The following is a 70,671-nucleotide window of genomic DNA, read 5'->3' as shown; positions in this document are numbered from 1 at the left end:
TGGAAATTAGCGGGAGAACATTTCAAACTGGATTTAAGGAAACACTTCTTTACACAGCGTGTAGTCAGAGTATGGAATAGTCTTCCTGATAACGTAGTGCAAGCTGAATCCTTGGGTTCCTTTAAATCAGAGCTAGATAAGATTTTAACAACTCTGAGCTATTAGTTAAGTTCTCCCCAAGCGAGCTCGATGGGCCGAATGGCCTCCTCTCGTTTGTATATTTCTTATGTTCTTATGTTCTTATGTTCTTAAGACAGGATAGGGCTAATGTGATCAAATTTTTTAGTTTTTGTTAGAACTCTGGCAGCTGCATTTTGTACTAACTGAAGTTTATGTAGGGATCCAGATGGACAACCCGAAAGGAGGGCATTGCAGTAGTCCAATCTAGAAGTTATAAAGGCATGTATTAGTTTTTCTGCATCTTGAAAGGACAGCAACTTCCGAAGCTTGGCTATGTTCCGTAGATGATAAAATGCCGTACTGGTAATGCTATTTATGTGAGCACTGAAGCAGAGGTCGGAGTCTACCAGGACACCAAGATTTCTGACCACTGTTTTAAATTGAGTAGGGAGGCCGCTAGGGTTGGGGTTTACAAACTTATTGCGGGCCTCCTTAGGACCGATTAAAAGAACCTCAGTTTTTTCAGTATTTAACATGAGGAAATTCCTTGCCATCCAACAACGGATGTCTAGCAGACAGTCGGCTAAAGAAGAGAGCTGGGATGCGTCACTAGGTTTAACAGATATATACAATTGTGTATCATCAGCATAACAATGAAAATTAACACTGTAATTTCTAATTATGTTACCAAGCGGTAGCATATATAGATTGAACAGTAGGGGGCCCAGCACTGATCCCTGCGGGACACCATATCTTACTTTAGTGGCTATGAATGACTCATTTTTTACATGGACAAACTGGTAACGATCAGTGAAATACGAACGAAACCACAGTAGTGCTATCCCTTTAATGTCAATCAATGTTTCCAACCGGTCCAAAAGAATATTATGGTCTACAGTATCGAATGCTGCAGTTAGATCCAGTAAGAATAATAGCGATATACAGCCACGGTCGGAAGCCATAAGCAAGTCGTTTATCACTTTGACTAAGGCCGTTTCTGTGCTATGATTGGGTCTGAAACCAGACTGATATAGCTCGTTAGCATTATTATCTTGAAGAAAGGAGGACAGCTGGTGAGCAACAACTTTCTCAAGAATTTTAGAAATGAAGGGAAGATTTGAGATGGGTCTATAGTTTCCTAAGTCACTAGGTTCAAGATTTGGTTTCTTTAGGATAGGTCTAATAGCAGCCATTTTAAAAGATTTAGGAACATATCCAAGACTAAGAGATGAGTTTAACAAGTTTAACAATGTAGTGCTAATCAGTGGTGCAATTTCCTTAAGTCGATTGGTGGGTATTGGGTCATCAAGGCTAGTAGTGGGTTTGCAAGAGGAAATTAACTGAAGGAGTTCTGTCTGCACTACAGGAGTGAAACATTCAAAGATGTTATCATTAGTACTAATAACACTAGCACTAGCAGAGGATTGGTGGTTGTGTGCAACCGTGGGCGTGCTCGTGATGGTATGTCTAATCGTGGTTATTTTATTATTAAAAAACGCAATAAAGGCATCACTACCAAGAGCTTCTGGGACATGTGAGTTTAACATTGAACGATTCTTTGTTAACCTAGATACAGTTTCAAATAGGAATTTAGGATTGGTTTTGTTATTTTCTATTAGTTTAGAGAGATACATAGACCTAGCAGTCATTAGTGCATGTCTATACTTAGACAGGCTCTCTTTCCAGGCAAATCTAAAAACTTCTAATTTTGTTGACCGCCATTTGCGTTCTAGCTTTCGTGAAGCTTGTTTAAGTTCACGTGTACGGTTAGAGTACCAGGGGGCAGGTTTCTTATCCCTATGTTTTATTTTCTTGAGTGGTGCTACATGATCAAGAGTGGTACGAAATGATTCTACCATGTTCACGGTTACCTGTTCAAGTTCATTTACACATGACACTTCAGAGGTTAGGTTAAAGGACTGTGGGAGCTGTTCCAGAAAAGTTGCAGCGGATAATGAGGCTATGGAACGTCTAGTATCGTACCTCTGGTCTGGGGCCTTAGGGGAGTTATGTTGTATTTGAAATGTTAAAAGGTAATGATCTGAAAGTAGAGGATTCTGAGGGATAATTGATATGTGTTCTACCAGGACACCATGACTAAGAATCAGGTCTAGGGTGTGGTTACAGGCATGAGTTGGCCCAGTTACATTCTGATGTACACCGACAGAGTCAAGAATGGCAGTAAATGCTTTTGTTACTGGATCACTTTCATTTTCCATATGAATATTAAAATCACCAACAATCAAGGCCTTGTCGGTAGTAACCACCAAGCTTGTTAGCTTGTCATTGCCACGCCATGACAGAATGACTCCCTAAGCAGGATGATCCCCAGACTCTGTGACACCCCGTCTGTTGGGATTCGTGTCCTTTGCTCCTGCAGGTGACCCAGTGGTGATGGGGTCAGAGCCCCAGTCCTTGGTATCTGTTTTGGTCCCAGCACCCAGCCTCCTGCCTTGGCCCAAGCCACTGGCCTACGTACCTCAGTGGATCGTCAACAGTCCACTAATTGATCCATGGAGCGATAGTGACTGGAGGAGCCCAAGGAAGAGGAAGACCTTACTGGGCTTCTTGTAGTGACGCAGACAACCTGCCCTTACTGCTCCCTCTTGTTGCCCAGAAGGTCCGGCTCCCTGGAACTCAGCCATGGAAGGCCACTCAACACATCACTTCTCTGCGACATGGTGCCTCAAAACTCTCCACAAATTCTTCCATTGACTCCCCAAAGTGCACAGCTGCTTTGCTCGCTTTCTCTGGACATTGAAATAGGAGATGGCGGAAGGCAGCTGACCTGATATCACTAAACCCAGTTCAGGTAGTGTCCAGTCCCAGTGAAATCACTGCAGCTTCGCCCTGTGGAAGAATAATTAGTTAAAATTTGTCTATTACTATTACTAATAAACTGGTCTTTGTTCATTACTGAAAATGTAATCGAAGTTCCCTTCAAATGACTCAATATTTCTTGTAGGTGATTGTGTAATCACCTGGGTTACCCCCTTAGATACTACATCCCATAATTATCGTCATCCTGACCTTCTGTAGGCATTAATCCCATGTCAGAGTGTGTCTGCACAGCTATTTCCTTCCATTCTCTCACACAAAGTGCATCACAAAGCCTCTTTTGTTCAAACCATGGCTCCCTTGTTTAATACTACAAATTCTATTGTCATCATAAGCAAATATACATGCCTTGTGCATAGTAAATCTTTTAGTGTCCAAGCAGCATAAAGAAAAATTATGATGCATTTTATTATGAGTTTTATGCTGCATATAGTAATAATAATAGAATGACTTGCTGAAGTATTTGGTGCTAAACATTCAACCGTGTGGTTTTGTCACTTCCTGTTTAAAGTGTCCACTCCCCTTTCACTCTGCCTGCTGTGTGTGAGAATAGAAACGACAGAGATAGTGAAAGTACAGAGGATGAGGAAGTGAGGGTCAGTCTCCACAGATCTGGGCTCAGTGACACACACACACATATGGATCCTCTGATGCTCCTGTTTCTTCTCATTGCTGGGCTCACAGGTGAGTGTCTCTCATTACAGTGGTACTGAGTAGAGATCTCTCTCCTGCTGCTCACACACTGTCAGCTGCAGTTTGGAGATCATGATGTCAGTTGTGAATTATGGCAGTCTTAATAAAAACATCTTTGTCTTGGAAATTGGAAATACATATTATATTCTTAGAAATGTACCCTGAATCAGGTAATTGAAACTATATACATAATATCTAAATATACTGCATGATATATATAAAGACTGTCAGTGCAGATAAACTGCTCCTGCCTCTTGTACCCTTTGGTTTTCTATGAGGCCTGTGATTGATCTTACTGGTGTCATTTCAGCAGCACAGGTGGTTATGTGAGCAGACAGCCGGGATGCCATCAGTCATTTCTGTGTGTACAGACAGAGGGGTCTAAACACCCAGCTTCATGTATTACTGCAGAAGGTCTCAGTGCTTATCAGGGGGCAAGATCAGTGTTAGGGGTCAAGGCTAAACCTGGTTGTCTTTCACTCTGCAGCAGATTTGGAGAGCTAGTTACCCTCTAGCTGGTAGAGACTGGGGGCAGCGTGGGGGCCTCACACCTCCAGGCTTGTGGTTTCGGTATCTGGCCCAGCTTTCTGTGGGCAGTTTGCATGGTCTTCCTGTATCTATGCTGGTTTCCTCTCAGTTCTCCGGTTTCCTCCCACAGGTCAATGTCTTTCCATGTAAAGGGCAGCCAATAGCGACATTTTTGCCTCTCTAGACGGCACTTCAGTGCATTCAGTCGTGCTACATGACACCTTTCTTGATGGTGAACTGTGTGCAGGTAGGTAGGTTGGTCTATCTCTCTAATCATGTCTAATCATGCAATATCAAAGAAAAGGACAGCCCCAGACAATTGATTTAATTATTGTGATAACTCAAAAAGTATTTGACAGATCTTTGGATAATAGAGGATCCGTGACTGATTTAATTTTGTGACGAAGCGCTCCAGAATTGAAGCGGTGTCACGTAGTGATGGCACATGAAAGGACAGCCATAGGTGTAGATTCAGTGAACCTGGTTACATTGAGACAAGTCGCCCAGTGTTGGGCTTTTAATAACAATGATTGTTGCATAGGTGGGAGGAGTGTGTGGGGGATACAGGTTGTTAAGGGTAGGGGTGTGTGAGTAGAGTGGGGACATTGAGTTGGATTTTCATGCCTTATAGTCAGAAGCCCATGTCTTCTGTTGCCCTTGCCGTGGTTCCCCAAAATCTCTCTGTCTCTTTAGTTTATACAGATATTAGATATCTGACTCATACCCCTGCCATCTCAGCACTGCTGACTGTTGGCTTTGAATGTGACCATGACTGCGTCTGTGTGCAGTTTGCAGGCTTCCTCTGTTCACATTGCATTTCTCCAGCTTCCAGTGCCCTGCAATGGATTGACATGCTGTTGAAGGTTTACCTCACTTTACACTGTGTGCTTCCTGCATTAGGACCTAAATAATTATACTAATGATTAAACAGCTATGGTGAAACATACGACTCTTTCAGGCGACAGTGATACCCAACTAATGTATAGCGTTTGTTTTTAAAATGAAATGAGAACAGATTAAAAGAGAGCTGAGCATCTCGATTGACTAACATTCCCACAGTGCCTCTTCAGGAGTCCTTTTAGACACCAAGTTCTGTGGTTCCAATTAGCACCATGAAGGTGCACAATGATATTCATGGGTATCATGGTCTGCAGCCAAATCACAATTATTTAACACTTTTTCTAGATTTTACATGTCTGCAGTGTTGGAACACACAATACACACAATATATATGCGGTGGGGCAACTTTTGCCCCCACTGTCTAAAAATGGGGGCATTTGCAATATTTGGGGTCACACTTTAAAAATTGTACTTAGAGCACAAAGTTTATGTTTTATGAGAGAAGAGCCCAGATTAAAATGCATACAGTAATCAGCTCCTTGTGCCAACATGAGTAAATAAGAATAATATTCCTATCAGGGGTTTTGCGAGGATGAGACTGAAGCTTTACCCTTTGTTTCTGCTGAGAGACATGCGGCGTGACTCATTTCTCTGCGCGTACAAGTTATCTTTGATCAGCGTTCATGGTTTGAGATTCAGATCGAGCTTTAGGTAATTATTTTCGAACTGGTTGGTTGGACTTCTAAGAAATTCGAGTTCTAATGAGTTCGGGAACTGAGGTACCACTGTACTAACAAATACAAAACACAAAATACTGTACATGTATGACGTAATTGCCAGTTTATTGGTAAAATATTTTTGTTAAAGCTTTTTAAAAATTACATAATAATATAAGTGATATAAAAACCAGTGAGAATCCAAATACTATCTACAACTTCATAGAGTATTATACTCAATGCAGCCTCTGCAAATGTTTCCGGAATGTAGCCATAGCAATTTCTTCTGATGTAGCAGCAGATCTCCATCATGATCTCCAAACTGCAGCTGACAGTCTGTGAGGAGCAGGAGAGAGATCTCTACTCAGTACCACTGTAATGAGAGACACTCACCTGTGAGCCCAGCAATGAGAAGAAACAGGAGCATCAGAGGATCCATACATGTGTGTGTCACTGAGCCCAGATCTGAGGAGACTGACAATCACTTCCTCATCCTCTGTACCTTCACTGTCATGGTCGTTTCTATTCTCACACACAGCAGGCAGAGTGATGGGGGAGTGGACACTTTAAACAGGAAGTGACAAAACCACAAGGCTGAATGTTTAGCACTTCAGCAAGACATAACATCCAACCATCCATCCATCCATCTTCTATAGCTGCTTATTCTGTGCAGGATCCTGATGGCCCACAGTCTGGGCAGCAACCACTCGCAGGGAAAACACACCATTCACACACACATGCACACCTATGGTAACTCCAATAAACCTCAGCATGTTTTTGGGCTGTGGGGGGAAACAGGAGAACCCAGAGGAAACCCCACACTGACACGGGGAGAACATGCAAGTGCAGGGGGGACAATAAAACAAAATTAAAGTCTTCAGCTTGCTTGGTTTCTTGTGTCATTCATGTGACTCACAGCTGTTTTCTACAGATACACATATAAAGTGTGAAATGAAGAGCTGAGAGGGAGAGACACTGCAGAAAGCAGTGAAAGCCAGTACATACTGTCAGAGGTTACAATCTTTACGGTGTGTGTTTCTGCGTATTTCTTATCAATTGCAGGAAAACATTTTTCATGTTGCCTTTGTCCTGCAGTTTGCAGGAATAAATATTGTAATAATATTAGGAATTTTACAAATTTGGCAATATCAAATACAGTGATACCTCGGTATACGTCCTTAACCCTCAATGGTTCCTTGGGGTGCGTTCTGCACCCCCTGCCCATTTCTATGGCTACTACCATGTTGTTATTAAAATTACAGCAGTTATCCTCTAGGACATTGTAAGTGCACCAGTTTTACATACGGTCATGCAGAAAATTATAGAAAAAGTGTTGACGTCAATTATCGCTGGCATACTTTCTTCGGGGGTGCAAAATGCACCCCAAAAAAAACTTAATTTATGACAGATGTCTGTGGAGATTCTCAGTTATCCAGGTCATGGTTATCCTAAAAAATGGGTTATGCAATAGCAACTGGACTTTGTTTTTCATAGAAGAAGTTTTGCACTCCATCCAGAGTGCTTTCTCAATTCTGACTGACTGGTTGGCATAGCAGGTTGATGAACCCTGTAGAATCCTCAAGTCGTTAGCACTAGATGGTCACCTGTGGGTTGTTGTTGTTCCCCCTGGCTTTCATGTGTTTCACTGATACCACCTGAGGCTGAGCGTGAACGACTGTGGAAGCGTCTGGGCAAAGTTGAAAGAACTGCATTGTAGGTAGGTGATAGACGTCTTAGGCCACCTCCTCTGTTCAACGACGGTCGTTCATTTGAAGCAGTTGTCCTCCCGGTCCACCTACAATGCAGTTCTTTCAACTTTGCCAAGACGCTTCCAAAGTCGTTCACGCTCGGCCTCAGGTGGTATCAGTGAAACACATGAAAGCCAGGAGGAACAACAACAACCCACAGGTGACCATCTAGTGCTAACAACTTGAGGATTCCACAGGGTTCATCAACCTGCTATGCCAGTCAGTCAGAATAGAGAAAGCACTCTGGATGGAGTGCAAAACGTCTTCTATGAAAAACAAAGTCCAGTTGCTATTACATAACCCTTTTTAGGGTTAATTTATGACATTGATATGATCGACAAATTCAGTTAATTAGTGATAATTGCTACTATAATTTTTTATGTTATTATATTCTAGAACATTTTCGGATATTAAAAAAAGTCAGCCATTTTGTTTTGTTTACATTTCAACTGTTAGAAAAGATATAACACCATGGCTAGGTATTCCACAGCTGAAGCTCTTTGACACATTCTGCAAGAGGATACAGTCGGAATGTGCATTATTTGACCAGTCCCCTCTGCTGCCCCCCCCAACGCCCGCAACCCCTTTAACTGCACTATCTCACTGCATAAGCTGTGCAAGCATCATGCAGTTAACTAATAAATGTATCTTAACTTTAGTTAATTGAATTTGAGCTTGGTACCATTGAATTATATATGCCAATGGATAGGGGTGCAACTTGAACCCCAAGGACCTGGAACGTAACTTTCTGACAAGGACCCATTGAGGGTTAATCTGTTCCAGATCCTTGGACTTATACCAAACAGGATGTATACCAAACAAATTTTTCCCATAAGAAATATAAGGAAAATGATTAATCCGTTCCCATGAAAAAAAAATCCTATTGTTATTGGCATATTATATATTGATGGGGTTGTATAAAATAACTTAAACATTGCTTAATACTAAAATACATAAATATAAAAGCAATTAGATGAAACAAATGAAAAGAGAGTTATAGCGCGGGTTGTTCACTGAATGGTAGCAACTGGCGTACTGACGCTGGTGGGCAGTCGTGGCTTTGTCTTGAGAGGTAAACAAGGGAAGCGCGTGGTGTCCTGACTCATTATGACCCATACAAGTTCTAGCACATGAGTCGTATTCCAAACAAAGGCCATATACCAAACAAAATTTTCCGTGTCCAAGCAGGACGTATATCAAGTTGGACTTATTCCAAAGTGGACGTATACTGAGGTACCACTGTAATGGATAGTTGAACTTTACAAAGAATCATTGTAGCTCACTGGGTATAGAAATACATGTAAATGAAGCATGTAAGTTGATGTTATTAATGAGCTGTGTAACTTCCTTCTTTCTCACACATGAACATAAGCAGCTAAGATATTTTCAGACAGACACTTATTCTGAAAAGCAGAAATGTCGTCATACAGGATGTGAGGGTGAGACTCTGCAGAAACACTGTGTGCTGCATACAGAGGGTCTGACCTCAGGCCTTTGTTTCAGTCTTTGTTATGTTTTATACAGTTTGTTAAGTTCCACTGCAGTAGGTCCTTTTAATCTCAGTGGATCAGTAGGAAACAAGAGGCCCATTAGGATCGTGTTTCTGTGTGTGTACTCACACTTGGCCCAGTAGCCTCGCACCATGCCTGAGCAGGATTATCCCTCCTCCCACTCCCCGCTGGTCTGCGGTCACATTGCACTTAACATTTCGGGCCCCACCGCACTTGCGTCATCTTTGTATAACTTTTTGTGTTGAAGTGAAAATAGGAAACGCGCAATCGTACAGCACAGTGGAGTTTATGACTAATGTCCTTATATTGTGGCTTATTTGGGGTTGTTTTGGGCATGATGACAAACAGCCCTCATATAGATTTATCGAGTATGTAATGCAGCTATTTTTACTTATACGTGCTGCATGTATAAGAAAACAGTCCCACGTTTTACTAAATATCTAAGATTTTTGTGTTTTGCATCCAGCTGTTCCTAGACACTCTCATCAGCAGAAATTTCCAGCAAACACTGCACCTCTGCTGCAGACTAAATTGCCAGTTGCATCCTTGATGTGTCTCTAACACTGTGATGTGTATGAGTATGTGTATGAGTATGAGCATTGGTGCCTGTAATGCTGTGATGTGTAAAGGTACAGTATGTGTATGAGTATGCCTATTGGTGTCTGTAACGCTGTGATCTGTATAGGTACAGTATGTGTATGAGTATGCCTATTGGTGCCTGTAATGCTGTGATGTGTATAGGTACAGTATGTATATGAGTATGCCTATTGGTGCCTGTATCGCTGTGATGTGTATAGGTACAGTATGTATATGAGTATGCCTATTGGTGCCTGTAACACTGTGATGTGTATGGGTACAGTATGTATATGAGTATGCCTATTGGTGCCTGTAACGCTGTGATGTGTATAGGTACAGTATGTGTATGAGTATGCCTATTGGTGCCTGTAACGCTGTGAAGTGTATAGGTACAGTATGTGTATGATTATGCCTATTGGTGCCTGTAACGCTGTGATGTGTATAGGTACAGTATGTATATGAGTATGCCTATTGGTGCCTGTAACGCTGTGATGTGTATAGGTACAGTATGTGTATGAGTATGCCTATTGGTGCCTGTAATGCTGTGATGTGTATAGGTACAGTATGTGTATGATTATGCCTATTGGTGCCTGTAACGCTGTGATGTGTATAGGTACAGTATGTGTATGATTATGCCTATTGGTGCCTGTAACGCTGTGATGTGTATAGGTACAGTATGTATATGAGTATGCCTATTGGTGCCTGTAACGCTGTGATGTGTTTAGGTACAGTATGTATATGAGTATGCCTATTGGTGCCTGTAACGCTGTGATGTGTATAGGTACAGTATGTGTATGATTATGCCTATTGGTGCCTGTAACGCTGTGATGTGAATGGGTACAGTATGTGTATGAGTATGCCTATTGGTGCCTGTAACGCTGTGATGTGTATAGGTACAGTATGTGTATGAGTATGCCTATTGGTGCCTGTAATGCTGTGATGTGTATGGGTACAGTATGTGTATGAGTATGTCTATTGGTGTCTGTAACACTGTGATGTGTATAGGTACAGTATGTATATGAGTATGCCTATTGGTGCCTGTAACGCTGTGATGTGTATAGGTACAGTGTGTATATGAGTATGCCTATTGGTGCCTGTAACGCTGTGATGTGTATAGGTACAGTATGTGTATGAGTATGCCTATTGGTGCCTGTAATGCTGTGATGTGTATGGGTACAGTATGTATATGAGTATGCCTATTGGTGCCTGTAACGCTGTGATGTGTATAGGTACAGTATGTATATGAGTATGCCTATTGGTGCCTGTAACGCTGTGATGTGTATAGGTACAGTATGTATATGAGTATGCCTATTGGTGCCTGTAACGCTGTGATGTGTATAGGTACAGTATGTATATGAGTATGCCTATTGGTGCCTGTAATGCTGTGATGTGTATAGGTACAGTATGTATATGAGTATGCCTATTGGTGCCTGTATCGCTGTGATGTGTTTAGGTACAGTATGTATATGAGTATGCCTATTGCTGTCTCTAATCCAGACCCTAATGGTGTCTAGGGGGGCAGCGTGTGGCTCAGTGGCACTGAGTGTGCAGCTCAGAGGCAGACATCCCTCCTTCATCAGCTTGAGGCCTGAGGTCAGTCTCACCTTCTGTGTCATATTTTGGTTTTATTTTATCTGTATCCATTCCTCACTGGAATACCAGGGTCTCTCTCTGCTGTGCTTTCCTTACAACTTTGCTATTTGTTTTTGTAGCACTCAATATATTAGCCCCACAATACAGTTCAGATCTGCTATTCCCAAATTAATTTAATTTTAACATAACTTTTTAAATGTGTTGCTTATTGTACATTTCAATTATTTTTTATTATCTTATTTCTTGTATGCATGTTTCCATGTAATTTTATTTATATACTTTACTGTGAATGGAGAACTTGCTAATCAGTTCTCTCTAGCCTGGAAAGCACTTTGGGTCAATTCCTGTTGATTTTAAATACGCTCTACAAATAAATGACTTGCATATGGCTGCCCTCTAATGGATAAACAAAATTCAGCTACTCAAGTCAATATTAATACATTTAACCTTAGTATGTTTTATGGCATTACTGTGAGGCTTGACTGTATTTCCCTCCTCAATGATCAGTTTAATCTAGCTGGTGAAGCTGAAGGCAGAGATGGAAATTAGTTTAGTCGTGACTTCAGAAGTTACCCTGACAAGGGATTCTGTAAAATCAGAGATAGAGCTGATGGTTGGGCTGGTCATCGCCTGCTCCTTCTGACTGATGTAGGTCTGAATGTAAAGTTTCAAACTGATTAATAGGTATTAATCTGTTTTCTAATGTTCACACAAAAAGAGCTTTTACAATGTGATTCTGCATTTGATTCCTCCTTGACTGGGGGGTAAAGAGAAATAACTAGCAAGAGAGACAGAGAGAAACTTTTCAAAGTTGAACTGATTGTCCAAAGCCTTTTTGTTGTCAAATTTTAAATCATCTATTACTCACTGTAATCCTTTCTATACCCACCTCTGTATGACTTCACAGAGCATCACTGCCAAAGAGTATTCTTAAATAAACTTCAGCTGGTACAAAATGCGGCAGCCAGAGTTCTCACAAACACTAAAAAATTTGATCACATCACCCTAGTCTTGTGGGGAAGATGGTGGCGCAGGAGGTAGTGCTATCGTTCGGCAACTGAAAGGTTGCAGGTTCGAGCCCTGGTTCCTCCTGACCCCATCAAAGTGTCCTTGAGCAAGACACTGAACCCCAAATTGCTCCCGGTGTGCAGGTTGGCACCTTGCATGGCAGCCTCTGCCACCGGTGTATGAATGTGTGTATGGATGGGTGAATGTGAGGCATAAATTGTAAAGTGCTTTGAGTACTCGTAAGAGTAGAAAAGCGCTATATAAATGCATTCCATTTACCAACAAAATAAGAGGGTTGCAGGTGAAAAAATTGAATGTAAAATTTGACAATTCAGGTTTTCAGCACCATGGACAGCAGCCTACTGTTGCTTAAAAGGCATTATTATGCTCACTTTCAGTTTATAATTTTATATTTATGATCTACTAGAATAGAGTATGCATGCTTCAGTGTTCAGAAAGCACATATTGTTTTCTCATAATGCACATCTCTATTCACCCTCTGTCTAATCCCTCCCCCAATGAGTCCAGTATGGTTTGATTGGTCGGTTTACCCTTCATTCCCCTGTCTTTCAGTCTGCAGACAGATCCTTGCAGGTAGGCAGACAATAAGGATTGTGTTATGAGGTGACCTCATCATGTCATGGAAGTAAGGGCTGGAATTACAATGAGGTGTTTTAGGCAGATGAGAGATGAGTGGTTTCTGTGCTGAGAGTTACTCCCTTTGCTATGTACTTTGCATCTAAAGACTTTGCAGACCGTTTACATGCAGCTGAAGCCATATAACACACTAATAGAAAGGGAAAAGCATAATAGGTCCCATTTACTGAGTGTTACAGCAATATGCAATATATTATTTTATATATAAATTTCTTTTGATGTTGACCAGAAGTTATGTGATACCTCCCCCCCCAACTTATCAGATAAGTAAGAGCTGCTGTCAGCTGAGACAAGCTGGTGTGATTCGTTTCAATTCAATATTATTCGTGTCGCGCATTTTCACAACATTACATTGTCTCAAAGCACTTTACCTTATCCCTGCCCAAAGCCCACAGAGAGCAAGCCAGTGGCAAGGAAAATCTCCCTAGAAGGAAGAAACCTTGGGAGGAACCAGATTCAAAGGGGAAGTCCATCCTGCAAGTGCTGGCAGAGGAAGTGATATGAGCAAAATGGCAAAGTCCCAGTTCACACTGTCCATATTTTAAGATTAAAATGAGTAAAAAGTGGGCGGTCCTGATTTCGTGTCTTACATCACACTGCAAGATGGTCACTGATTGGTGGGCTCTGAGAGGAAGCTGTGATCTGAAAACCACAAACCATTTACATTTCATTTTGAAATATTTAAAAAATATTAATTCAATCAGAATATTTATTAAATAAAAATAATTACGAAAATACATTAAATATATATTTAAGAATTAATAAGCAACGCAATAAGACTTTTACTTTCACTAATTAATAAACCAATATTAAACTTTGACCAGCAGGTGGCAGCAAAGCACGTGTGAAGAAGAGGCCATCAGCGGTACAAAGCACTGGCTGTACAGGTTCCAACACTGCAGACAAACCTCCCTGTTTAACTGACTCCTATGGTATGACTAGACAGATTGAGCAGGGCCGCATGAGAGAGGTCTCACTGCAGTTAGTGTAACCATTTATTTTACAACTCATCTGTCTCATTCTGCTTCATAAAGGTCACACCCCACTTCCAGCTTCCTCTGACGCAAGGAGATTCGTGCACAAATGGCTACAGCTTAAACTGAAACAATAATGATATATAAAAAGACATTTCATACAAACACAGCATAACCTTGCTGATAAAGCCTTGCGGTTTGTGCATTTATTTACACTAATAGTGGGTGTATGCTAATTATATTAACAGGATTAATAAGCGTGTATACTTAATCAGAATTCCCTAAGACCCGTGCTTTGTATCGGCCCCTCCCATTTTGACAACAACAAACTACATGTCACTGCAGGGCTTTAGAGACTAACTACTCCAATAATTGCGTAGTGATATTGAAGATAGTCATCGACTACGCCCACTAATCATGGCAGCCTTAATACATATATCAACAAAAGTTTTAATACGTATTGTCTCTGTTTACGTGATAACGAAGACCTAAATATATATTTGCTTTAAATATGTGACTCATGTTACAGAAAATATAAGTAAACCATGAGGACAGAAAAGTCACGGAATAACAGGAATGACCGACATATAGTGCCAAACAGACAAGGTGCAAAGACTGTACTCATAGTACAAACAAAGTAAACGTAGTGCACTATGTAGGGTAAGTTGTACATTTGTTTGCACTTTGCAGCTTACCTTGCGTTGACTCTTTGTAGTACGGTCCCCACGACGGTGGTGGAAATATAAGGGGCTGGTTATCAGAGGGCATGGATTTTGTGGCAGTTTCTATATTGGCGTTGCTGGTGGAGGGAGCTGCATTTGAGGGTTTGTATTCAGCAATGGCTTGAATGCCCTGTGTATTAAGGCGAACTCGCGGACGATTACATCTCTCACACAGCATAGAATTAATAAGACTTGTTCACTGTCCTCCAGTTACTGTAATATTCTGGGAAGTTGTGATTGTTCAACTCCACTGCGCACAGTTAGGAGCAACTCCAACTCCACCTAGCAAACATACGTACGAGGTGATTGAGGTATGGAATGATTCTGACCCTGTATGGACGAATCATCCCCAAATTCTATTGCGTCCATGATTCACCCATATCATTGTGCCAAGGTTGAGCAGCACAACATGTTTTTCTAAGCCTCAGATCACAAGACCAGAGGATAGTGAGGATAGCTGAGAAGATCATTAGAGTCTCTCTTCCCTCCGTCATGGACATTCACATCACACGCTCCATCCGCAAAGCCACCAACATTGTGGATGACCCCACCCACCCCTCACATTATCTTTTCACCCTCCTAGCGTCTGGAAAAGCATTCAGGCCTTCACACCCAGACTCAGAAACATGGAGTCAGACTACTGAACTCTCAGGGACTGATCTGATACCACACACACACACACACAAACAGGTCTGTAATTATATCTTCGTGGGGACTCACCATTCATTTCTATGGGGAAAACTGTAATCCCAACATGACAACCTTAACCTCTACCCAGCCCTAACCTTAACCATAAGTAACCAAACCAAATACAAGACTTCTGGCATCTTTAGTTTTTTATTGTATTGACAGATCTTTGTGGGGACCTGAAAAATACCCCCAAAGCATCAAAATAACAGGTTTTTATCACATTGCGGGGGACATTTGGTCCCCACCATGTAATATAAACCTAATCCACACACACAAACAGACACACACACACACATGTGCGTGCACACACACACACACACAGATTAGGTATCTGAGTCTTTGTGGGGATTCTCCATTCATTTTTATGGGCATAACCCCAATCCTAACTATGGCAATCTTAATCCTTAATCCCTACAGTAGTAAGCAAGAAGTAACAGTAAGTAACCAAACAAAATACAAGACTTTTGGAATTATTATTCCTTTGATTGCATTCACAGAATTTTATAAAACTGAGTCAGTTTTTTCTTTTGGGGACCAAAAACATGTCCCTACAAAGTCAAATTAACGTGTTTTTATAACACTGTGGGGACATTTGGTCCCCACAACATAATATATACAGTACATGACCACCCACCCAAACACACATAGACACACACACACACACACACACACACAGAGACTGGCTTACCTATATAATCTATAGATTCTTGAATGAAATATCTGCAAAGCAGCTATTATGGCATGGCCTTAGGTTTGAACATGCAGTTTTTAAGGACACTGCACTAACTATAAACGAAACACTGCACTAATTCTAAAATGGTTTTATGTGAACTTTATTTAACATAGAATAAAAAAGAAATCAAACCAAAATTTAGTCTCTCGAAAAACTTGTATATGACATATCTTCGAAATTTAAAATACCAGGATACAGAATTTGAATAACAAGAACTATAGTCTTCCTTCTCAAAAGCGTGAACAACTATCTGAAGACCTACTAGTTCCTGAATTGTTGATGTTGCCTATGAAATTCGCTGAGAGTTGACGTCGCCCTACCAAAGTCGCAAAAATGCTAATTGCGTCAACCAGCTATGGAAATACAGCGGCGGTACACCCCCAATACAGTGGTATTACGCATTACCGTAATGCTGCCTAGCAAAAACATAATGTCATAAAAAAAATTACAGACAGACATTATAGACAGAGCTGCGTGGTTTCCTATTGACAAGTAGATATATGATTTGGGGACTGAAAGGCGGCTAGATATCCAATCACGCCCAGCTACAGTAAGCACAAACTGAAGATACTACTCCTGATTGGACTAGCTTCAAATTCGTCCCGCCCTGACAAAAAATTCTTTGTTTTCATTCGTTGAACATAATGTCAATACATATCTTCATACTATTCGACCAATTAAAACTCTCGGTGGTTTCCATAGAAACAAAATAATTGCAGTTTAAAGACAAACTTTCTGACAGAGAGATGGCGCAGAGGTGAGCAGCATCTCTTCTTATGTTTCTTGCTATTTCTTCAGATTATGTTTTGTTAGCATATTTAATTCTATATTTATTTTTATGTCCTGATATAGTACATGCAAATTTTGCGGCACAATATCGTTGAAATATATATATAATTAGTTGTTTAAACTGTAGATGCTGTGGCCATTATTCTAAATATGGTTGTTTACATTTAAATGGTAAGAGAATATATTTGTGTTAAACTTAAAAACAATAAGTCTTATGGTTGATATGATTGGTTATACTCATCCGGCCTGTGATAATGCATTTCATCTGAAGATGTTATTCTGAAAAGATCGCCTATACGTTTACTTTTTAAATGTCCCATGTTCTTGAAGTAAGATTAACTTTTTGCTAGGTTCGGTATCATGGTGATGTTATAGCGTATCGAAGCAGCGTCATAATTTCGCAAGCTTTACTGTATTGTGAAGCAGTTTTAGCAATTCGGTCGTTACTGCCGGAGTAGCCTCGACGCCACGAGCAGCTAATGAAGGCTCCATCTCTTTCCATAGGCATTCTTGATGAATAGCATTTAGGAAAGAAGTTGAAAAAATACCGTGCCTAGTTTGGCTTTGCGAGTATCACATATGGCTAGTTAATTATTAGTTCTTATTTATTCACCAGAATGAGAATTGCGAGAGCTGTTTCCTGGACCAACGACCAGTACTGGGGAGCCTGGGACCTGTGGGACGAGGTGATCGACTGGGGAGATAAGGAAGGTTTGGAGGAGTACTCACCAGCGACACCCCCCACTGTCCAGACTGGGGAGGTTATGGGGGGACTGGGAGGTGTGACTGACTGGTGTAAGGGAGGGGAGGGTATGAGCATGAAAGGCTCTGAGACTCTTCAGAGCAATTACGGCCTGACATCTGAAGAGTGGGAAATTTATAAGACGTACTACCTTCAGAAAAAGAAGAAGGTCAGGAAGAATAGGAGCACTCAGGGGATAGATGAGGTAAAGGGTGCGATTAGTGGGGAAAAGGTGGAGCTGGCAGAGAGGGAAAAACATGTGGGGGTGACCTCCAGTGTACAGGTGGAGGCCGCAGACCTGAATGTAGGCATTAATAAAATGCAAAATGGAAGCAAGGGGAAGCAAGGTGAGGTGGGGGTGAATGTGAAGGTGGTTAAGGTGGAGGGGGGGATAATTTCCCTGAAGGCAGAGGATACGAAAGGAAATGTGAAGGTGGAGGCTGTGCAAGTCCAAGTGTGTGAGTTTGGGCTTGCAGAAGTAAATTCTGGGGATGTAAATGTTGAGATTGTGGGGGTAGAAGTAGGGGAGGTAATTATTGAGGGTGCGGACATGGTGAGTGATGTAACCATATTGGAAATTATAGTAAATGATGTACTAGTTGAGATTATAAATAGAGAAGGAGGTCAGGAGGAAACTGGCGGTGTAGAGATAGATGTGGGTCAGGTAGAGATAGAAGAGGTAGAAGTGGTGGGGAATTAATATAAAAGTTGAGCGTGTAGAGCTCATTACATAGAGAAGAGCCAAAATACGAAAAAGATGAAGTTGTGGTTCTGCTGCTGCTGTTTAGGAAACATTAAATAATTGAAACAGTATCTAAGATAATAAATCAAGTATGATAAATTTTGAGATATGTGGAATGTTTCATAATAATGTTTAACGTTTATTAAGAAAAAAATGTATATTTCTAAGTAGATTTGTAAACTGCTCTTTAAAGTATTAATTTTCAGAATTCCAGAATTTCCAAAATCTCCAGGTAATTTAATTTGATTTCATTTTGTTTAAACTGCACACACATAAAAATGATTAGCCCTGTTATGTATTTGTGTTTTATTTATTGTTTATTTATTAAGCACCCTATCCCTCATGGATGGCATGTTGTACAGGTCACCTGTGTTCCCATAAACTTTAACTTGTCTTGCAGTCTTGTTCCCCCCACACCCTCTGCTTTTTCCCTTCCTCTGTTTCTATCTTCACTCCAGGTCCAAGACGTTTCCAGCCCACTGTCCTTGGGAAAAGCCACCATCCGTGGCCACCGCTCCGGTTTCTCTGGTTCCTGTTCCTGCCCCCGTCCATGTCCTTGCCCTGCAGGTTCCCCTTCACCCTCAGGTCCCAGGCTTGTGGTACCGACGGTGTCCCTCCCCGCCCTATGGTCCCGACAGCGCCCCACTGCCTTACCATCCTGGCGATGCCCACAGTGCCTCTCGGCCCCAACCCTGCCTTCCCCTTGGCTCGATCTGGCCCTACTGGCCTCCCGAGACCCAGCAGGGGCTCGTGTCCCAGGGTCAACGCCCTGCTTTCTGGGGACCAGCAGACCCCCTAGCTCAGTCCTGTCCCCTCCTGCCTCAGATAAGTTTTTGCCCCAAGGTCCTGTCCCACCTTTGTTCTCCCAAAGCCCATTTCCAGCTCACCCTGTAGCGCCCCCATGTTTGTTCGCTTACCCTGCCTCAGTTCCTGCCCCAGTGCCCTGTCCCACCTTGACTCCTCCTGGGCCCATGGTTCTCCCTTGTCTGTCTGTTCTTCAGCTGTCCACCCTGTGTTAGTCTGTGTGTCAGTTGTGCCCTGCGTTCCCTGTCTTTTCTGGTTTCTTGCCCGTGTTTGGTTCCTGTTAGTGCGGTGCCCCTGTCTGAGCATCATGTTTGCCCTGCTGTGTACCCAGTGTGTCTCTATGGTGTTCTGTTGTGTTTTCGTCTTGGTCCTAGTTCTCTCTTACCCGATCGTGATCCATTTCTTTACTCCTGCGTGGTCTTGTCCTGTCGGGTCAGCAGTCCATATGGCCCTTTGCCCCGCTTGTGTCCTCTATCTGGCCCCGTTAACGGCCGTTCTCGTCTTCCCCGGCTCCTGTAATCCACACGAAATGTTTCTTGTCCCGTGTTATCACTCGTCTGTGGACCTGTCCTGCTGTGTGATGTACGTTCTATCATCCTGGTTGTCCCTAGTCTGTCCCCAGTTCTCCTAGTGGTGTCCCATCTTGCCCCCAGAGTGCCCTGTGCTGGTGTTGCCCCTGCCTATCCTGGTCTGTCTCGTCCCCTAATGGTGTTCGGTCTCTGCGCCCTTGTCCCGCAGCAGTGCCCATCTGGTGTCTTGTCCTGCCCTCTTCCACTGTGTCTCCCATCTTAGTGTACGTATAGCCTGCTGTCTTCCCCGCTGTCCCATCTGCTCCCTCACATGTCCTGTAAAAAGTGTCCTTCAGTCCTGCGATCCTCAGTCCAGTCATTGATGTTGCTGCCTGCATGTGCTCCCCAGTGTGTCCTGTGTCTAGTGTTCTTGCCTGATCCTCCCTACCCTGTTTGGACCCCTTGTGGTCTGTTTCCTTTGCCCTTCCTGTAGTGTAGTTTTCTTTAATAAAGCCCCTTTTGCTTTTCCTCCATGCCTGTCTTAGCCTCTGTCCTTGCCCTCGACGTGACACCATTACAGTGTGACCAGGTAAATGCTGCTAGCTGGACACCATACTATTGTAAATGCTGCTGAAGGCTTACCTCAGTTTATCATTATTGTCATCGTCTTGAGAACAGCAGCAAAAAGTGGGAAAATGATTAAAAAGTAAAGAACACTGTTCTTCTTAAGGTAAAGTCATTATTGGAACTGAAATTAGAATAATGAAATACATTCAACAGAATGGTTGTCCATCCATCCATCTTCTGAAACTACTTTATCCCAACCAAGGTCACAGGGAGTCTATCCCAGGAACAATGGGCACAGACAGGGACCAACCCTGGGCAGTTGCCAACACACCTCAGGGCACACGCACACACAACTACAGGGCCAGTTTAGACTAATCAATCAACCTATCCTGCACATTTTTGGACCGTGGGAGGAAACTGGAGCCCCCAGTGAAAACTCACACGAACAGCGTGCAAACTCTACACAGATAGGACCCAGGACCAGACCCAGGACCTTCTCGCTGTGAGGCAGCAGCACTAACCACCGCGCCACCCTGTTGAAATGGTCGTTTGTAAAATAATACATTCAGGTTATGTTATTGTAGATCTGGAACGTGGTGTTAAAATATAGTGGTGAACTTAAGACTGCCCATTCAGTATCGCTGTTCTCCTAATGTTAGACACAACAATTTATATTAAATATTTTATATAAGACATCCGGAGGCTGCAGGGCATCGTCCAAGCAGCAGAGAAGCTCATTGGCTGCAGCCTCAACCTCAGTGATTCACTATCTGCCCCAAGAACAAAAAGGCGACCTGGCGAGATCATGCCGACCCCTCCCACCTCAGCCATAATCTCTTCCAAATTTTCTTTTATTCCCCTCAAAACTGCATTGTGGAAAAAAGGGATGAGTACAGATTGGGCAGCAACAAATATTTAACAGACATGGTGACAATGAGTGACTTTGCTATACAGCAGAGGGACAGTGTTTGCTGGAAATTTGGGCTGACAAGAGTATCCAGGAAAAACTTGATGCAACTCACAAAAACTAAAAAAAAAAAAAATATTTGGTAAAATATGGGTCTATCTTCTTATATGTGTAGCACGAATAAATAAAAATGCCTGTGTGGCATACTAGCATGGCTCTATATGATGGCCATGTGTCTGCGTGCCCAAAATGACTCCAAATCAGCCATAAAATTAGGACAGTAATCATGAGCTCCATTGTGCTGTGCAATAGCACTTTTCTTCCTTCATTTTTTTCAAAACAAAACATTGCACAGTGATGATGAAAGCATGCTCAGACCTGGAACGTTAAGCGCAATGTGGGCACAGGCGAGTTGGGGAGTGTGGAGGGGGGAACAATCATGCTCAGGCATGATATAAGGCAACCGGGCCAAATGTGAGTACACCCTAACACTGACCATTTGTCAGGCTGAGCTCTACCTGGGAGGGTCCTGGAGCAGCTACTGGAAGAGGTGGTGCAACTCTACTCACCTCATCCACCTGACAGACAACCTCAGTGCCTCAATACCTACACTGGAAGAGCAGCGTGCAAGGGAACAGCAGGCCATGAGATACAGACACCATCACGAACGGCTACATAGCCAAAGACTCCACTCGCTCACAGAGAGCGTCGCTTGTGATGAAACCCAGGGCTTCATGACGAAGCATTTGTGTTATTTGTGATTATAGCATTATGTGATGTTTCCTCTGTTTATGTTAAAGTTCAGTGGTCAGTTTAACAGATAAACCACACACAGTTCCTTAATAACTATATTTTATTCTTCAAAACAAATATAAAAATGATTATGAAAAAATATATATTCTGTGAGCTTGCTGGAAAACAGTTTGTCCAGCATGAGCCAGCCTCATCCAGAGGGCTACTCTCCTGCTGTCAGTCATCCATTGCCATGTCAGAGCCAGCCTCGTCCTGAGGGCTGCTCTCCTGCTGTCCGTCATCCATTGCCATGTCTGAGGCAGCCTCATCCAGAGGGCTGCTCTCCTGCTGTCTGTCACCTTTTTCCAGCATGAGCCAGCCTCATCTAGAGGGCTGCTCTCCTGCTGTCCGTCATCCATTGCCATGTCTGAGCCTGCCTCGTCCAGAGGGCTGCTCTCCTGCTGTCCATCATCTAGTTCCAGGTCTGAGCCAGCCTCGTCCAGAGGGCTGCTCTCCTGCTGTCCGTCGTCTAGTTCCAGGTCTGAGCCAGCCTCGTCCAGAGGGCTGCTCTCCTGCTGTCCGTCGTCTAGTTCCAGGTCTGAGCCAGCCTCGTCCAGAGGGCTGCTCTCCTGCTGTCCGTCGTCTAGTTCCAGGTCTGAGCCAGCCTCGTCCAGAGGGCTGCTCTCCTGCTGTCCGTCGTCTAGTTCCAGGTCTGAGCCAGCCTCGTCCAGAGGGCTGCTCTCCTGCTGTCCGTCGTCTAGTTCCAGGTCTGAGCCAGCCTCGTCCAGAGGGCTGCTCTCCTGCTGTCTGTCATCCATTGCCATGTCTGAGCCTGCCTCGTCCAGAGGGCTGCTCTCCTGCTTTCTGTCATCCATTGCCATGTCTGAGCCAGCCTTGTCAAGTGGGCTGCTCTCCTGCTGTACGTTACCATCTTGTTTGGCAGCAGGGCAATCACTAGCCATCTCAATGCCACCTTCAGCCATGGTAGCAGTGTCTGTATCTCTTGGCGTAGTCCTCCTCAGCTTCTTCCAGAACCTGAGAAGAGTGCCTTTCTTTTTTGGGCCCTGAACATTTTTTTGTTTAGGGCCCTGCACCTTTGTGCAACTTAAACCCATAATGAAATTATGCAAACGATATAGCTTAGATTCTCTTTCACCAGTGCTTCCTTTGAGAGAGTCTCTAAGAATGAAATGTGAAGGTGCAATTGCTTCTTATATAGAAAAATCTTCCTTCGATGACATCACTGACCAGTTCCGGAATTCTGTTCTGTTGACATCACAGAGGGCCCTCCATATAAGGCATTTGTCATTTCATTGTTTATACCAGTATAGGGTATGCTGATTGATTAAAAAAATAATATAAAATTATTATTTAAAAAAAAAATACCTGTGTGTTTAGAAAAATAATACCTGTGTGCGTGTGTGTGTTTTCCCTTATCCTACCAATACTATCCACATTATTACTTAAAAGCTTGTTTGACATCCTTTAATGCTGGTAGTTTTCAGTAACTTCAATTAAACATGAATTGTGTTAATATGATGAAACTAATATGGGGTCATTTTGACCCCAATATAATATAATTGAAATTATCACATGGTCATTTAAACTTCAACACTTTTAAGTATGTATTGACTTGAAAGTAGGGTGTCATGGAGGCTTAGCTGGTGGCCCTGTTGTCTGTCACCGATGGGTTTGGGGCTTTGAATCTCATCACTCCTTGGCAGGGGTGCCGTAATGGCAGGGGAAAGTTACAATGATTCCAAGGGCCCCTGAATGACAGGCGGCCTAAAAAATTGGGAGAATAGCTGGATTGGTCTGGACTGGGGGGCCCAATATGATATGCCTTCATGGGGCCCACAATCTCTAGCAATGCCCCTGCTGCTCGGTGTATGCATGAATGTTTTCCTGCAGACATTGTTTAGGCTAATTGGTGCATCTACAATTTCCCATAGTGTATGAGTGTGTGTGTATATGACCTGTGATGGACTAGCATCCTGCCCAGGATGTACCCCAGCCTTGTGCCCTGTGCTGCTTGGCACGAGCCCCAGGTGACTCTGCCCAGTACAAACAAACTGATGGTTGGGTGATTTTTCGGGTCTGGACGGCACAGAGGCTCAGGACACATAAGTTACATCACACCTTTGGGGGCTGGGAGTCAAAGATCACTTTTGCTCTGTGTGTGAGGTTTGCATGTTCTCCTAGTGTTATATGAATTTTCTCTGGATCCTCTGTTTTACTCCCAAGATTGAAAGAGGTGTACTTAGGTAAATTAGTGTCTCTAAATTGGCTTGTGTGTGTGGGCGTGTGTGCGCCCGGTAATGATCTTTGCGGTAATGATGCCGGTCCTTGTTTTTGCTGCTCCAAGCTCCCTCGCAGACAGAACATCATCTTACCGTAGGAACAGCAGTATCTCAAGTTGTTGACGGAGCACATGTGGAAATCTGTGGCTGCTGCATCTGTGTCTTCAAATTTAGTCCTTGATTCTGTGTGATACTTTAAATTAGGACCCTAGAAAACATTAATTGAACAAATAGTTCCATTTATTACAGTAGCATAAGTGGAAATTTGTGTTTTTAAAAGCACTAATCAAACCAGAAATAGCAAACAATGATGCGACATTATGAGGAATAAATTGACATACTCATAAAAAATTGGAATGATAAAAAAAAAAAACACCAGATAGAGTGACAAAAATCCTCTCATTCAAGGCAGTAGGATGAGGGATTTACACACACACACACACACACACACATACATATTGTACTGCCATTGTTATGAGATAATCAATTTATTTATTTATTTATTTACTTTATTTTTTACATATTTTGCATATTCACTTGCCAGTGCTTTTAATGTTGATCAGTGTGTGTGTGTCGGTGTCTGTTTGGCTTTGCACAGATCACATTTGTTGATCAAAATGTCCCCAAAGTTTGGTAAAACTCGAAACTTACTTTTGGTTAAGGTTAGAGCTGGGTGGGGGTTATGTGTCCCGTCAATAGGATTAGAGTCTTTTTTCACCCATAGAAATGAATGGAAGGTCCCCATTTAGATAGGTACACCAATATGTGTGTGTGTGTGTCTGCGTGTTTGTGTGTGTGAGCAGGTATACCTTACCTTATCGGGACACAATGTCCCCACAACATGATGATTACCTGTTTTTTTCCCTTATGGGGACCAATTTCCTGGTCCCCATCAGGAAAAACTCAATTTAATAAAAATCTATGACTCCAATGAGAAAAAAAAAATTCAACAACTGTAGTATTTTGCTTGGTTACTTATTTAGCATTTTTCCCATAAAAATGAATGAGCAGTGCCCAAAAACATATGATTACATGACTGTGTGTGTGTGTGTGTGTGTGTGGGACTGCATAGCCTTGGAAAGCCAACCTACTCTCAGGAGAGTCTAAGCCCAACTTTTTCACAGAGTTACTGGTTTAAAATATTCAGAAAAATTGAGGAAGCAAAAACTTCCAAATGGTGAACAATGTGGGAAGCTGTGGGCAGCTAAAACTGTCTGCAGGGGTCCATATATCACAGGAATCATCGGCACGACTCTGGAGCTGTGACATTTTAAAATGAGACCGTTATAGTCCCCCTTTTCTTAAAAAGCATTACGGAAAATCAGATCAGTGAGATTTTAAACAAGAACCCAGTGTCAAAGCTGCGGGAAATCAAAAGCCAGGCCTATGGCCACCGCTGATTGTGAATAGGACTTGGCTTCAGTAGACTTTCAAATATTTCTGCGTTTTTGAAGTTTTTCAAAATTAGTGAAATAGTATTTTATAATATTCTTTTCACTATCAAGTGTGAAGAATACTTCAGTTTGATCCGAAACGGTGAGTACAGTCCAGCTTGAGAAGTAATTCTTTTAGAGAAGCAGATTAATATGGTCAATAATTTTTTGAATATTACTTAAATATACTACGCTTCACTAACTGTATATATTGTGCGTAATTAATATGCAAAATATGAATGGCATATGAAAGGTGTATTGGCTCACTGGATGGCTTCATACCTCCACTCTGCATGTTTGCAGTTTGCACACTCATTTGTGAGGGAGCCTAATTGGGAGAGTCTTCGGTTTAAGACAGGTCATAAACGGCTGCTTGTCTTGTACCCTCAGATTCATAATGGATGTGAAAACGTGCATTGATTTCTTGGAGGAAAGACGAGAGGAGAAACTGAGGGAGATGGTGGATTTTATATTGCATGAATTAGAAGATTTAGAAAATTCAGCTTCTGAGCTGGAAATGGAAATCAAGGGGTTTTTGAGTAAGTGTACAGAAGAGATTGTTGCCATGAGAGAGAAAGAGAAGAAAGACAAGGCAGAGGAAGGAAGTGTGAAAGAAAACGAGAACATGAATGGAAGGATGAGGAGCATGGAGCCTAGGCAAAGGAGAGAGGAGAAGAAGAGGTGTAAAATAGGAGAACAGACAGAGATGGAGAGTGAGGAGGTCCACTCAAAAAAGAGGAAGGGATCAATGGAATTCCCATTGATAGTGACTAGAGGAGGAAAAAATGATGAGGAAGGGGATCAGCATATTGAAGGATGTCGTATTTCTTTATGTGTCACACTAACAAGGACATTTTTATTTCTGCTTTTCAGAGCTCTTCACCCTGGAAGCCATATAAACATGGTGCCTGTGGTTTCTGACCCACCTCCTCAAAGCGACGGCCTCTCTCCTGAGCCCTTAAATGATTTTTGTTTTTTACTTGTATTTAAATATATACATAATAAAACTTGCACCTCTGTGTTCTATGCTTCCTTGCTCACAGCCTTAACACGCTCTAAATAATCCTAAACTATATTTCAATGTTTAATTGGATTCAGCATGAACAGCCTCTACCATCCAGGCGCAAACAAATATGTAAAACATAGTATAGTGTGAACTTCTCCAACTTTCTTGATAAGAAACATGGTTCTTGTGGGAGTAACGCAAGTTTGCTGGGAGTGGTTGACCTAGTGAATAAATATAATGCAACAGCAAATAAATCGATGTGTAATTTACCTACAAAACATTCACTTATGTGCAATCAAACCAAATTAGTCGTAATAATGAAAACAGGCACAGCACTGTAATGTTAACATTACAACACAGAATAAATGGCTTAACGTAACAGGACAATATTAAGATAGCAAAAATGTATACAATAATATATGATGAATAATAAGCCAGCGATTTACTGTATGCTTTTACTTACCCGAGAATACACCAAGATACTTTGCCCACACTTTCCCCTCTACAGTTCATACCACAATGTTTATTATATTTTAGAGTAAAAATAAACAAAATATTAACACAAGCCAGATGCCATCCAAATTTCATCAAATTTTATCAACAAAGTTTAAAAAAACATAACAAAAATGTTAAGTACCCAGACAGAGTGATGGAATGAAATGAATCTGCACGTGGTGAAAGGTCATGTGACTGTATCGCAATAATTATAATATCAGATTAAACAGACAATTATGCAATTATTATTAATCTGAATAACTTTTAGTTTTGCTGATTTCACCATGATATGTTGCTATTTAGTACGGTTAAATGGAGTTTTAAACCCCTCTAAGGTACGAAATGACCCCAAAGAGTGTTTTAGGGTACTGCTTACTACAAAGTGTGCAAGAGTGTGTTCCAAGAGTGAGCAGAGCACTGCATCATGAGTCAAAGATCTGTTCACACCACTGCCTTGTTCTGTTCACATGCAGCTTTTGTTGTAGCTGCCAAATATCTGCACTAGCCCACATTGAAGGATTTGGTAACAGGTGTGGCTTCCCAAGTTATTCTTACCTTGCACCCAATCCCTCACTGTACACTAAGTGGGTATATAAAAATAAACAGATGAGTCTGAAACTCTTGCAGAAAATAATGTTAAAGCATTCATCGGTTTGTGTTTGTATAGTAATGTAAAACCTGTTATTTTGACAATGTGTGGACCACTTTATCAGTCCCCACAAGGGGAAACTAAGTTTTATAAAAATCCATGACTGCAATCAAAAAACTTTTCCTGTAGAAATGACATGAAAGTCCACACAAAGATATGAATACAAATATGTGTGTGTGTTTTTTATTTCAAATTTCATAAAATGATGCCTTCCTTTGGCAGTATGTTTAAATAATCTGTCCCTTTTCAATAACTGAAGTTCATGCAAAATCCACTGAGAACCACACAGCCCTGTTTGAGCACCTGCCCTTTAGACCGTGTGAGTACCTCACTAGCAGAAGGACATGTAGACATGGCAACAAGTAGAAGCTTATGGCATAAAAAGCAAGAGTATATTGGTCGTCCAAGATTAAAGCCATCAGTGCTGCTCCTCAAGCAGTAATAACACTTTACATTAAAGGAGCCCCCCTCTCAACATTTCATTTGGACTATAGACAAATATATTTTAAGAGGTGCTTCTCATTGAATGAAGGTAAAGCTCAGTTTTCAGGGATTTTATTCACAGGCCACACTGAAGGAAGGTGACCCAGCTATATACACCCAGTATGCACTGGGCCACCTGCCTACTGTAGAGCCCTGTCCTTTTGTGCTCTTCCTTCCCGTGCTCAGATGACCTCCTGCCAGAGCAGAGCCCATCACAACCACAACACTTCACTCAGGTGTCCTACTCTGTGTCTGAACTCCAAGAAGCATGGGGACACTTGAGACGGAATGGAAGTCCATCTCACATACTGTAGGCTATTTACAGACACGGGTTCTCCTACCTGCTTGCTGAACCAAGCCAAAGCTAATGTTACCATCTTTTAATCAGCAGGAGTTTTCACCACAAGGGGCGCTAAAAGAACATAGAATGCTTGTGTGGTGCATTTGCTAGTGATTAACACTGCGAGCCATTCACTATTAGTAGAAGTCATAAAATTACGATTTTGCCATCATTTCTGTAATGCAATTCCCAGTAGGCACTTCTCCATAATCTGGACCCAGGATTCATTTTAAAAATGGAATTTAGAAAGCAGCACTTCACTTTGATGTAAATATAGCACTACGTGAATGCTGATTTAATAAACAAGGATGTTGATCAGAAGAGGAACAGAAGGGATAAATAAACTCACCTAGTACTTCAGTATCCCTGTCACTCACATGCAGTCCATTCAGCCAGGGATAATTCTCCTCTTCTATGTTCATTGTTGTCATAAGATCTCTTTCATTCTATCATCTGTATGATCGTGGAGGTCCTCTGTACATGTTTGTGTGCTTTGTTGAATTCCTATTTTTATACATAGTATTCTGTGAAGTGTTTCTCCTTTAATATTATGTACTTCATGTTTGGCATTGGACCACAAACAATTCTGGTATGTTGGTACATAATGGCAGTAAAGTTCTGATTCTGATTATCCTATGAACAGATGAAATATACACTGCTGGTTGTGGGATTACCCCAGGAACAATCAGAATACACATCACAGATCCTGGGATTAGAGATTATCCCATGTAGAGGTAGAATACATATAATGCTTACTGGGATTAGAGATTATCCCATGTAGAGGTAGAATACACATTAGATTAGATTAGATTAGAGATTACCCCATGAACAGGCAGAATATACATCACAGTACCTAGGTTTACAGATTATGAAAAGGCAGATATAGTGCTGATATATGGGAATCACCGCCAGTAGTGGGTAAAATTAGGACACGCAACAAGTGTACAGAAACAAGTCCTGATTTTCAGAAGCAAAGCGGGGCTCGTGAAGATGCATGACAGTCTGTCTCCTCCCTGTCTTTAATCACTTGAACACCCCTCCCCCACAAACCTGTTTGATGTATGGCTCATTAGAACATGTGACCAGGAGCAGATGGCCAAAGGGTGTCATAATGGGGGAAACGTGACCAAACAAACTGTTCCATATGGATGGTGTGACACGGAGCCAACACTAACATTTCAGCAAAGGCACCTGCTGACCTGTAACTGTTGACCTGTGAGGTTAGTTGACAATCGTCTCATTCAAAGTGGAAGTACATCTCTGCCAGGGTGATCAGGGGTATGGGAAGCCAGGGGACAGAAAGCAACCTGCCTGGGGGGGTGGAGTGGGATGCAGGTAGCATGGGCAGACACACAGAAATCTCACAGCGGCAAACATACAGCTTTCCTGCCCCATTGGAGCATGATGGATTTATTCATTAAAGTTATGCTGTCCGGATCAGTGACAGGAAATTAACAGAGGACAGCCCAGTGATACAGGCTTCTGAACACATAAACTAAATAAACAGTAGTAGAGTGAACCAAGACAGCATATGTGACATGTTTGTATTCACATCTTTGTGGGGACCCTCCATTCAACAGGAGGATTATGAACCAAGGCGGTGTCTTGGACTGTGACAGCACAGTAACAACTCAATGACACAGAATTCTGAACAGACAAACTTTATAAAAAGTAGGATATTCAACTAAGAGAATGAATCACTGTCTGAGACACTAACATCACAATGACATCACAGGCTTCAGATCACACATTAAATAAACATGGATATTCAAGAGAATGAATCACTGTCGGTGACAGCGACAGCACAGTAACATTAGAGGCTTCTGAACACAAGAACCAAATACAGCCTGGAACCTGCACAGTGGGGTGATTTGGGTTTCACTCCAGAAGGCAGATGCGTGCAGGGATGCTAATTCAAATGTTAGCCTGCTTGTCCTCAGCTCAGTGTCGTGCAGCAGGGCTCTGTGAAGGGACCTTATTCTCCAGAGTGGTTTTAAAGGGGACCGTGCTTCAGAAACTGTTCCCACCTGTCATTAAGGGACTGCAATCCTTACAGTCTCAAGCCAGATGCCTGGCAGTTTGTTGGAATTTTTATATTATTTTAATATCAGTTTGTACCTGGGAAGTAATTTGTAAGAAATTTAAAACCAAATAATCAGAATGTCAAACAAATAAAGAAAAGTAGCTAACAAGCTGTTGCTGCTGTTAAACACTCTAGAGATAGACTTATAGATACAGGCTGGGAGATACACTTAGACCGACAGACACAGGTTGAGAGATGCACTTGATTGATGGATTCTGGCTGGGAGATACACTTAGACCGACAGACACAGGTTGAGAGATGCACTTGATTGATGGATTCTGGCTGGGAGATACACTTAGACTGACAGACACAGGTTGAGAGATGCACTTGATTGATGGATTCTGGCTGGGAGATACACTTAGACTGACAGACACAGGTTGAGAGATGCACTTGATTGATGGATTCTGGCTGGGAGATACACTTAGACTGACAGACACAGGTTGAGAGATGCACTTGATTGATGGACTCTGGCTGGGAGATACACTTAGACTGACAGAAAACAGGTTGAGAGATGCACTTGATTGAAGGATTCTGGCTGGGAGATACACTTAGAGTGACAGACACAGGTTGAGAGATGCACTTGATTGATGGATTCTGGCTGGGAGATACACTTAGAGTGACAGACACAGGTTGAGAGATGCACTTAAATTAACAGTGACACAGAGATATTGAGGGGATCCACTCTTCAAACAGGATCTCTGTGCTCCAGTTGGGATCTATGGCCTCCAAGCACTCCGCTCTTACTGCAGCTCAGCCAGGCTGGGCTGGGCCCGGCGAGGGTGGCGGGGGCCACTCGCACTCGGCCTTCTGTATGAGGGAGATCTGAGTGATGTGGGGCCTCTGACAGCCGTTCTCTGTGTCCTGCTGTCCTGCCCGCCGGCAGCGTGTGTGACGGTAAAAGACCTGTTACAGCTAGTATGCATGGAGTGGGTCCTTGCTGAACCACAGGCAGGCCAGCCCTCGTTCCACATCAGTGTTGTGTGCAGACCTCCCTGTGAGCAAAAACAAATGGCTAATTTAACATGCGCTCTGACAGGCTCCTGAGGGCCAGTGGGCCCAGGGTTTGCTTGTCCTCCTCACAAGCTGGAACAGCCGGGAGCCCGATCTGGATGGGCCCACTGCCAGGCCTACAAGAGCCGGCACGCTCAGCCACAGGTGTGCGCCGTGGCACTAGCTACCTAACGGACCCAAACCTTCATCTATCAGCACCAAACTGAGGGCATCGGTGACCCAAAACACATCAGAACCATATATTCTGGGGAAGTCGGTATGCGAGGAAACGTACTGGACCAGTGAACACTCATCATCTCATCAGAGATCGATCAACCATGCTCTTCATGTGACACTATCATCAGTACATGTGGCAAAAAAATCCCAGGTGCCATTGTGGGTGTGGGCACTGCCCCCTGGTGTTCAGTGAGTGTGGGCTCGACATACCGACAGGCATGTTTGAGAGTCTGCCTAAATGAATTAATTTCCTCCTTTTTCAACAAAATCAACTCAATTAATTTGCTTAAGGAGCAAAACAGTTTTGAAAGGGTTCGATAATTTTACCTGGATAATGAAATATTTACCTGGATAATGAGAGAACAGCCAGGGAGGAACTCTGGTTGTCTACGATACATCTGTCCACATGGACGTAGATCCTAGCCAGATCACAGACTCCCTCTACAGCACTCAGCCAGGGGACCGCTCTTCCAGGGAATGCTGAGAACATGAGACCCAAGAGGCGTGTTTTGGACAGAACAGGAGCAGTCAGTCACTGGGTATAATCAGTGAGATTGATGTGCACACCCACCAGGGATATGCACACAGCACTGTGTGTTCCTGTGGAGGGCTGTCATTTCGGGCTCTGCTATTGTGAGTTCCTGTGTGGAAGAAGAGAAGCCTTCCAAAGCAACACAGCACGGCTCTGTGAGTCACTGAAGGCAGTGTTACCCAAGCACACTGCAGCTCAGCGGCTCCACACGTGTCTCCAGCCCAGAGCATGCTGGGACTGCATGCAGACGACTCATGCATAGAATCAGCCCTCAATTTCTGGCACAGGGGCTCCATTACCATCACGCCTTAGGGTGTTCTGGGAGAGTGAAACACAGGGTCGACAGGGTCAAACAATGCATCGCCAGTGCTGGACCCAACACCATATTCAGTGTTGCTGGCGTGCCACAGGTTTCTGCTGGACCAGCAGTCTCCGCATGAGCAGCTCTCCATCCCAGCAGCATGGTGGGAAAACCGGCTGTGAGTGGCACCTTCACTCTGTACACAAACAAAGGCACAGACACTCACAGTCTATGGCTCACAGCAGATTTTTGGAGCCCTCTGGCATCCATTCCTGGGAAAGACAACATTCCATTTGCTGGGCTGCTTGGCCCGTCAGTGTTTTGATGAGCTCTCAGAGACTCGGCACTGAGGCTCGAAGTCCTGGTGCCTTTGTCTGAAGTTGCAATAGCGGCACCTTCACCAGCATTCACCAATGCTTCCCCGCACTTCCCCATGCATCCTGCTTTGGGACAGGTGGGGGGAGTCAGGGCGTGAGCGGTGTTTAGCACTGCTCTTAGTCCATCATCCAACGAGGTCAAGCTTCTTTCATTCACTTGGCAAAGGTGATTTACTGTCTGGCACTTTCTATAAATGTTAAGCTGACAGGCTGGAAGATTGAAACTAGACCCCTTTAGCACCATCCTCCCATTTTTATTTATTATTTTTCAGATTAAAAATGTATTTATTTGTTCTGACAGAAGTTTTATAAAGTTTCAGCTGGCTATTATGTATATGAATTTCCTGATCTAAATGACTGGTTTGAAAAATCTTCAGGGTAGATCTTAAATGTCTCCTATTCCTATTTTAATCCCTGCTAATCAGTATTGTTTGTATCCAAGCCATGCAACAACAGATAGCAAAACTAAGATCTTTCCTCTTCTATAGCAACACAATAACTTATGTACGTCCCTCCTCAGCGTTCGTCCTACCAGCTGGGATTCCACCAATCAGGCCTCAAGTTTAGTGAGACATCATGGAGAAAAGGTAGGACCACATAGTACTCCCTGGGGGGCATCTGGGGTCAAACGGTCAGGAGAAACACGCACAACGGATTCTGCCTGCGGCTGTCAACTTCAGCCTGAGCAGTGCCTATGGGTGTCAACTGGACCAGAGATGGATTAGGTCTGTCCAGAGATGCAGGGGCTCCGTAGCTCAGGCAAAATTGGTTTAGATCTGTCATTGACCTGCTGACAGAGGTGCATACTGGGAAGGCCACATATGAATCCATTCTGAGGGTGTGCTTGTCTTTTATACTTCCTGTTAGTGGTCAGACAGCAGATGAAATTGCAGAATGTGGTCTGCAGTCTGTTGAACAGTTCAGGTTAACGGAATATTGATCCAGAGCATGGATCCCAATGGAAGCTGACTCCCAGCACAGCAGAGGCATTAAATATAAGGAAAGGAATGAATATTGCTGAATGACAGTTATGAAGAAAAGTGGGCCTAGTGGAGTATAACATATACCTAGCCAGCTCTCACCAAGGCATAATGACTCGGTTCATTCACATTGAAAGGTATGACATGAAGCACTTCAGCGATTTCTACAGACACCGGGAAAACATTAAAAGAATTCACAGACATCTGAAAGCACCAAATATACCTATAGCCACTGGTATTAATGTCAGTTTTTCTATGATATATGGGTTAAACGGAGGGTTTTAAAAAGTGGCGTACTGCAGAGTAGACTTTGGTACAATCCAGAGGGATGGTCTCCTTTGTACTGAAGCCATTTAAAACTAATGTCTACTTAGGAGACATTACTCTATAAAGAGCAAGTTGAGGGAGGCGTAAAGACAATTTCTCCACAGGTATTAATAAAGTATCAGTTATTCTAATTATTTAAAATGACTTTACCTTAAGAAGCTTACTAACAGAACAGTGTTCTTTATTTTTTAAATCATTTTCCCACTTTTTGCTGCTGTTCTCTTTCAAGACGAAGGGAATAATGATAAACTGAGGTAAGCCTTCAGTAGCATTTACAGTAGTGTGGTGTCCAGCTAGCAGCATTTACCTGGTCACACTGTAATGGTGTCACGTCGAGGGCAAGGACAGAGGCGAAGACAGGGATGGAGGAAAACCAAAAGGGGCTTTATTAAAGAAAACTACACTACAGGAAGGGCGAAGGAAACAGACCACAAGGGGTCCAAACAGGGTAGGGAGGATCAGGCAAGAACACTAGACACAGGACACACTGGGGAGCACATGCAGGCAGCAACATCAATGACTGGACTGAGGATCGCAGGACTGAAGGACACTTTTTACAGGGCATGTGAGGGAGCAGATGGGACAGCGGGGAAGACAGCAGGCTATACGTACACTAAGATGGGAGACACAGTGGAAGAGGGCAGGGCAAGACACCAGATGGGCACTGCTGCGGGACAAGGGCGCAGAGACCGAACACCATTAGGGGACGAGACAGACCAGGGTAGGCAGGGGCAACACCAGCACAGGGCACTCTGGGGGCAAGACGGGACACCACTAGGAGAACTTATATATTGTCTTATTGTTATTGTCTTATTGTTTTTAAGTTTAACACAAATATTTTCTCTTACCATTTAAATATAAACAACCATATTTAGAATAATGGCCACAGCATCTACAGTTTAAACAACTAATTATAAATATATTTCAATTGTGCCGCAAAATTTGCATGTACTATATCAGTGTCACGATCCGCTCCGTCCGATCCCGATGTGTGCCACGCCCCCTCATTACCTTGTGTTCATTCCTGTTTGTGATCATCTGTGTCCTGTTTCATTTGATTAGTCCTGTGTATATTAGACCGCGTCTCCCCATGTATGCCAGATTCGGCATTGTATTGTCCGTGGATGTCTCTGCGTGCTTGTCATTTGCCAATTAAACCCCGTTACCTGACTTCCTGGCTGCTGTCGCCTGCTTCCCGGCTCGCCTCCGTTGCCGAACGTGACAATCAGAACATAAAAATAAATATAGAATTAAGTATGCTAACAAAACATAATCTGAAGAAATAGCAAGAAACATACGAAGAGATGCTGCTCACCTCTGCGCCATCTCTCTGTCAGAAAGTTTTTGTTCAACCTGCAATTATTTTGTTAGAACTATTGAAACCACCGAGATTTTTAATTGGTCGAAAAGTATGAAGATATGTATTGTCATTATTTTCAACGAATGAAAACAAAGAATTTATTGTCAGGGAGGGACGAATTTGTAGCTGGTCCAATCAGGAGTAGTATCTTTAGTTTGTGCATACTGTAGCTGGGCGTGATTGGATATCTAGCCGCCTTTCAAGCCCCCGAATCATGTATCTACTTGTCAATAGGAAACCACGCAGCTCTGTCTATAATGTCTGTCTGTAATTTTTTTTATGACATTATGTTTTTGCTAGGCAGCATTACGGTAATGCGTAATACCGCTGTATTGGGGGTGTACCACCGCTGTATTTCCATAGCTTGTTGACGCAATTAGCATTTTAGCGACGTTGGTAGGGCGACGTCAACTCTCAGCGAATTTCATAGGCAACATCTACAATTCAGGAACTAGTAGGTCTTCAGATAGCTGTTCACGCTTTTGAGAAAGAAGACTATAGTTCTTGTTATTCAAATTCTGTATCCTGGTATTTTTAATTTCGAAGATATGTAATATACAAGTTTTTTGATAGACTAAATTTTGGTTTGATTTCTATTTTATTTTATGTTAAATAACGTTCATATAAAATCATTTTAGAATTAGTGCAGTGTTTCGTTTAAAATTAGTGCAGTGTCCTTAAAAACTGCATGTTCAAACCTAACGCCATGCCATAACTGCTTTGCAGATATTTCATTCAGGAATCTATAGAGGATATACGTAAGCCAGTCTGTGTATGTTTGTGTCTATGTGTGTTTGGGTGGGTGGTCATGTATATATTATGTTGTGGGGACCAAATGTCCCCACAGTGTTATAAAAACATGTTATTTTGACTTTGTAGGGACATGTTTTTGGTCCCCAAAAGAAAAAACTGACTCAGTTTTATAAAATTCTGTTAATGCAATCAAAGGAATAATAATTCCAAAAGTCTTGTATTTTGTTTGGTTACTTACTGTTACTTCTTGCTTACTACTGCAGGGATTTTGGATTAAGGTTGCCATAATTAGGATTGGGGTTATGCCCATACAAATGAATGGAGAATCCCCACAAAGACTCAGATACCTAATCTGTGTGTGTATGTGCGCGCACACGTGTGTGTGTGTCTGTTTGTGTGTGTGGATTAGGTTTATATTACATGGTGGGGACCAAATGTCCCCCGCAATGTGATAAAAACCTGTTATTTTGATGCTTTGGGGGTGTTTTTCAGGTCCCCACAAAGATCTGTCAATACTAATAAAAAACTAAAGATGCCAGAAGTCTTGTATTTGGTTTGGTTACTTATGGTTAACGTTAGGGCTGGGTAGGGGTTAAGGTTGTCATGTTGGATTACAGTTTTCCTCATAGAAATGAATGGAGAGTCCCCACGAAGATATAATTATAACCCTATGTGTGTGTGTGTGTGTGTGTGTGTGTGTGTGTGTGTGTGTGTGTGTGTGTGTGTGTGTGTGTGTTGTGTGTGTGGTATCAGATCAGTTCCTGAGAGTTCAGTAGTCTGACGCCATGTTTCTGAGTCTGGGTGTGAAGGCCTGAATGCTTTTCCAGATGCTAGGAGGGTGAAAAGATAATGTGAGGGGTGGGTGGGGTCATCCACAATGTTGGTGGCTTTGCGGATGGAATGTGTGATGTGAATGTGCATGATGGATGGGAGAGAGACTCTAATGATCTTCTCAGCTATCCTCACTATCTGCTGGTCTTGTGATCTGAGGCTTGGAAAAACATGTTGTGCTGCTCAACCTTAGCACAATGATATGGGTGAATCATGGACGCAATAGAATTTGGGGATGATTAGTCCATACAGGGACAGAATCATTCCATACCTCAATCACCTCGTACGTATGTCTGCTAGGTGGAGTTGGAGTTGCTCCTAACTGTGCACAGTGGAGTTGAACAATCACAACTTCCCAGAATTTTACAGTAACAGGAGGACAGTGAACAACTCTTATTAATTCTATGCTGTGTGGACGATGTAATCGCCCACGAGTTTGCCTTAATACACAGGACATTCAAGCCATTGCAGAATACAAACCACAAATGCAGCTCCCTCCACCAGCAACGCCAATGTAGAAACTGCCACAAAATCCATGCCCCCTGATAACCAGCCCCTTATATTTTCACTACCGTCGTGGGGACCGTACTACAAAGAGTCAACGCAAGGTAAGCTGCAAAGTGCAAACAAATTTACAACTCACCATACATAGTGCACTACGTTTACTTTGTTTGTACTATGTGTACAGTCTTTGCACCTTGTCTGTTTGGCACTATATGTCGGTCATTCCTGTTATTCAGTGACTTTTCTGTCCTCATGGTTTACTTATATTTTCTCTAACATGAGTCACATATTTAAAACAAATATATATTTAGGTCTTCGTTATCACGTAAACAGAGACAATACGTATTAAAACTTTTATTGATATATGTATTAAGGCTGCCGTGATTAGTGGGCGTAGTCGATGACATGTTCTTCATGAATATCACTACGCAATTATTGGAGTAGTTATTCTCTAAAGCCCTGCAGTGACATGTAGTTTGTTGTTGTCAAAATGGGAGGGGCCAATACAAAGCACGGGTCTTAGGGAATTCTGATTAAATATACAGGCTTATTAATCCTGTTAATATAATTAGCATATGACCACTATTACTGTAAATAAATTCACAAACCGCAAAACTAACACCAATTGTCTGTCTACCTGCAAGGATCTGTCTGCAGACTGAAAAACTGGGGAATGAAGTGTAAACCGACCAATCAAACCACAATGGACTCGTTGGGGGAGGGATTAGACAGAGGGTGAATAGAGATGTGCATCATGAGAAAACAATATGTTCTTTTCGAACACTGAAGCATGCATACTCTATTCTAGTAGATCATAAATATAATATTATAAACTGAAAGTGAGCAAAATAATGCCCTTTAAGCAACAGTAGGCTGCTGTCCATGGTGCTGAAAACCTGGATTGTCAAATTTTACATTCAATTTTTTCACCTACTTTAACTGTAACCCTCTTATTTTGTTGGCAGTGATGCTCTGTGAAGTCTACAGAGGTGGGTATAGAAAGGATTAAAGTGGGTAATATGTGATTTAGATTAACTATTTTAAACCTGCATTGTAAAATAAAATGTGAACAGATGAAACACCAATACATTCAATCAATTAGTCCTTGTCTGAAATGGTCAAATTTTCCTTTTAAACAAGAGATCTTTTTTTTTCAGAACAGTCTGGGTGCATCTTCTGTCCTACCAGACCGGGGTCGTGGTAAGAGCACTTCTTCTTAAGAAGTGGTTCTCAGTGGTTGGCTCACCATCTCCTTCGACAAGGAGAGAATTCAAATCATGTGGTTCTTCTGGATCTTCAAAAAAACCCAATCAAGACTCCAACTTAGCAACACCTGCAGTTTGTTGTTGCAAATAATAAAGTATTTGAGTGACTAGAGGGGATACCTGACTACCTAAGAGAGAAGCGGATTTATCCAGGACTGGGTCATGGACAACTTTGGCATCTGTTCCTGTAATGAGCTCATAATCATGGAGTTTAAGGATATGGCTAGATAGGTCCAGGAAGAATGAGCTTTGTGGGGGTGGGGGCATAAGCAGCAGCCAAACAGATCTTACTTCCCCCAACTCAGACAGGATACAGCAGAACCTGTGGTGAGCATCAGCCCCAGAATCGAGAGTGAAAATTTGAGGGGCAGGTTGGACATTTAATTAAACAACAGCAACAATGTAACAGTCATGCAATTTTGTGATTAATAACTGGGGTGGAGACAGCAACTCCTGGATGGGCAAACAAAGCAATCAGAGCTGCTACAGGGAAGCACATTGCACAGCAGCCATAGCGATCATGGTGACCTGCAGGAATTGGCCGGCGAACTCGGTGCAGTTCAATGGCGTTAAATAGGGAGAGTTCCAAGATACTGGAAGTCATCCATGGTAATATTCACATCCTCAGGAGTATCATATAAAACTTGTGTAAGCCTCAACTCCTTCAATGCCCTGATCGGGGCATTCATCGCTTTCCTATCTGCAGCTGTTTTAGCACTAAAATATTGGTAAAAAAAGAGATTCTCCTACAAAAAGTCAGAAAAGTCAAAGTGCATGATAATAGGAGGGGGACGTGAAGAGTTTTCTGACGGCCGTACAGCCTATGAGCACAGCGAATGGCTGACTGAAAGGCAGAGAGCTGAGGGAAAGTAGGGGCCTGAGTTACTGTATCACACCCAGCCAGGGCGTTGAGGGTGTCCGGCTTGGTGACCTCAGGATTAGGTCTCTGCCTTTTGCAGATGATGAGGTCCTGTTGGCCTCATCGGACCGTGACCTTCAGCTCTCGCTGCGACAGTTCGCAGCCAAGTGTGAAGCGGTTGGGATGAGAATCAGCACCTCCAAATCCGAGACCATGGTCCTCAGCCGGAAAAGGGTAGAATGCTCTCTCTGGGTCGGGGATGGGGTCCTTCCCCAAGTGGAGGAGTTTAAGTATCTCGGGGTCTTGTTCACGAGTGGGGGGACGATGGAGCGGGAGATCTACAGGCGGATCGGTGCGGTGTCCACAGTGATGCGGGCGCTGCATCGGTCTGTCAAGGTAAAGAAGGAGCTGAGCCAAAAGGCGAAGCTCTCGATTTACCAGTCGATCTACGTTCCTACCCTCACCTATGGTCACGAGCTGTGGGTAGTGACCGAAAGAACGAGATCGCGAGTGCAAGCGGCCAAAATGAGTTTCCTCCGCAGGGTGGCTGAGCTCTCCCTTAGAGATAGGGTGAGGAGCTCGGTCATTCGGGAGAGACTCAGAGTAGAGTCGCTACTCCTCCGCATCGAGAGGAGCCATCTGGTCAGGATGCCTCCTGGACGCCTCCCTGGAGGTGTTCCGGGCATGTCCCACTGGGAGGAGGCCCCGGGGAAGACCCAGGACATGCTGGAGGGACTATGTCTCTCGGCTGGCCTGGGAACGCCTCGGGATTCCCCCAGAGGATCTGGATGAAGTGGCCGGGGAGAGGGAAGTCTGGGTTTCCCTGCTGAGACTGCTGCCCCCGCGACCCGACCTCGGATAAGCGGATGGATATTCTTGTACTGTCCACTTTCTCCCGTGATAATGCAAATTTCCCACTTGTGGGACTAATAAAGGAGTATCTTATCTTATCTTATCTTATCTTATCTTATCTTATCTTATCTTATCTTATCTTATCTTATCTTATCATCTTAATTAGGGAATCTCCAGTGTGTGACTGCCCTCTAGTGGATAAACAAAATTCAACTACATAAGTCAATATTATAGTGTTTTCCAATCATTTTCACACTTGTCTCAATACCATGTCCACTTTTTCAAAACACTTCACACTGTGAACTTTACAAACATGCACCTGAGCATATCAGTTAACTTTCGGTGCAATATGCACTAAAACCACCAGAACACTTCACACTTCACCCAAAAGTGACACACGCTGCCAAACCTATAGCACACGCACTCTCTCACAAGATGACTTTGTCACACAAAGAACAATGCATGAAAAAACACAAACAACTTGAAGCGCTGCAAAATGCATATATATGATGTGTTGTTGTATCCTATATTTTCACACGTTTATTGCAAAGTAAAAGAAAAACGTATGCCATTTCTTACAGTAAACATTGTAATACAAACAAATAATACAGTAAATAAATTCAGCTGCGCAATACACTGGAAAAGAAAAATACATTACAGCCACCTACTGAAAGTACATTACATTCAATACAGAAAAAAACAAAACAAACATAGCCAAATAGCAAAGTTTGACTGTATACAGTTAAGTATACTGTTGTCCTGGACTAATCCATTTGGTCCCTTGCATTTGGCCATAAATTTTCATCGACATCACACTGAATATTTTCTCTTGCAATACACCAAGGAAAAAATCTCTTTGAGTGTCTTATCCAGCTCTGGATGTCCTCCACATGGATGTCCACACACCCAGCAGCCATTGCATCTAAAAGCGACATCTGATCATGTGGGCGATGGTCATATACCTTCCATCCCTTATGCAGAAAAAAATCCTTCAGTCGGGTTGAGGAATGGAGAGTATGGTGGCAAGAATAATGACATCATCCAGGGATGGGCTATAAACCACTCTGTGACTTGGCGGGAATGATGAAAGGCCACATTGTCCCACACAATCACAGATACCAGTAAATTCTTCCTCTCCCTCCTGTGGGAGGTAAATGCTAAATCCTACAGTAGTGGGTTACAGTAAAGACAAACGTGCATCGATGCATCAGTTTTTTCCTGGAGACTTCCCTCAAATCACACCACTACAGTAATATATACACCAATCAAATGCCTTCAGTCAGAATGCTCTACATAGTGTATAGTACCTGTTGCTTTGCCTGAAAATCCTGACAATTGATGCCTCTGTGGATCTAGGCAGGTGGAGTGGAACTCTTAGACCCACTTTCCTCAGGGACAGACCATGATTTCCAACATGGTCAAATACTGTGGCTCTGATTTCATCAGTAGCCAAGATTCTTCCTCTTCCTCTCCGTTTGTGTCTTCTTGCTCTTCCTCTGCCTCTTACTGCATCCATTTTTCACTAGCTAAAGAAAAATGGCAATGGAAAATGCCAATCCAAAGATTTGCACATATGGCAAATTGGCACTAACCTCACAAATTACTAGATAGGTGCTTAGCTGAAATTATAGGCAGGTATGTGTTTTCATTCAGCTTTCCAGCTTCAAGCATTGTAAAGTGCTGTAGTTGTACAAAGTTTTGCTGGTGGCAAACACTGACTGAGAGAAGTATTCATGAAATTTGGGGGAAGTGGTGATTGAATGCATATTGTGTCAAAGCAATGCAAAAGCATACATAGTTTAGCTCACATAGTCCAATTTTATGGTGCATGTGTTAAGTGGACAAGGTAAAAAGTGGACATGGTATTGAGACACGCGTCAAAATGATTGGAAAAAAGTGTAATACATTTAACCCCCGTATGTTTTATGGCTTCACTGTGAGGCTTGACTTATTTCCCTCCTCAATGATCAGTTTAATATAACTGGTGAAGCTGTAAATTAGTTTAGTCATGACTTCAGAAGTTACCCTGACAAGGGATTCTGTACAATCAGAGATGGAGCTGCTGGTTGGGCTGGTCATCGCCTGCTTTTTCTGACTGATGTAGGTCTGAATGTAAAGTTTCAAACTGCTTAATATGTATTAATCTGTTTTATAATGTTCACACAAAAACAGCTTTTAATGTGTGTTGCACCTTACATCTCCTACTGTACAATGTGCTTCTGCATTTGATTCCTCCTTGACTGGGGGGTAAAGAGAAATAACTAGCAAGAAAGACAGAGAGAAACTTTTCGGAGGTGCTATTGTACAAAGTTGAACTGATTGTCCAAAGACTTCTTGCTGTCAAATTTAAATGTGATTTTTGTGTCTCTTTCAGTAAATTATCTTGAAATACATTGATATCTGAAGTTAACTGAGGCCCTTGCTATTCATTGTGTCCGACTCTCCAATCCTTACCTCTCCCTACAAACCTAGACACTGGTCCACTGTAATCTACCTGCATGATCGGGTCGCTCCTGTTGGTAGCAGGTTACATGTCAGACCACTGTAGATGCAGCAGTATGCATTGCAGCCTCTTATGTGCACGCAATGAAGGTACACTGGTGAAGCTTCTCCATGCCATACAGAATAGGGAAGCACTGGAGGCAGTGTGTGGCTCAGTGGGTTAAGCCTCTGTGGCTGTGATTGGAAAGTCACTGGTTCAAGCCCAACCTCAGCATGTCTGTGGCTGCTTTAAATGAGGCCCTTAACCCCCAGCTTCCTGGGCACTGCCATGGGTGGCTGCCCTTCACAGCCAGGTTCCCCTTTGCCTAAGGAGAGCAGTTTGGGGGAAGGATAAAGAGAATCTTTCCACAGGCATCAATGAAGTATCTATTGTTAGAGGCTCCTTTTCTATCTGAGCATATCCTTGCTCAGTTTGCATGAGTGCTCTGCTCCCAAAAGCCACTGGTTTCCTGCATTGTATCACAGCTGCACCCAAACTGGTGTCTGAAGCATCACACTGGAGAATCAAGTCTTCCTTGGGATCATAATATTTCAGTACCGGTGCATTCACAATGGACTCTCTGATTTTGGAGAATGCAGCATCCTGAATGTCTGTCCACTCCCACAAACTGCCTTCATGGGTCAATTGTCGCAGAGGCTCACACTGGTCTGAACGGTGGCTGCAAAACTTGGCTAAGAAATTTACCATTTTTAGGAGTCTTTGCCCCCCTGCTTTGGGCATCTGCTGGATTGCTTTGCCTTTTTCTGGATCAATTTGAAGTCCATCCACTGTCAGTAAATATCCTATGAATGGAACAGCGTCTGTCTCAGTCTTAGTTTACATTTAGCTTGATGTTTTCCTCAGTACATCTGTCTATAAATTACGTCAGTGTTCTGTCACGATCTTTCTCTGCCAGTTCCATTGTGTCTCCCTCACCTGTGATTGAAATGCCATCTGTAATCACATGAACTCCCTCCAAGCCGTTCCAGGGCTCAGTCATCTTTGGAAAATCTCTGGAGCAGTGCTGATGCCCATAGGTATGCACAGCCACCTGTACCTGCCACAAGGGGGCGAGAAAGTGGTCGGGTAGCTGAAGTTTTCCTCCAGCTTGACATGCCAACAGCCATTTCTGATGTCACACACTGAAAAGCTTCTTTAGATCTAGCAAGATGTCATCAATGGTAGGGAGAGGAAAATGGTTCCTCTTCAGTGCTTTATTCAGTGGTTTAGGGTCTGTACACACGCTGAGCTCACCGTTTCGCTTCTTTGTGAATTCTGCTCTAAAATAGCTGTTAATTACTACAGGAATTTTGGTGGTAATGTCTATTAAAGAATGTTTACAAATATCATAAATTGGATTAAAGAAGTAACTGGAGCAGTTGAATAGTTCTGCAGTCTCTGTCATTCAATTCAATTCAATTTTATTTATATAGCGCATTATCACAACATTACATTGTCTCAATGATCTTTACATTTCTGCCTCGTAAGGACCCCCCATTGAGTAAGCCAAAGGCAATGGTGGCAAGGAAAAACTCCCTAAGAGGAAGAAACCTTGGGAGGAACCAGACCCAAAGGGGGAGCCCATCCTCCAGGGGCCAGCAGATGAGTCAAACAAACAAGATGAAATGACTAAGCTAATACAGACAAGATGAAATGACTAAGCTAATACAGGGGTTGAAATATATGTCTCAATGCAGCGGCCGACCGGTGCAGGCACGTGGTGCTTGATGCACGATGGCAGGATTAATAGACACACAGCCGCAGGGTGGATGGCGAGGCATCGTGTTGAGCCAAGGGCAGGCAGGTTGGAGGGTAGGTGCCGGAGGTGGAGGTAGTTGTCTTGCAGGCCGCAGAGGCATAAACTCTTCAACGACATTGTGCTCCATGGAGCACACCCCAGAAGGGGTGAGGGAGGAAGTAAGAATAATTGTGTATTAGCCAGAGTTGAGGAAACCAGAGGCAGTGCAAGCAAAACGATCGAGTGCAATATTCGTCTAGGCTCCGGCAGATCTGGGTATAGCAGCATGAGAAATAGGGAGAGACAGGCGGGAACACAGGCATGGGGACTCCCTGAACATCAGCACTCTAGTGTAGAGCCAGAGTGACAGCACTGACGCCTCAGTTTATCCAAAGCCAATGACACCGATCCCCACCCAGCTCTTCACCTCATACTGTTAGTCTGACTGGGAGTGAGAGACTAGCTGGAACCAGAACTAGGTTTCCTATACGCTAAGCTATACAAGTGCGTTTTTAATCTAGACTTGAAAAGCGAGAGTGTGCCTGAATCCCGCACATCCGCCGGGAGACCATTCCACAGCTGCGGAGCTCTGTAAGAGAATGCTCTGCAGCCTGCCGTAGCCCTGTCTACTTCAGGAACTAATAGATATCCTGCTCCTTGTGAACGAAGCAGGCGAGGAGGGTTGTAAGGGACCAGAAGATCATTGAGATATTGTGGTGCAAGGCCATTCAGAGTTTTGTAAGTCAATAGTAATAATTTGTAGTCAATCCTAAACTTGACCGGTAGCCAGTGCAGGGAAGTATGTAACTGGGGGGAAACGGAAAGCCCCAAAAAATCATATTATAAGTAGGCACTGTAATAGGCCTACCCTTTGTTGTCTGTATTTAAACGCCAGGAGTATTAGGAATAAAATTCATGATTTAGAGGCTCTTATCTCATCAGACTCTTATGATATTATAGCAATAACTGAAACGTGGTTGAGTGATAAGGATGGACAAGAATATAATATGGATGGTTACACATTGTTCCGTAAAGACCGTATAGGTAAGAAGGGAGGTGGTGTTGCAGTATATGTAAAGGAAAACTTGCAGGCAAGGGAGCTTACTGATATAAGTAAAAGTACGGAAGCTATATGGGTAAAATTAGATGCTACAAACTCAAATAGCCTAATTGTCGGTGTTTGTTACAGAGCACCCAATGTAGCTGTTGAGGAAAGCAGATTGTTATACAGTGATATTAGGATTATGAGCAATAAAAATGATGTGGTAGTTATGGGTGATTTTAATCTACCGGGGATGCAGTGGGACATTGTTGCTGGCTCTTCTGAAAATGAACTTGACATGGTGGGATTAGTACAGGATTGTTTTTTTACTCAGTTTGTTAACACCCCTACCAGGGGAGATGCCATTCTTGATCTTGTTTTGTCTAATAACCAGGACAGGATTGGTAAATTAGATGTTTTAGAACCACTTGACAGTAGCGATCATAACATGGTTAAATTTGAGGTTAAGTTTAGTGCCCGAAGAGCAAAGTCCAAATCAAAAATATATAATGTTAGGAAGGCTAACTTCAATTGTATGAGATTAAAACTAGAAACTGTGAACTGGATGGAGTTAATTAACAAAACTGTTGAAGAGGCATGGGGATTTTTTAAAAGCACATTATTGCAAGTACAAGAGGACTTCATACCTGTTTCTAACAAGAATAAATCAAGGAAATTGCAACCTAGGTGGTTTAATAGGGACATAAAGTATAAAGTAAGGAGGAAAAGGGCTTTGTTCCAGAGATGGAAAATAACTGATGATGACATAATAAAGCAAGAGTATCTAAATCTACAGGCTGAGTTAAAAAATGACATTAGACGAGCTAAAAGGAATGTCGAAAGGAAGATCGCATTGGAGGCTAAGGATGACGTTAAAAGTTTCTTCCAGTATTTTAACTCTAAAAGAGCTCTAAAAGCTGAAATCACTAATCTGCAGGATAGTAAGGGTCTTATAATTGAAAACGACATTGACATAGTAAATGAGTTCAATGATAGTTTTGCACGGGTATTCACTGTTGAGGACACTAGTAACTTACCAGTTCTTATTACTAATCCAACATCGTCTATAACTAATATATATATAACTGAAGCTGATGTTTTGCAAAGCCTAGCTAAGCTCAAAATAAATAAATCACAGGGCCCTGATGGCATCTTACCTATAGTGTTAAAAGAGATGAGGGATATTATTTGCCAACCCTTAACATTACTGTTTCAAAAATCCTTATCTGAAGGTGTGGTACCTTCTGATTGGAAGCATGCCAACATACTGTCACGCCCATTTTCAAAAAAGGGGATAGAAGTAATTTGTCAAACTATAGGCCAATCAGTCTAACTTGTATAACTGGTAAAGTTATGGAGGCTATAATCAAAGAGAAAATGGTAGATTACCTGGACTCAAATAACATTTTGAGGGATAGCCAGCATGGATTTAGGAGAGGTAGATCCTGTTTAACAAATCTGTTGGAGTTTTTTGAGGAAGCTACTCAGGAAGTTGATGATAAGAAGGCCTATGATGTCATCTATTTAGATTTCCAAAAGGCTTTTGATGTTGTTCCCCACAAGAGGCTCTCACTTAAACTCAAAGCGACAGGTATTTTAGGAACTGTAGCGACTTGGATTGATAACTGGTTAACGGATAGGAAGCAGCGAGTAGTTATAAGAGGCTCGATGTCACAGTGGGCCTGCGTTCATAGTGGGGTACCGCAGGGTTCAATTTTAGGACCACTTTTGTTCCTTATTTACATAAATGATATAGACACCAATATATACAGTAAACTGGTGAAATTTGCAGATGACACCAAGGTGGGTGGTGTAGCAGATACTGAACTAGCGGCTCAGCAGCTACAGCGGGATCTTAATTTAATTAGTGACTGGGCTGACACCTGGCAGATGAAATTTAACATAGACAAATGTAAGGTACTCCATGTAGGGAGCAGAAATATAAAGTACAGGTATTTTATGGGACCTACTGAAATAAAGGTAGCTGATTATGAGAAAGACCTTGGTGTGTATGTAGATGCTTCCATGTCTCATTCTCGCCAGTGCGGGGAAGCAATAAAAAAGGCCAATAGGATGTTGGGGTATATCTCCAGGTGTGTGGAGTTTAAGTCAAGGGAGGTAATGCTAAGATTATACAATTCCTTGGTGAGACCTCACCTAGAATATTGTGTACAGGTTTGGTCACCATATCTTAAAAAGGACATAGCGGCCTTAGAAAAGGTGCAGCGTAGGGCCACAAGAATGATTCCTGGTCTTAGAGGAATGTCATACGAGGAAAGGTTATTTGAGCTAAATCTGTTCAGCCTCAAGCAAAGGAGACTGAGGGGGGACATGATTCAGGTCTATAAGATTCTAACAGGTTTGGATGCTGTTCAACCGAATAGTTACTTCAGCATTAGTTCAAATACAAGAACTCGTGGCCATAGGTGGAAATTAGCGGGAGAACATTTCAAACTGGATTTAAGGAAACACTTCTTTACACAGCGTGTAGTCAGAGTATGGAATAGTCTTCCTGATAACGTAGTGCAAGCTGAATCCTTGGGTTCCTTTAAATCAGAGCTAGATAAGATTTTAACAACTCTGAGCTATTAGTTAAGTTCTCCCCAAGCGAGCTCGATGGGCCGAATGGCCTCCTCTCGTTTGTATATTTCTTATGTTCTTATGTTCTTATGTTCTTAAGACAGGATAGGGCTAATGTGATCAAATTTTTTAGTTTTTGTTAGAACTCTGGCAGCTGCATTTTGTACTAACTGAAGTTTATGTAGGGATCCAGATGGACAACCCGAAAGGAGGGCATTGCAGTAGTCCAATCTAGAAGTTATAAAGGCATGTATTAGTTTTTCTGCATCTTGAAAGGACAGCAACTTCCGAAGCTTGGCTATGTTCCGTAGATGATAAAATGCCGTACTGGTAATGCTATTTATGTGAGCACTGAAGCAGAGGTCGGAGTCTACCAGGACACCAAGATTTCTGACCACTGTTTTAAATTGAGTAGGGAGGCCGCTAGGGTTGGGGTTTACAAACTTATTGCGGGCCTCCTTAGGACCGATTAAAAGAACCTCAGTTTTTTCAGTATTTAACATGAGGAAATTCCTTGCCATCCAACAACGGATGTCTAGCAGACAGTCGGCTAAAGAAGAGAGCTGGGATGCGTCACTAGGTTTAACAGATATATACAATTGTGTATCATCAGCATAACAATGAAAATTAACACTGTAATTTCTAATTATGTTACCAAGCGGTAGCATATATAGATTGAACAGTAGGGGGCCCAGCACTGATCCCTGCGGGACACCATATCTTACTTTAGTGGCTATGAATGACTCATTTTTTACATGGACAAACTGGTAACGATCAGTGAAATACGAACGAAACCACAGTAGTGCTATCCCTTTAATGTCAATCAATGTTTCCAACCGGTCCAAAAGAATATTATGGTCTACAGTATCGAATGCTGCAGTTAGATCCAGTAAGAATAATAGCGATATACAGCCACGGTCGGAAGCCATAAGCAAGTCGTTTATCACTTTGACTAAGGCCGTTTCTGTGCTATGATTGGGTCTGAAACCAGACTGATATAGCTCGTTAGCATTATTATCTTGAAGAAAGGAGGACAGCTGGTGAGCAACAACTTTCTCAAGAATTTTAGAAATGAAGGGAAGATTTGAGATGGGTCTATAGTTTCCTAAGTCACTAGGTTCAAGATTTGGTTTCTTTAGGATAGGTCTAATAACAGCCATTTTAAAAGATTTAGGAACATATCCAAGACTAAGAGATGAGTTTAACAAGTTTAACAATGTAGTGCTAATCAGTGGTGCAATTTCCTTAAGTCGATTGGTGGGTATTGGGTCATCAAGGCTAGTAGTGGGTTTGCAAGAGGAAATTAACTGAAGGAGTTCTGTCTGCACTACAGGAGTGAAACATTCAAAGATGTTATCATTAGTACTAATAACACTAGCACTAGCAGAGGATTGGTGGTTGTGTGCAACCGTGGGCGTGCTCGTGATGGTATGTCTAATCGTGGTTATTTTATTATTAAAAAACGCAATAAAGGCATCACTACCAAGAGCTTCTGGGACATGTGAGTTTAACATTGAACGATTCTTTGTTAACCTAGATACAGTTTCAAATAGGAATTTAGGATTGGTTTTGTTATTTTCTATTAGTTTAGAGAGATACATAGACCTAGCAGTCATTAGTGCATGTCTATACTTAGACAGGCTCTCTTTCCAGGCAAATCTAAAAACTTCTAATTTTGTTGACCGCCATTTGCGTTCTAGCTTTCGTGAAGCTTGTTTAAGTTCACGTGTACGGTTAGAGTACCAGGGGGCAGGTTTCTTATCCCTATGTTTTATTTTCTTGAGTGGTGCTACATGATCAAGAGTGGTACGAAATGATTCTACCATGTTCACGGTTACCTGTTCAAGTTCATTTACACATGACACTTCAGAGGTTAGGTTAAAGGACTGTGGGAGCTGTTCCAGAAAAGTTGCAGCGGATAATGAGGCTATGGAACGTCTAGTATCGTACCTCTGGTCTGGGGCCTTAGGGGAGTTATGTTGTATTTGAAATGTTAAAAGGTAATGATCTGAAAGTAGAGGATTCTGAGGGATAATTGATATGTGTTCTACCAGGACACCATGACTAAGAATCAGGTCTAGGGTGTGGTTACAGGCATGAGTTGGCCCAGTTACATTCTGATGTACACCGACAGAGTCAAGAATGGCAGTAAATGCTTTTGTTACTGGATCACTTTCATTTTCCATATGAATATTAAAATCACCAACAATCAAGGCCTTGTCGGTAGTAACCACCAAGCTTGTTAGCTTGTCATTGCCACGCCATGACAGAATGACTCCCTAAGCAGGATGATCCCCAGACTCTGTGACACCCCGTCTGTTGGGATTCGTGTCCTTTGCTCCTGCAGGTGACCCAGTGGTGATGGGGTCAGAGCCCCAGTCCTTGGTATCTGTTTTGGTCCCAGCACCCAGCCTCCTGCCTTGGCCCAAGCCACTGGCCTACGTACCTCAGTGGATCGTCAACAGTCCACTAATTGATCCATGGAGCGATAGTGACTGGAGGAGCCCAAGGAAGAGGAAGACCTTACTGGGCTTCTTGTAGTGACGCAGACAACCTGCCCTTACTGCTCCCTCTTGTTGCCCAGAAGGTCCGGCTCCCTGGAACTCAGCCATGGAAGGCCACTCAACACATCACTTCTCTGCGACATGGTGCCTCAAAACTCTCCACAAATTCTTCCATTGACTCCCCAAAGTGCACAGCTGCTTTGCTCGCTTTCTCTGGACATTGAAATAGGAGATGGCGGAAGGCAGCTGACCTGATATCACTAAACCCAGTTCAGGTAGTGTCCAGTCCCAGTGAAATCACTGCAGCTTCGCCCTGTGGAAGAATAATTAGTTAAAATTTGTCTATTACTATTACTAATAAACTGGTCTTTGTTCATTACTGAAAATGTAATCGAAGTTCCCTTCAAATGACTCAATATTTCTTGTAGGTGATTGTGTAATCACCTGGGTTACCCCCTTAGATACTACATCCCATAATTATCGTCATCCTGACCTTCTGTAGGCATTAATCCCATGTCAGAGTGTGTCTGCACAGCTATTTCCTTCCATTCTCTCACACAAAGTGCATCACAAAGCCTCTTTTGTTCAAACCATGGCTCCCTTGTTTAATACTACAAATTCTATTGTCATCATAAGCAAATATACATGCCTTGTGCATAGTAAATCTTTTAGTGTCCAAGCAGCATAAAGAAAAATTATGATGCATTTTATTATGAGTTTTATGCTGCATATAGTAATAATAATAGAATGACTTGCTGAAGTATTTGGTGCTAAACATTCAACCGTGTGGTTTTGTCACTTCCTGTTTAAAGTGTCCACTCCCCTTTCACTCTGCCTGCTGTGTGTGAGAATAGAAACGACAGAGATAGTGAAAGTACAGAGGATGAGGAAGTGAGGGTCAGTCTCCACAGATCTGGGCTCAGTGACACACACACACATATGGATCCTCTGATGCTCCTGTTTCTTCTCATTGCTGGGCTCACAGGTGAGTGTCTCTCATTACAGTGGTACTGAGTAGAGATCTCTCTCCTGCTGCTCACACACTGTCAGCTGCAGTTTGGAGATCATGATGTCAGTTGTGAATTATGGCAGTCTTAATAAAAACATCTTTGTCTTGGAAATTGGAAATACATATTATATTCTTAGAAATGTACCCTGAATCAGGTAATTGAAACTATATACATAATATCTAAATATACTGCATGATATATATAAAGACTGTCAGTGCAGATAAACTGCTCCTGCCTCTTGTACCCTTTGGTTTTCTATGAGGCCTGTGATTGATCTTACTGGTGTCATTTCAGCAGCACAGGTGGTTATGTGAGCAGACAGCCGGGATGCCATCAGTCATTTCTGTGTGTACAGACAGAGGGGTCTAAACACCCAGCTTCATGTATTACTGCAGAAGGTCTCAGTGCTTATCAGGGGGCAAGATCAGTGTTAGGGGTCAAGGCTAAACCTGGTTGTCTTTCACTCTGCAGCAGATTTGGAGAGCTAGTTACCCTCTAGCTGGTAGAGACTGGGGGCAGCGTGGGGGCCTCACACCTCCAGGCTTGTGGTTTCGGTATCTGGCCCAGCTTTCTGTGGGCAGTTTGCATGGTCTTCCTGTATCTATGCTGGTTTCCTCTCAGTTCTCCGGTTTCCTCCCACAGGTCAATGTCTTTCCATGTAAAGGGCAGCCAATAGCGACATTTTTGCCTCTCTAGACGGCACTTCAGTGCATTCAGTCGTGCTACATGACACCTTTCTTGATGGTGAACTGTGTGCAGGTAGGTAGGTTGGTCTATCTCTCTAATCATGTCTAATCATGCAATATCAAAGAAAAGGACAGCCCCAGACAATTGATTTAATTATTGTGATAACTCAAAAAGTATTTGACAGATCTTTGGATAATAGAGGATCCGTGACTGATTTAATTTTGTGACGAAGCGCTCCAGAATTGAAGCGGTGTCACGTAGTGATGGCACATGAAAGGACAGCCATAGGTGTAGATTCAGTGAACCTGGTTACATTGAGACAAGTCGCCCAGTGTTGGGCTTTTAATAACAATGATTGTTGCATAGGTGGGAGGAGTGTGTGGGGGATACAGGTTGTTAAGGGTAGGGGTGTGTGAGTAGAGTGGGGACATTGAGTTGGATTTTCATGCCTTATAGTCAGAAGCCCATGTCTTCTGTTGCCCTTGCCGTGGTTCCCCAAAATCTCTCTGTCTCTTTAGTTTATACAGATATTAGATATCTGACTCATACCCCTGCCATCTCAGCACTGCTGACTGTTGGCTTTGAATGTGACCATGACTGCGTCTGTGTGCAGTTTGCAGGCTTCCTCTGTTCACATTGCATTTCTCCAGCTTCCAGTGCCCTGCAATGGATTGACATGCTGTTGAAGGTTTACCTCACTTTACACTGTGTGCTTCCTGCATTAGGACCTAAATAATTATACTAATGATTAAACAGCTATGGTGAAACATACGACTCTTTCAGGCGACAGTGATACCCAACTAATGTATAGCGTTTGTTTTTAAAATGAAATGAGAACAGATTAAAAGAGAGCTGAGCATCTCGATTGACTAACATTCCCACAGTGCCTCTTCAGGAGTCCTTTTAGACACCAAGTTCTGTGGTTCCAATTAGCACCATGAAGGTGCACAATGATATTCATGGGTATCATGGTCTGCAGCCAAATCACAATTATTTAACACTTTTTCTAGATTTTACATGTCTGCAGTGTTGGAACACACAATACACACAATATATATGCGGTGGGGCAACTTTTGCCCCCACTGTCTAAAAATGGGGGCATTTGCAATATTTGGGGTCACACTTTAAAAATTGTACTTAGAGCACAAAGTTTATGTTTTATGAGAGAAGAGCCCAGATTAAAATGCATACAGTAATCAGCTCCTTGTGCCAACATGAGTAAATAAGAATAATATTCCTATCAGGGGTTTTGCGAGGATGAGACTGAAGCTTTACCCTTTGTTTCTGCTGAGAGACATGCGGCGTGACTCATTTCTCTGCGCGTACAAGTTATCTTTGATCAGCGTTCATGGTTTGAGATTCAGATCGAGCTTTAGGTAATTATTTTCGAACTGGTTGGTTGGACTTCTAAGAAATTCGAGTTCTAATGAGTTCGAGAACTGAGGTACCACTGTACTAACAAATACAAAACACAAAATACTGTACATGTATGACGTAATTGCCAGTTTATTGGTAAAATATTTTTGTTAAAGCTTTTTAAAAATTACATAATAATATAAGTGATATAAAAACCAGTGAGAATCCAAATACTATCTACAACTTCATAGAGTATTATACTCAATGCAGCCTCTGCAAATGTTTCCGGAATGTAGCCATAGCAATTTCTTCTGATGTAGCAGCAGATCTCCATCATGATCTCCAAACTGCAGCTGACAGTCTGTGAGGAGCAGGAGAGAGATCTCTACTCAGTACCACTGTAATGAGAGACACTCACCTGTGAGCCCAGCAATGAGAAGAAACAGGAGCATCAGAGGATCCATACATGTGTGTGTCACTGAGCCCAGATCTGAGGAGACTGACAATCACTTCCTCATCCTCTGTACCTTCACTGTCATGGTCGTTTCTATTCTCACACACAGCAGGCAGAGTGATGGGGGAGTGGACACTTTAAACAGGAAGTGACAAAACCACAAGGCTGAATGTTTAGCACTTCAGCAAGACATAACATCCAACCATCCATCCATCCATCTTCTATAGCTGCTTATTCTGTGCAGGATCCTGATGGCCCACAGTCTGGGCAGCAACCACTCGCAGGGAAAACACACCATTCACACACACATGCACACCTATGGTAACTCCAATAAACCTCAGCATGTTTTTGGGCTGTGGGGGGAAACAGGAGAACCCAGAGGAAACCCCACACTGACACGGGGAGAACATGCAAGTGCAGGGGGGACAATAAAACAAAATTAAAGTCTTCAGCTTGCTTGGTTTCTTGTGTCATTCATGTGACTCACAGCTGTTTTCTACAGATACACATATAAAGTGTGAAATGAAGAGCTGAGAGGGAGAGACACTGCAGAAAGCAGTGAAAGCCAGTACATACTGTCAGAGGTTACAATCTTTACGGTGTGTGTTTCTGCGTATTTCTTATCAATTGCAGGAAAACATTTTTCATGTTGCCTTTGTCCTGCAGTTTGCAGGAATAAATATTGTAATAATATTAGGAATTTTACAAATTTGGCAATATCAAATACAGTGATACCTCGGTATACGTCCTTAACCCTCAATGGTTCCTTGGGGTGCGTTCTGCACCCCCTGCCCATTTCTATGGCTACTACCATGTTGTTATTAAAATTACAGCAGTTATCCTCTAGGACATTGTAAGTGCACCAGTTTTACATACGGTCATGCAGAAAATTATAGAAAAAGTGTTGACGTCAATTATCGCTGGCATACTTTCTTCGGGGGTGCAAAATGCACCCCAAAAAAAACTTAATTTATGACAGATGTCTGTGGAGATTCTCAGTTATCCAGGTCATGGTTATCCTAAAAAATGGGTTATGCAATAGCAACTGGACTTTGTTTTTCATAGAAGAAGTTTTGCACTCCATCCAGAGTGCTTTCTCAATTCTGACTGACTGGTTGGCATAGCAGGTTGATGAACCCTGTAGAATCCTCAAGTCGTTAGCACTAGATGGTCACCTGTGGGTTGTTGTTGTTCCCCCTGGCTTTCATGTGTTTCACTGATACCACCTGAGGCTGAGCGTGAACGACTGTGGAAGCGTCTGGGCAAAGTTGAAAGAACTGCATTGTAGGTAGGTGATAGACGTCTTAGGCCACCTCCTCTGTTCAACGACGGTCGTTCATTTGAAGCAGTTGTCCTCCCGGTCCACCTACAATGCAGTTCTTTCAACTTTGCCAAGACGCTTCCAAAGTCGTTCACGCTCGGCCTCAGGTGGTATCAGTGAAACACATGAAAGCCAGGAGGAACAACAACAACCCACAGGTGACCATCTAGTGCTAACAACTTGAGGATTCCACAGGGTTCATCAACCTGCTATGCCAGTCAGTCAGAATAGAGAAAGCACTCTGGATGGAGTGCAAAACGTCTTCTATGAAAAACAAAGTCCAGTTGCTATTACATAACCCTTTTTAGGGTTAATTTATGACATTGATATGATCGACAAATTCAGTTAATTAGTGATAATTGCTACTATAATTTTTTATGTTATTATATTCTAGAACATTTTCGGATATTAAAAAAAGTCAGCCATTTTGTTTTGTTTACATTTCAACTGTTAGAAAAGATATAACACCATGGCTAGGTATTCCACAGCTGAAGCTCTTTGACACATTCTGCAAGAGGATACAGTCGGAATGTGCATTATTTGACCAGTCCCCTCTGCTGCCCCCCCCAACGCCCGCAACCCCTTTAACTGCACTATCTCACTGCATAAGCTGTGCAAGCATCATGCAGTTAACTAATAAATGTATCTTAACTTTAGTTAATTGAATTTGAGCTTGGTACCATTGAATTATATATGCCAATGGATAGGGGTGCAACTTGAACCCCAAGGACCTGGAACGTAACTTTCTGACAAGGACCCATTGAGGGTTAATCTGTTCCAGATCCTTGGACTTATACCAAACAGGATGTATACCAAACAAATTTTTCCCATAAGAAATATAAGGAAAATGATTAATCCGTTCCCATGAAAAAAAAATCCTATTGTTATTGGCATATTATATATTGATGGGGTTGTATAAAATAACTTAAACATTGCTTAATACTAAAATACATAAATATAAAAGCAATTAGATGAAACAAATGAAAAGAGAGTTATAGCGCGGGTTGTTCACTGAATGGTAGCAACTGGCGTACTGACGCTGGTGGGCAGTCGTGGCTTTGTCTTGAGAGGTAAACAAGGGAAGCGCGTGGTGTCCTGACTCATTATGACCCATACAAGTTCTAGCACATGAGTCGTATTCCAAACAAAGGCCATATACCAAACAAAATTTTCCGTGTCCAAGCAGGACGTATATCAAGTTGGACTTATTCCAAAGTGGACGTATACTGAGGTACCACTGTAATGGATAGTTGAACTTTACAAAGAATCATTGTAGCTCACTGGGTATAGAAATACATGTAAATGAAGCATGTAAGTTGATGTTATTAATGAGCTGTGTAACTTCCTTCTTTCTCACACATGAACATAAGCAGCTAAGATATTTTCAGACAGACACTTATTCTGAAAAGCAGAAATGTCGTCATACAGGATGTGAGGGTGAGACTCTGCAGAAACACTGTGTGCTGCATACAGAGGGTCTGACCTCAGGCCTTTGTTTCAGTCTTTGTTATGTTTTATACAGTTTGTTAAGTTCCACTGCAGTAGGTCCTTTTAATCTCAGTGGATCAGTAGGAAACAAGAGGCCCATTAGGATCGTGTTTCTGTGTGTGTACTCACACTTGGCCCAGTAGCCTCGCACCATGCCTGAGCAGGATTATCCCTCCTCCCACTCCCCGCTGGTCTGCGGTCACATTGCACTTAACATTTCGGGCCCCACCGCACTTGCGTCATCTTTGTATAACTTTTTGTGTTGAAGTGAAAATAGGAAACGCGCAATCGTACAGCACAGTGGAGTTTATGACTAATGTCCTTATATTGTGGCTTATTTGGGGTTGTTTTGGGCATGATGACAAACAGCCCTCATATAGATTTATCGAGTATGTAATGCAGCTATTTTTACTTATACGTGCTGCATGTATAAGAAAACAGTCCCACGTTTTACTAAATATCTAAGATTTTTGTGTTTTGCATCCAGCTGTTCCTAGACACTCTCATCAGCAGAAATTTCCAGCAAACACTGCACCTCTGCTGCAGACTAAATTGCCAGTTGCATCCTTGATGTGTCTCTAACACTGTGATGTGTATGAGTATGTGTATGAGTATGAGCATTGGTGCCTGTAATGCTGTGATGTGTAAAGGTACAGTATGTGTATGAGTATGCCTATTGGTGTCTGTAACGCTGTGATCTGTATAGGTACAGTATGTGTATGAGTATGCCTATTGGTGCCTGTAATGCTGTGATGTGTATAGGTACAGTATGTATATGAGTATGCCTATTGGTGCCTGTATCGCTGTGATGTGTATAGGTACAGTATGTATATGAGTATGCCTATTGGTGCCTGTAACACTGTGATGTGTATGGGTACAGTATGTATATGAGTATGCCTATTGGTGCCTGTAACGCTGTGATGTGTATAGGTACAGTATGTGTATGAGTATGCCTATTGGTGCCTGTAACGCTGTGAAGTGTATAGGTACAGTATGTGTATGATTATGCCTATTGGTGCCTGTAACGCTGTGATGTGTATAGGTACAGTATGTATATGAGTATGCCTATTGGTGCCTGTAACGCTGTGATGTGTATAGGTACAGTATGTGTATGAGTATGCCTATTGGTGCCTGTAATGCTGTGATGTGTATAGGTACAGTATGTGTATGATTATGCCTATTGGTGCCTGTAACGCTGTGATGTGTATAGGTACAGTATGTGTATGATTATGCCTATTGGTGCCTGTAACGCTGTGATGTGTATAGGTACAGTATGTATATGAGTATGCCTATTGGTGCCTGTAACGCTGTGATGTGTTTAGGTACAGTATGTATATGAGTATGCCTATTGGTGCCTGTAACGCTGTGATGTGTATAGGTACAGTATGTGTATGATTATGCCTATTGGTGCCTGTAACGCTGTGATGTGAATGGGTACAGTATGTGTATGAGTATGCCTATTGGTGCCTGTAACGCTGTGATGTGTATAGGTACAGTATGTGTATGAGTATGCCTATTGGTGCCTGTAATGCTGTGATGTGTATGGGTACAGTATGTGTATGAGTATGTCTATTGGTGTCTGTAACACTGTGATGTGTATAGGTACAGTATGTATATGAGTATGCCTATTGGTGCCTGTAACGCTGTGATGTGTATAGGTACAGTGTGTATATGAGTATGCCTATTGGTGCCTGTAACGCTGTGATGTGTATAGGTACAGTATGTGTATGAGTATGCCTATTGGTGCCTGTAATGCTGTGATGTGTATGGGTACAGTATGTATATGAGTATGCCTATTGGTGCCTGTAACGCTGTGATGTGTATAGGTACAGTATGTATATGAGTATGCCTATTGGTGCCTGTAACACTGTGATGTGTATGGGTACAGTATGTATATGAGTATGCCTATTGGTGCCTGTATCGCTGTGATGTGTTTAGGTACAGTATGTATATGAGTATGCCTATTGCTGTCTCTAATCCAGACCCTAATGGTGTCTAGGGGGGCAGCGTGTGGCTCAGTGGCACTGAGTGTGCAGCTCAGAGGCAGACATCCCTCCTTCATCAGCTTGAGGCCTGAGGTCAGTCTCACCTTCTGTGTCATATTTTGGTTTTATTTTATCTGTATCCATTCCTCACTGGAATACCAGGGTCTCTCTCTGCTGTGCTTTCCTTACAACTTTGCTATTTGTTTTTGTAGCACTCAATATATTAGCCCCACAATACAGTTCAGATCTGCTATTCCCAAATTAATTTAATTTTAACATAACTTTTTAAATGTGTTGCTTATTGTACATTTCAATTATTTTTTATTATCTTATTTCTTGTATGCATGTTTCCATGTAATTTTATTTATATACTTTACTGTGAATGGAGAACTTGCTAATCAGTTCTCTCTAGCCTGGAAAGCACTTTGGGTCAATTCCTGTTGATTTTAAATACGCTCTACAAATAAATGACTTGCATATGGCTGCCCTCTAATGGATAAACAAAATTCAGCTACTCAAGTCAATATTAATACATTTAACCTTAGTATGTTTTATGGCATTACTGTGAGGCTTGACTGTATTTCCCTCCTCAATGATCAGTTTAATCTAGCTGGTGAAGCTGAAGGCAGAGATGGAAATTAGTTTAGTCGTGACTTCAGAAGTTACCCTGACAAGGGATTCTGTAAAATCAGAGATAGAGCTGATGGTTGGGCTGGTCATCGCCTGCTCCTTCTGACTGATGTAGGTCTGAATGTAAAGTTTCAAACTGATTAATAGGTATTAATCTGTTTTCTAATGTTCACACAAAAATAGCTTTTACAATGTGATTCTGCATTTGATTCCTCCTTGACTGGGGGGTAAAGAGAAATAACTAGCAAGAGAGACAGAGAGAAACTTTTCAAAGTTGAACTGATTGTCCAAAGCCTTTTTGTTGTCAAATTTTAAATCATCTATTACTCACTGTAATCCTTTCTATACCCACCTCTGTATGACTTCACAGAGCATCACTGCCAAAGAGTATTCTTAAATAAACTTCAGCTGGTACAAAATGCGGCAGCCAGAGTTCTCACAAACACTAAAAAATTTGATCACATCACCCTAGTCTTGTGGGGAAGATGGTGGCGCAGGAGGTAGTGCTATCGTTCGGCAACTGAAAGGTTGCAGGTTCGAGCCCTGGTTCCTCCTGACCCCATCAAAGTGTCCTTGAGCAAGACACTGAACCCCAAATTGCTCCCGGTGTGCAGGTTGGCACCTTGCATGGCAGCCTCTGCCACCGGTGTATGAATGTGTGTATGGATGGGTGAATGTGAGGCATAAATTGTAAAGTGCTTTGAGTACTCGTAAGAGTAGAAAAGCGCTATATAAATGCATTCCATTTACCAACAAAATAAGAGGGTTGCAGGTGAAAAAATTGAATGTAAAATTTGACAATTCAGGTTTTCAGCACCATGGACAGCAGCCTACTGTTGCTTAAAAGGCATTATTATGCTCACTTTCAGTTTATAATTTTATATTTATGATCTACTAGAATAGAGTATGCATGCTTCAGTGTTCAGAAAGCACATATTGTTTTCTCATAATGCACATCTCTATTCACCCTCTGTCTAATCCCTCCCCCAATGAGTCCAGTATGGTTTGATTGGTCGGTTTACCCTTCATTCCCCTGTCTTTCAGTCTGCAGACAGATCCTTGCAGGTAGGCAGACAATAAGGATTGTGTTATGAGGTGACCTCATCATGTCATGGAAGTAAGGGCTGGAATTACAATGAGGTGTTTTAGGCAGATGAGAGATGAGTGGTTTCTGTGCTGAGAGTTACTCCCTTTGCTATGTACTTTGCATCTAAAGACTTTGCAGACCGTTTACATGCAGCTGAAGCCATATAACACACTAATAGAAAGGGAAAAGCATAATAGGTCCCATTTACTGAGTGTTACAGCAATATGCAATATATTATTTTATATATAAATTTCTTTTGATGTTGACCAGAAGTTATGTGATACCTCCCCCCCCAACTTATCAGATAAGTAAGAGCTGCTGTCAGCTGAGACAAGCTGGTGTGATTCGTTTCAATTCAATATTATTCGTGTCGCGCATTTTCACAACATTACATTGTCTCAAAGCACTTTACCTTATCCCTGCCCAAAGCCCACAGAGAGCAAGCCAGTGGCAAGGAAAATCTCCCTAGAAGGAAGAAACCTTGGGAGGAACCAGATTCAAAGGGGAAGTCCATCCTGCAAGTGCTGGCAGAGGAAGTGATATGAGCAAAATGGCAAAGTCCCAGTTCACACTGTCCATATTTTAAGATTAAAATGAGTAAAAAGTGGGCGGTCCTGATTTCGTGTCTTACATCACACTGCAAGATGGTCACTGATTGGTGGGCTCTGAGAGGAAGCTGTGATCTGAAAACCACAAACCATTTACATTTCATTTTGAAATATTTAAAAAATATTAATTCAATCAGAATATTTATTAAATAAAAATAATTACGAAAATACATTAAATATATATTTAAGAATTAATAAGCAACGCAATAAGACTTTTACTTTCACTAATTAATAAACCAATATTAAACTTTGACCAGCAGGTGGCAGCAAAGCACGTGTGAAGAAGAGGCCATCAGCGGTACGAAGCACTGGCTGTACAGGTTCCAACACTGCAGACAAACCTCCCTGTTTAACTGACTCCTATGGTATGACTAGACAGATTGAGCAGGGCCGCATGAGAGAGGTCTCACTGCAGTTAGTGTAACCATTTATTTTACAACTCATCTGTCTCATTCTGCTTCATAAAGGTCACACCCCACTTCCAGCTTCCTCTGACGCAAGGAGATTCGTGCACAAATGGCTACAGCTTAAACTGAAACAATAATGATATATAAAAAGACATTTCATACAAACACAGCATAACCTTGCTGATAAAGCCTTGCGGTTTGTGCATTTATTTACACTAATAGTGGGTGTATGCTAATTATATTAACAGGATTAATAAGCGTGTATACTTAATCAGAATTCCCTAAGACCCGTGCTTTGTATCGGCCCCTCCCATTTTGACAACAACAAACTACATGTCACTGCAGGGCTTTAGAGACTAACTACTCCAATAATTGCGTAGTGATATTGAAGATAGTCATCGACTACGCCCACTAATCATGGCAGCCTTAATACATATATCAACAAAAGTTTTAATACGTATTGTCTCTGTTTACGTGATAACGAAGACCTAAATATATATTTGCTTTAAATATGTGACTCATGTTACAGAAAATATAAGTAAACCATGAGGACAGAAAAGTCGCGGAATAACAGGAATGACCGACATATAGTGCCAAACAGACAAGGTGCAAAGACTGTACTCATAGTACAAACAAAGTAAACGTAGTGCACTATGTAGGGTAAGTTGTACATTTGTTTGCACTTTGCAGCTTACCTTGCGTTGACTCTTTGTAGTACGGTCCCCACGACGGTGGTGGAAATATAAGGGGCTGGTTATCAGAGGGCATGGATTTTGTGGCAGTTTCTATATTGGCGTTGCTGGTGGAGGGAGCTGCATTTGAGGGTTTGTATTCAGCAATGGCTTGAATGCCCTGTGTATTAAGGCGAACTCGCGGACGATTACATCTCTCACACAGCATAGAATTAATAAGACTTGTTCACTGTCCTCCAGTTACTGTAATATTCTGGGAAGTTGTGATTGTTCAACTCCACTGCGCACAGTTAGGAGCAACTCCAACTCCACCTAGCAAACATACGTACGAGGTGATTGAGGTATGGAATGATTCTGACCCTGTATGGACGAATCATCCCCAAATTCTATTGCGTCCATGATTCACCCATATCATTGTGCCAAGGTTGAGCAGCACAACATGTTTTTCTAAGCCTCAGATCACAAGACCAGAGGATAGTGAGGATAGCTGAGAAGATCATTAGAGTCTCTCTTCCCTCCGTCATGGACATTCACATCACACGCTCCATCCGCAAAGCCACCAACATTGTGGATGACCCCACCCACCCCTCACATTATCTTTTCACCCTCCTAGCGTCTGGAAAAGCATTCAGGCCTTCACACCCAGACTCAGAAACATGGAGTCAGACTACTGAACTCTCAGGGACTGATCTGATACCACACACACACACACACAAACAGGTCTGTAATTATATCTTCGTGGGGACTCACCATTCATTTCTATGGGGAAAACTGTAATCCCAACATGACAACCTTAACCTCTACCCAGCCCTAACCTTAACCATAAGTAACCAAACCAAATACAAGACTTCTGGCATCTTTAGTTTTTTATTGTATTGACAGATCTTTGTGGGGACCTGAAAAATACCCCCAAAGCATCAAAATAACAGGTTTTTATCACATTGCGGGGGACATTTGGTCCCCACCATGTAATATAAACCTAATCCACACACACAAACAGACACACACACACACATGTGCGTGCACACACACACACACACAGATTAGGTATCTGAGTCTTTGTGGGGATTCTCCATTCATTTTTATGGGCATAACCCCAATCCTAACTATGGCAATCTTAATCCTTAATCCCTACAGTAGTAAGCAAGAAGTAACAGTAAGTAACCAAACAAAATACAAGACTTTTGGAATTATTATTCCTTTGATTGCATTCACAGAATTTTATAAAACTGAGTCAGTTTTTTCTTTTGGGGACCAAAAACATGTCCCTACAAAGTCAAATTAACGTGTTTTTATAACACTGTGGGGACATTTGGTCCCCACAACATAATATATACAGTACATGACCACCCACCCAAACACACATAGACACACACACACACACACACACACACAGAGACTGGCTTACCTATATAATCTATAGATTCTTGAATGAAATATCTGCAAAGCAGCTATTATGGCATGGCCTTAGGTTTGAACATGCAGTTTTTAAGGACACTGCACTAACTATAAACGAAACACTGCACTAATTCTAAAATGGTTTTATGTGAACTTTATTTAACATAGAATAAAAAAGAAATCAAACCAAAATTTAGTCTCTCGAAAAACTTGTATATGACATATCTTCGAAATTTAAAATACCAGGATACAGAATTTGAATAACAAGAACTATAGTCTTCCTTCTCAAAAGCGTGAACAACTATCTGAAGACCTACTAGTTCCTGAATTGTTGATGTTGCCTATGAAATTCGCTGAGAGTTGACGTCGCCCTACCAAAGTCGCAAAAATGCTAATTGCGTCAACCAGCTATGGAAATACAGCGGCGGTACACCCCCAATACAGTGGTATTACGCATTACCGTAATGCTGCCTAGCAAAAACATAATGTCATAAAAAAAATTACAGACAGACATTATAGACAGAGCTGCGTGGTTTCCTATTGACAAGTAGATATATGATTTGGGGACTGAAAGGCGGCTAGATATCCAATCACGCCCAGCTACAGTAAGCACAAACTGAAGATACTACTCCTGATTGGACTAGCTTCAAATTCGTCCCGCCCTGACAAAAAATTCTTTGTTTTCATTCGTTGAACATAATGTCAATACATATCTTCATACTATTCGACCAATTAAAACTCTCGGTGGTTTCCATAGAAACAAAATAATTGCAGTTTAAAGACAAACTTTCTGACAGAGAGATGGCGCAGAGGTGAGCAGCATCTCTTCTTATGTTTCTTGCTATTTCTTCAGATTATGTTTTGTTAGCATATTTAATTCTATATTTATTTTTATGTCCTGATATAGTACATGCAAATTTTGCGGCACAATATCGTTGAAATATATATATAATTAGTTGTTTAAACTGTAGATGCTGTGGCCATTATTCTAAATATGGTTGTTTACATTTAAATGGTAAGAGAATATATTTGTGTTAAACTTAAAAACAATAAGTCTTATGGTTGATATGATTGGTTATACTCATCCGGCCTGTGATAATGCATTTCATCTGAAGATGTTATTCTGAAAAGATCGCCTATACGTTTACTTTTTAAATGTCCCATGTTCTTGAAGTAAGATTAACTTTTTGCTAGGTTCGGTATCATGGTGATGTTATAGCGTATCGAAGCAGCGTCATAATTTCGCAAGCTTTACTGTATTGTGAAGCAGTTTTAGCAATTCGGTCGTTACTGCCGGAGTAGCCTCGACGCCACGAGCAGCTAATGAAGGCTCCATCTCTTTCCATAGGCATTCTTGATGAATAGCATTTAGGAAAGAAGTTGAAAAAATACCGTGCCTAGTTTGGCTTTGCGAGTATCACATATGGCTAGTTAATTATTAGTTCTTATTTATTCACCAGAATGAGAATTGCGAGAGCTGTTTCCTGGACCAACGACCAGTACTGGGGAGCCTGGGACCTGTGGGACGAGGTGATCGACTGGGGAGATAAGGAAGGTTTGGAGGAGTACTCACCAGCGACACCCCCCACTGTCCAGACTGGGGAGGTTATGGGGGGACTGGGAGGTGTGACTGACTGGTGTAAGGGAGGGGAGGGTATGAGCATGAAAGGGTCTGAGACTCTTCAGAGCAATTACGGCCTGACATCTGAAGAGTGGGAAATTTATAAGACGTACTACCTTCAGAAAAAGAAGAAGGTCAGGAAGAATAGGAGCACTCAGGGGATAGATGAGGTAAAGGGTGCGATTAGTGGGGAAAAGGTGGAGCTGGCAGAGAGGGAAAAACATGTGGGGGTGACCTCCAGTGTACAGGTGGAGGCCGCAGACCTGAATGTAGGCATTAATAAAATGCAAAATGGAAGCAAGGGGAAGCAAGGTGAGGTGGGGGTGAATGTGAAGGTGGTTAAGGTGGAGGGGGGGATAATTTCCCTGAAGGCAGAGGATACGAAAGGAAATGTGAAGGTGGAGGCTGTGCAAGTCCAAGTGTGTGAGTTTGGGCTTGCAGAAGTAAATTCTGGGGATGTAAATGTTGAGATTGTGGGGGTAGAAGTAGGGGAGGTAATTATTGAGGGTGCGGACATGGTGAGTGATGTAACCATATTGGAAATTATAGTAAATGATGTACTAGTTGAGATTATAAATAGAGAAGGAGGTCAGGAGGAAACTGGCGGTGTAGAGATAGATGTGGGTCAGGTAGAGATAGAAGAGGTAGAAGTGGTGGGGAATTAATATAAAAGTTGAGCGTGTAGAGCTCATTACATAGAGAAGAGCCAAAATACGAAAAAGATGAAGTTGTGGTTCTGCTGCTGCTGTTTAGGAAACATTAAATAATTGAAACAGTATCTAAGATAATAAATCAAGTATGATAAATTTTGAGATATGTGGAATGTTTCATAATAATGTTTAACGTTTATTAAGAAAAAAATGTATATTTCTAAGTAGATTTGTAAACTGCTCTTTAAAGTATTAATTTTCAGAATTCCAGAATTTCCAAAATCTCCAGGTAATTTAATTTGATTTCATTTTGTTTAAACTGCACACACATAAAAATGATTAGCCCTGTTATGTATTTGTGTTTTATTTATTGTTTATTTATTAAGCACCCTATCCCTCATGGATGGCATGTTGTACAGGTCACCTGTGTTCCCATAAACTTTAACTTGTCTTGCAGTCTTGTTCCCCCCACACCCTCTGCTTTTTCCCTTCCTCTGTTTCTATCTTCACTCCAGGTCCAAGACGTTTCCAGCCCACTGTCCTTGGGAAAAGCCACCATCCGTGGCCACCGCTCCGGTTTCTCTGGTTCCTGTTCCTGCCCCCGTCCATGTCCTTGCCCTGCAGGTTCCCCTTCACCCTCAGGTCCCAGGCTTGTGGTACCGACGGTGTCCCTCCCCGCCCTATGGTCCCGACAGCGCCCCACTGCCTTACCATCCTGGCGATGCCCACAGTGCCTCTCGGCCCCAACCCTGCCTTCCCCTTGGCTCGATCTGGCCCTACTGGCCTCCCGAGACCCAGCAGGGGCTCGTGTCCCAGGGTCAACGCCCTGCTTTCTGGGGACCAGCAGACCCCCTAGCTCAGTCCTGTCCCCTCCTGCCTCAGATAAGTTTTTGCCCCAAGGTCCTGTCCCACCTTTGTTCTCCCAAAGCCCATTTCCAGCTCACCCTGTAGCGCCCCCATGTTTGTTCGCTTACCCTGCCTCAGTTCCTGCCCCAGTGCCCTGTCCCACCTTGACTCCTCCTGGGCCCATGGTTCTCCCTTGTCTGTCTGTTCTTCAGCTGTCCACCCTGTGTTAGTCTGTGTGTCAGTTGTGCCCTGCGTTCCCTGTCTTTTCTGGTTTCTTGCCCGTGTTTGGTTCCTGTTAGTGCGGTGCCCCTGTCTGAGCATCATGTTTGCCCTGCTGTGTACCCAGTGTGTCTCTATGGTGTTCTGTTGTGTTTTCGTCTTGGTCCTAGTTCTCTCTTACCCGATCGTGATCCATTTCTTTACTCCTGCGTGGTCTTGTCCTGTCGGGTCAGCAGTCCATATGGCCCTTTGCCCCGCTTGTGTCCTCTATCTGGCCCCGTTAACGGCCGTTCTCGTCTTCCCCGGCTCCTGTAATCCACACGAAATGTTTCTTGTCCCGTGTTATCACTCGTCTGTGGACCTGTCCTGCTGTGTGATGTACGTTCTATCATCCTGGTTGTCCCTAGTCTGTCCCCAGTTCTCCTAGTGGTGTCCCATCTTGCCCCCAGAGTGCCCTGTGCTGGTGTTGCCCCTGCCTATCCTGGTCTGTCTCGTCCCCTAATGGTGTTCGGTCTCTGCGCCCTTGTCCCGCAGCAGTGCCCATCTGGTGTCTTGTCCTGCCCTCTTCCACTGTGTCTCCCATCTTAGTGTACGTATAGCCTGCTGTCTTCCCCGCTGTCCCATCTGCTCCCTCACATGTCCTGTAAAAAGTGTCCTTCAGTCCTGCGATCCTCAGTCCAGTCATTGATGTTGCTGCCTGCATGTGCTCCCCAGTGTGTCCTGTGTCTAGTGTTCTTGCCTGATCCTCCCTACCCTGTTTGGACCCCTTGTGGTCTGTTTCCTTTGCCCTTCCTGTAGTGTAGTTTTCTTTAATAAAGCCCCTTTTGCTTTTCCTCCATGCCTGTCTTAGCCTCTGTCCTTGCCCTCGACGTGACACCATTACAGTGTGACCAGGTAAATGCTGCTAGCTGGACACCATACTATTGTAAATGCTGCTGAAGGCTTACCTCAGTTTATCATTATTGTCATCGTCTTGAGAACAGCAGCAAAAAGTGGGAAAATGATTAAAAAGTAAAGAACACTGTTCTTCTTAAGGTAAAGTCATTATTGGAACTGAAATTAGAATAATGAAATACATTCAACAGAATGGTTGTCCATCCATCCATCTTCTGAAACTACTTTATCCCAACCAAGGTCACAGGGAGTCTATCCCAGGAACAATGGGCACAGACAGGGACCAACCCTGGGCAGTTGCCAACACACCTCAGGGCACACGCACACACAACTACAGGGCCAGTTTAGACTAATCAATCAACCTATCCTGCACACTTTTGGACCGTGGGAGGAAACTGGAGCCCCCAGTGAAAACTCACACGAACAGCGTGCAAACTCTACACAGATAGGACCCAGGACCAGACCCAGGACCTTCTCGCTGTGAGGCAGCAGCACTAACCACCGCGCCACCCTGTTGAAATGGTCGTTTGTAAAATAATACATTCAGGTTATGTTATTGTAGATCTGGAACGTGGTGTTAAAATATAGTGGTGAACTTAAGACTGCCCATTCAGTATCGCTGTTCTCCTAATGTTAGACACAACAATTTATATTAAATATTTTATATAAGACATCCGGAGGCTGCAGGGCATCGTCCAAGCAGCAGAGAAGCTCATTGGCTGCAGCCTCAACCTCAGTGATTCACTATCTGCCCCAAGAACAAAAAGGCGACCTGGCGAGATCATGCCGACCCCTCCCACCTCAGCCATAATCTCTTCCAAATTTTCTTTTATTCCCCTCAAAACTGCATTGTGGAAAAAAGGGATGAGTACAGATTGGGCAGCAACAAATATTTAACAGACATGGTGACAATGAGTGACTTTGCTATACAGCAGAGGGACAGTGTTTGCTGGAAATTTGGGCTGACAAGAGTATCCAGGAAAAACTTGATGCAACTCACAAAAACTCAAAAAAAAAAAAATATTTGGTAAAATATGGGTCTATCTTCTTATATGTGTAGCACGAATAAATAAAAATGCCTGTGTGGCATACTAGCATGGCTCTATATGATGGCCATGTGTCTGCGTGCCCAAAATGACTCCAAATCAGCCATAAAATTAGGACAGTAATCATGAGCTCCATTGTGCTGTGCAATAGCACTTTTCTTCCTTCATTTTTTTCAAAACAAAACATTGCACAGTGATGATGAAAGCATGCTCAGACCTGGAACGTTAAGCGCAATGTGGGCACAGGCGAGTTGGGGAGTGTGGAGGGGGGAACAATCATGCTCAGGCATGATATAAGGCAACCGGGCCAAATGTGAGTACACCCTAACACTGACCATTTGTCAGGCTGAGCTCTACCTGGGAGGGTCCTGGAGCAGCTACTGGAAGAGGTGGTGCAACTCTACTCACCTCATCCACCTGACAGACAACCTCAGTGCCTCAATACCTACACTGGAAGAGCAGCGTGCAAGGGAACAGCAGGCCATGAGATACAGACACCATCACGAACGGCTACATAGCCAAAGACTCCACTCGCTCACAGAGAGCGTCGCTTGTGATGAAACCCAGGGCTTCATGACGAAGCATTTGTGTTATTTGTGATTATAGCATTATGTGATGTTTCCTCTGTTTATGTTAAAGTTCAGTGGTCAGTTTAACAGATAAACCACACACAGTTCCTTAATAACTATATTTTATTCTTCAAAACAAATATAAAAATGATTATGAAAAAATATATATTCTGTGAGCTTGCTGGAAAACAGTTTGTCCAGCATGAGCCAGCCTCATCCAGAGGGCTACTCTCCTGCTGTCAGTCATCCATTGCCATGTCAGAGCCAGCCTCGTCCTGAGGGCTGCTCTCCTGCTGTCTGTCACCTTTTTCCAGCATGAGCCAGCCTCATCTAGAGGGCTGCTCTCCTGCTGTCCGTCATCCATTGCCATGTCTGAGCCTGCCTCGTCCAGAGGGCTGCTCTCCTGCTGTCCATCATCTAGTTCCAGGTCTGAGCCAGCCTCGTCCAGAGGGCTGCTCTCCTGCTGTCCGTCGTCTAGTTCCAGGTCTGAGCCAGCCTCGTCCAGAGGGCTGCTCTCCTGCTGTCCGTCGTCTAGTTCCAGGTCTGAGCCAGCCTCGTCCAGAGGGCTGCTCTCCTGCTGTCCGTCGTCTAGTTCCAGGTCTGAGCCAGCCTCGTCCAGAGGGCTGCTCTCCTGCTGTCCGTCGTCTAGTTCCAGGTCTGA

The 70,671-nt window shown here is 42.6% G+C and overlaps 1 long non-coding RNA gene across 1 annotated transcript; it reads right to left on the bottom strand.

Moving 5' to 3' along the window:
* Positions 1-30,324: 30,324 nt before the first annotated feature.
* LOC140589001 (uncharacterized) lies at positions 30,325-32,715 on the bottom strand. Its single transcript, XR_011990178.1, has 3 exons — positions 32,327-32,715; positions 32,103-32,235; positions 30,325-31,520 (listed from the first exon to the last, which is right to left on the bottom strand). It is a non-coding gene; the product is annotated as an uncharacterized lncRNA (long non-coding RNA).
* Between the last annotated feature and the right edge of the window lie 37,956 nt (positions 32,716-70,671).

This window comes from Paramormyrops kingsleyae, chromosome 4 (genome assembly GCF_048594095.1).
Source record: "Paramormyrops kingsleyae isolate MSU_618 chromosome 4, PKINGS_0.4, whole genome shotgun sequence".
Classification (NCBI taxonomy): Eukaryota; Metazoa; Chordata; class Actinopteri; order Osteoglossiformes; family Mormyridae; genus Paramormyrops; species Paramormyrops kingsleyae.
The sequence above is the reverse complement of the archived record's forward strand: the minus strand, read 5'-3'. Positions and strand labels throughout refer to the sequence as shown.